This window comes from Botryllus schlosseri, chromosome 2 (assembly GCF_051294905.1).
Source record: "Botryllus schlosseri isolate E-star chromosome 2, Bs_hap1, whole genome shotgun sequence".
Classification (NCBI taxonomy): Eukaryota; Metazoa; Chordata; class Ascidiacea; order Stolidobranchia; family Styelidae; genus Botryllus; species Botryllus schlosseri.
Window position 1 is genome coordinate 36,713,111 of NC_137237.1, and position 66,290 is coordinate 36,779,400.

The window sequence follows — 66,290 nt, forward strand, 5'->3', positions numbered from 1 at the left end:
ATACAATCTATATTTTAGTAATCAGTACAACGACAGCTTTCCATTGATACCCGTTTTATCAAATTTAGCGCTCGGCAAGCGGGTCAAAAATGGTCGTAAAATTGCCTTTGGACAAATGGCAAGTATGACGTAAACCAAATGCAGTCAGCCGTTCAATCTCGCTGTGCCTACATCATTTAGGACACCATGCTTGTACCACTAATGAGTCTGCTGGACCCAAATTAAGAAACCTGCCCTTCACACACGCTTTTCTCGCTTGTATCGCGGTCCCGTTAACATAACACCATGAACGAACTACGCTATTGGCAGGCCGTGTTATTTTTGGCAAATGCCAAAAATTGCTTATTTTTGGCATTTTCAAATTTTTATTTTTGGCAGTTTTGGCATCTGGCTCCTGAAATGCCAAAAATAACACGGCCTGCTTAATGTGTATATTCCAAAGTATTATATGAACAAGTGATTTGTGGTACAGAACTTCAGAATAACGCGAAACAATAACTTCATATTGTTAATTTATTCGCTAAAAGCTTTTCGACTGACCCTCATCAGTAGCGAAACGTCAGTGATAGGGTGAATCAAATTCGAAATGTAAGAAATATTTTGTCTGTATGACGTAATAATAACAAAAACAAACAACTAGTAGACGGGCAAGATACGGTAGTAAAGGTACAAAACAAACGTTACCGAGTACATATTCGGTTATAAATAACCGAAAACACAACACATAACATTAATGAAATATTCCAAGAGTGTAGAGGCATTCCTTCTGGCGACAGAGAATCGGCTTTCGTAGCTTTATGATCGTAGATTCCAGGACCTTTAAATGAAAAAGAGAACGGCCACGAGCAAGTATAGAAAATTGACTGTCATTGTAATGATCAGCACATTCTGGATGGGATAAGAGATGCTGTCCAATAGCCGAATTACAAGCAGTAACTTGATCATAATCACGCATTGTGTCAACAGACTGCGATGAAGGAGTAGGAGAAACATTAGTTATTCTAATTTGTCGTGGGACATGCTGGCGAATTCTTTGCTGCAAGCGCTGAGACGTGCGACCTACATACCGACTGTCACATCGGCACGTGTATTCATATATTATGTTGCTTTGATTTGTCGCAGGTAGCACATCCTTTTGTGTTGCAGGCATCATAGATTTCGTCATGAAGATTATCTGAGGTTCTACTCGTGAAAAACAATGCCTCACTGACGATTTAATTTGTTTTTCAAACCTGTTGGACACTTTCCCAATCCAAGGAAGATGCAAATAAACAGGACATTTTCTAGGTCCAAACGGTTTAAGTTTTCTGAAATCTTTGAGTTTACGATCCATGGTCATTTTAATGATATGATCAGGATAACCATTTGACTGAAAGATTGACCGAAAGATTGACCGAATGTTCTCCAATTCAGAATCAAGTTTGACTTAACTACAAATCATCAGAGCCCTGTGCACCAGAGTTCTTATCAAATTTACTTTACGTTTTACTGGACAGAAAGAATCCCACGAAATGTATTGCCCACTGAATGTAGGCTTACGATAAACTGATGTAACAAAATTAGCATCCGTCTTTTCTACTACAACATCAAGGAATGCTAATGAATTATTAACCTCTTTTTCCATGGTGAATTTCAGTGACGGGTGAAGACCATTCAATTTGCTCAGAAACAAATCACACTGGGATTCATTCTCAAATATGGCGAAGGTGTCATCAACATATCTTTAATACATCAATGGTCGATCAATATCTTCGAATAACCGTTTTTCGTAATACCCCACAAAAATGTTAGCCAGAATGGGAGCAAGAGGCGATCCCATTGAAACACCATCAATCTGTGTATATATGGTGTTATTAAAACTAAATTCGACATCACAAGTGATCAATCGCATTAATTTACCAAAAGAAGACCTTGAGAATGGAGGAGATGGAAGGACACCACCATAGAGTTCATTGGCACAAATCTCTATAGCAGTGATTCTCAACCTTTTTTTAGACACGCCCCCCTTTTTGATAGTGAGAAATTTCGCGCCCCCCTTATCGTCATATTACAAAATCCAACCGGGACGCTAGCAACCCCAACAGATTGTTTGGTGGTACGGACAGTTATGAATGTTGATGAGAGAATAAAAATATATGAAATTGGGTCCATATAGAGAGAAACACGCTTGCATTGGAGGTAAATCGCGCCGAGCGCAAAATTTTTTTCAGGTGACCGCTTCTTCGCGCCCCCTTCAGATGTTCCACGCCCCCCCCCCCCAAGGGGGGCGCGCCCCCGGGTTGAGAACCCCTGCTCTATAGTCTCTTGAACTGGCACGTTCGTGAATAAACTAGATATATCAAACGAACACATAGAGATTTCGGACTCATCGAGATCAACATTACGAATGGTATCAGCAAATGTGAACGAGTCACGAATGCAGTTACCACCATAGAATAAACTCACCGGCTCAAGATATCTCGCAATCCACTTCGCGACTTTGTGATACGCTGATCCAACCATCGATAGTATCGGACGTAAGGGTACATTCGATTTATGGGTCTTCGGAAGACCATACATCCGTGGTCGAATAGAGCCAGTGGGTCTGATGTCATCGTATTCATCAGAAGAGATTTTTCCCGCATTCTTGAGTGTCAATAGTAGACGCTGAATACGAGCTTCTATCTTGGAGGTGTTGTCATTGTCACACGCAGGGCCAATGATTTCAAATTTAGACTTGTCGCCGAGAATTAAATCCATTTTAGAAATGTAGTCACACTTATTCAAAATGACTACACCAGATCCTTTATCAGGCTTGGTTATATGAATTGACTTATTGGATTTCAGGGATCTGATGCTCCTGTAGCAATCGGACGTCATTGTGAAATCACTTCTGTCGATTGGAGTTCCACAAAAACCGTGCGCTAAGCTACTTAGTTTGGCTGAATGTAGCGATATACATTAACCAATGAAGACACAATATAGTAAACATGTGCGAGGAAACTCACAAGTAACCCGGGATTGTTAGCGCGATGGGGAGCATAAATTCAGTCGTTTTCCGAACACCGTTATCCACGTACCAACCAGTTACCAGTTACTAGTTACCAAAGTCGAGGTGTGCAAAGGGTTAGGAATAGTTTTGTATGATAATATATTCTAGCTTTTCTGTTGTGAGGACAATCATTTGATGACTCGGCACTTTTCATTAGCGAAGTAGATTGTTTCGTGTGTAAGATTTAAGGGTAGTGTCGAGAAAACATCTGTACGCTTCTGTTGGAGTAACCAGATTACTATGATGTCATTGATAGGTCTCTCAAGCAGTGACCCATACTTTTTGTTTTTGAAAGATGTCGTGGTGTCGATATAATATTTCCTAGAAGTGAAAATCGGATCGATACCGTGAATGTGTATGGCTTACGATAAACATATATTGTATACATACAACTTTGCTACAAGAACTATGATATTCCTGTGTATTAGGTCCGTGTTGGGTTATTTGAATATGATTTATTGCTATGACATTTTCATATCCTTCATCCGTGGTTGGTTTTTGTTTTACGAAAGATGACGCGATCACGGTGTAATAAATTGTGTTAACCAAACTTTGATAGATGCCGCGGTTGTGTAGGACTTACGCACGGTATTCACATATTGTACATATACAAACTTTTGTGTAAATAACTCTGATGTTTCTGTAAGAAGGCTACTAGTTCTACGTTGAACTATGTGAAGACTAAGCTACGTTGGATCATTCCTGTTAAAAACACTTGCGAAAGCAAAACAGTTCGTAGAGTCTAACCAACCATTCTTTATTTTGAAAGCGTAAGCAGTCATCTTCAGTTTCGTAGTACGAAAAATATCGAGTAAAACGAGTACTTTGTGTGATGTATATATCTTCCATACTTTTGTATGAGTCGTGGAGATCATCAGTCGTATCATACAAGTAACTAGCTGGCACAAACAAAATACTGAATGAAGACTCGCGTATTTTTTCATAAGGCACGAGAGGGATTATTGTTTTCTGTTGCACTAAAATATTTTCTGCTACACTAACATAATTCGTATCCAGCAAAACGATGGACGCCGATGAGCCGATGGAGTTTAAATCCGGAATGTAGTAAGTGAAGTGGTGAACACCTCTAGTAATAAAATCGAAACGGACAAAACAAATTTTTGGCGTCTTGGTTGTTGTAAATAACTATTTGGTATGACATTAGTTGAGTGGGTGACAATTCGTATCTGTCGCGGTTGAATGTTTAACCATATCGATATGAATCCGGAACACATAAAGTATGCATTGATCACAATGGAATTCGATGAAAATGTTAACCGCATAGAGTGTGTTTGCAATAAAGTAATTTCCAACGCGGTCACCTTGATCGGAATTGATTCATGTCATACAAAAACATTAAACCATTGTACAGTTTCGTAGTACGAGAATTTCGAGTGAAGTTGATTATTTTTGTGTGATGGAAAAATCTTTTATTGAATGAATACTCACACACTGGTTTCATAATCTGGCGAGTGAAAATTGTTTTCTGCTGGATAGATATGATCTGTATTTAGAAAAAACGATCATCCACACCGATTAAGCGACGCTGTTTCATAACCGATAAGTGAGTGAAATTTCTTGGGGCTTGATTTAGCGAGTTAATTGCCGGCGATTCAATCACATACAAGTAACGTCTTTTAGTGGCTGAGTATTGTGATGACATTTACTTTGACGAATGACAATAGGGAAATTTCCGATTTCTTTGATCGTGTGCGTTCTACAAATAGATCTAGTAATGCAATCGGTGAATATCAAACAAATGGACAACGACTTTCATTAGTTTGGTTAGATGGTGACAAATATTCTGGAGGTTCAAATCGACATCACTACTATGAACAAGAATACAAACGTATTTTTGTAGATTTCAGTGTAGTACATACTTCGATTTTATTATTGTTATGAGTTTTGTATTAACTAAGGCCGGTTGAATAGGATGCATCCACCGAATATACCTCTATTTACTTTTTTGATGATCAAAGTCTTAGAGTGTGACCTCGTAATGTTTTACATTTCGCACGTTCGATAAAGAGTGTAAACAGAGCTTACCACACTTAAAATGGTACTCCGATATCCAAAGTGATATTTTCATACTGTGCAATGTGCGAATGTTTCAAGTCAATGTTGCAGATTCCGACAATAGGTTTTGTGTGGGTTGTTGGATATGCCATTGCAAGCGATTCCCAAACTTCGCTCCCGCAGTTAAAATGAGAATCGAGTTTGCGTGTACTTTTAGGTTGACAACTCTACTAGAGTCTAATACGTCTGTGATATATTTGAATACATCGATCGTGATTGTGTTTGGTAGATTCACGAATCGAGATGATGGTAATCCTGTTTCTAAAATGTTTGCTTTACAACTCTTTCGTAACTTCGTTACAACTCGTTCGTAATGAATTTCTGAATACAAATCTTAAAAACACGAGTTGAAGACGAATGATTTGTTTTAAATAAACTAAAAAAGTACTTTTGTTTTGGTATTGGACTTGCGTTCTGATATTGGTAAATGTGTTGAGTAATATGGTCAGTTTATAAAAATCTCGGTAATGTTTTTGGTACCTTAAGTCGGGTAATGTTTCTTGCCTGTGCACGTTGTCATCAAATTAATACGACTACATTTTACTGAAGAAATAAAAACACAGGTCTGTGATATGTGAATACGACCAAGATTGATTAATATAGTTTGCGGTTGTAATGATTGTGTATATTACTGAAATCGTGTCTACTTTACTTTGAGTAAGTCGGATAAGGTAGTAAGTCAATGTGGTAATAACAACGCTCGTGAAGATTTTCTCGCATCCCGATGTCTTACATTATAACATGTGGATTCACTTGCGCGAATTGCTATCATTGACTGAGTATTCAAATCTCATCCTATGCACCGAGTAGGAATTACTTTGTGTTTTAGATTAGTAACGACTTTTACAGTTGAATAAAAATTATCGGTCATATGAATACATCCAGGATGAATTAATTCAAGTTTGCAAGTTGTAGTGATATAATCAAGTAAGTGGAAACTAGATTTTTACCACTTGTTAATGTTGTGAATAGTTGTGAATAATTCTTTTGAGTATGGTAAGATGTTAAAATGTCGAGATGTCGTAGTGATAGTATTTCTGAAACTCTCTTTGACAAACGTAAAGCCGGATCGCAAATAGAGTTGTAATGTTTCATTACTTGTTTCAAAGTAATGTGCTTATAATCTCGAAATGTGACTGGTGGAAAGTTGGTAGTCGTGTTTGTCAATCCTATTTCAATTAACACTACGCCAAAGTCAAAATATTTCGTTTCGGATATGTCAATTTACCTATAGAACATCTCGCGAATGGATTCCGACACCGTGCTATAGCTGGATCGCTATGTCTGATGCATTATCCTGTCAGCGACGTAGAATTTTACAATTATTTCACACCTTTTTGAATAAGCGTCAACTTCGCAAAGGATTAGGGTTAGATCAGAAATAAGTGAGAATTTGTCGGTATTCGAATCACCGTCTGCGACGGTTCTGTTATTCGTTACTTATTAAATCTTACCAGTGAAATCCAGTGCTGCGACATACTGATTACCAAAATATTACATTGTGAGCGATCGGTATGTATGTAACAGAAAGTCACGAGTGATCGCTATGCCTGACTTGTGATTCTTGTCGCAACTGTGAACAGCAGACTATTTTGTAGGTGCGAAACAGCGGTATGGAAGGTGCGAATAATCCGAACTGAAACTCGGCGTACTATTCAGGTTACGTAGGAATCAACAGACAGTATGAAAAGACTTGGAGTTAGAATGCGATCGGTCATTTGCCACGACTGAACTATGACATTTTTATGTAGAACCATGGGAGCGATCCCTATACCTGTAACGTTATCATGTCGCCGCGTCTATATCAGCTACGTTAACATGCCGCCGCAGCCATAAGAATACCGATATAATATGTCACAATCTCCGTAAACGACAGGATTAACTCGAATAGGTCATATATAATAATTTGGAATATACACATTAACTAAGGATCAATCACGTGACTGTTTACTTTCCTTGATACGTATTCTAAAACGCCATGTCGACGATGACCATAGCTGAAATGTTAACATGCCGCCGAATCACCACACCCTGAAACGTTAGCATGTCGCCGCGCCTATAACGAAAAACATTAGCATGCCACAACGAGTTTCACGTTAGCATGTCGCCGCAGCCTATATACCTGAAAACGTTAGCATGCGACCGATCCCTATCTCCGTAACGCTATCATGCCACCGGAGCCTATACCTGAAAACGTTAGCATGCCACCACGAGTTTCGCGTTAGCATGCGACCGCGCCCATAAGCCACAATTGCAGGTCACGAACGATTATAATAACTACTGACGTTTGTCTTCTAACTCACTGAAAATTAGGGGTTCACCGAATGCTTTAGCGCAGACCTGGACATTTTGCGTCCCACGGGCCAAATACGCGGGAAGTGCGGAGAAAATTCGAAGAAAAATCAAATCTGTCTCAAAAGACCACTTCGTGTTGATTTACGAAATAATTTGGATTCGAGCTTTTTCCATTTTGAAAACTTTTGTTTCACTTTTTGCAAGAATATGGCTCAGTTCAGTTCGGTTTATTAGCAATTTTTATCCGTTCAATACATCACAAAAATTGCGATACAATGAAAAGGTAGGAAAGTGTCGAAACGACTTGGTGTCGTCTTTGGAATCAGACACCCACCCTATCACATTCACTCCATATATGCTGGTGCCTACTTAGTAGTGTTGCCACTCCAGGTTCGTGACAAAACACTAGTTCTGCCGACTAGCCGACTAAATAACACTAGATTTGTGGTTCTTAACCTTTTTTCCTCCATCGCCCCCTTTCAAAATTTTCCTGGGTCAGGCACCATCTATTTTAAGAACTGTAGTAAATAAACAATGGGTAAGTGGTCGAAGTCCGGTTTCGAATGGGTACTTCACTATTAGACCACTCTACTAATATCACCGGTATATTTGCATGTGCTATTTTCGGGATCAAATCCAGGTTGTTATAACAACTACCGGGTAAGGCGTTCGGGCTCGTAGCATTTGGTTCGATATCGATGTACAGATCCCGAATTCTCCTCTGCGATTGGCAATATGGGGAAGTTGATTGTACTAGGTTTTGTTTTATTGCTTTGTGTGACTACTAAATCAACTGAGAATGTGGTTGAGATTTGTTCAAATTAATTTAGTATTGCACCAAACTCTTAACTTCTTCATGAATGGGGGTAACAACACTAAAAAAGTATCACCCTTGATGATGCGATGAAGAAATATACTGAGGCTCTAATTTTGTCGGCTATATCGGGTGATAATTGTCCGTAGCCTACTACAACATGTTTTTTGGAAAGTATTTACACAATTATGGCATAATGTTACAACTAAAAACACAATCCTTTTTAAAGGCCTTTCTTTAAAACACTGTTTAAACTAGGGGGGAACTTTGCAGCTCGCGTGCCCCATTATAGTATAATCGGAATTATAAGCCAAGACGCGAACTTTAATTTGAATATTATTGTAAACATGAAGACATAGATATGGATTAAAACAATTCAAACATTGATTTTGATGATAATGCAAATGGGTCAGAAACATTGAAGACATTTTACAAAACTGGCCATCTTTATTCAAGTCGTCAAAATTAGGGATGGAAGTAGGAATGGTTGTCCGTAGGCTGATACAACATGTTTTTTTGGAAAGTATTTACACAATTATGGCATAGTTTTACAACTAAAAAAAAATTTAAAGGCCTTCAAGCATTGGTTCAACCTGCAGCGACAATGTCCATGATCAGCCGATTATCACTGCTAAAGATATCTGGTCGACAGTACATTGGAAGAATATGAGGCCAGTGGAATTATCCAGATATCAGACTCTACGCCAAGTCTAAACTTGGGAGAAATCATTTACAATTGGGATCTGAATGAAGTTAGCGTGCCCCACAGTGAGTGTTTTCAATTACGCATTTCATTTGTTGATCTTGATTTCAGTAATCATTAGTAATCAAGCCTTTTCAGATAGGCTGTTCTTACCGCTATATAAAGCGTCTGCGAACCACCATTTGTTGGTTATTTACGTTGACGCAAAATTAATTGTAAATCTTACTGTGGTTCTTTGCTTACGTTCGTTCCTCACTTTTGCCCTACGTTATTCCGTTCTTCGGTCGTATGTTGCTGTTGCTGTACTACGTGCTTGCTAACGTTGTGTGTTGCTGTTGCTACGCTATTTGTCAGCTATCTTCATTCGAATCCGACTTGGGCGTGCTATTATGGTAATGAAGTTATGGAACAGATGAATGAATTACGACGATTAGCATCCGTAGATAACCCCATTTAGACAGGCTTCTGCGCCTATAATCGGCTGCACAAGATTCAGACTGTCGCGCAGAAACAGTGAGTATAGCAGGGGTGGGCAAACTTTTGAGCTCGCGGGCCGCATTCAACATCTGAATCCATTCGCGGGCCGCACTATATAAAATTGGGATTATGAACCAAAATGCAATATTGGTATTTGATTATAGTGAGGATATGGAGATAATATATATATGCCTATAATTAAAACAAACCAAACATTGCTTTGATGATATCGTACACGTGTCAGAAACAGTGGCGAGATTTCATAGGCTGGTTGACCTCATTGACTAATTTGTCATAACTATAGAGATGAAAGTCGGTTGTCGTAGGCCCCGGTTGTCCCGATTCTTGGATCAGGATTGAAATTTAAATCTGTGGACAGCGATATGTTCATAGATTTACCAATTCCACTTTTGGTTCAGTTCCAGGACACGCAATTTTGACAGCATCATAACCGTGTTAGCTTCAAACACGCTTCTACTATTTGTAAATAAAATATAAATACCTTAATTCTATGCATACAGTGAATGAATTTACCTAAGACACGCGCGAATTGTTTTTTATAAGCACATCTCTAAAATAATTAAATTTGGAGTGGTCAATTTGAAATCACACTCGTGATCCGAATTATTCCAATGTCGTTTAGGATTTATGTGATGTTTAGCACCCCCCCCCTCCCATGATGGTGAAAGATTTCGCGCCCCCATTATCGTCATATCACAAAACACATCCAGGATGCTAGCAAACCTAACGGATAGTTTGACGGTATGGAAAGTTATGACTGCGGATAAGAGATAGATATGAATTTTAGATTAGATACAGAGAAATAATTAGGAATTGGGTGCATAAATCGCGTGGAGCGCGAAAAATTTCAGTTGAACTCAGCTTCGCGCCCCCTTCAGATTCCTTCACGCCCCCAGTTTGAGAACCACTTCCTCGGAATTGTCATGGTGAAATAGACTAAGAAAATGTTAAATCAAGTCCCTGCATTAATTCGATATTTAGTACGCATTTTATCAATATTTTTAATGAGTTTCTTTATACTCTCGCGGGCCGCACAGAACGGTGTTGCGGGCCGCATGCGGCCCGCGGGCCGTAGTTTGCCCACCCCTGGAGTATAGGCTGCTGATGGTTACTCTGCGTTGCTTTATCCTATTATTCTTCCCGCCAAGGCACAGTCTTGTTTATGAACCAGCTTTTGTCTGTATTTCAATTCAAGAGCAGGAATATTTCAATTCAAGAGCAGGAACAGTTGTATCAAACTGGCCCCGGAAAGAAAATCTCTCTGTATCTCGACTGTGAAATCAATTTGTCGGGTTATGCATTTGATATGACTGTCTGTATGTGACCGGTATTCTGTATGTATGATCGTGGTGGATTTTATTATAACTAACATGATAACGAAAATATATCGTCAAATTATGATGTTTTACAACATAAGGGTCAGTATGTCTGCCAGAGAGCAACAATGATTCAGGTAGCGATAGGGCTAATAGCGGTTGTAAGCTGCAGTAGCGAGAGGGTTAATGGACAGCAACAAAAGGTTTAATGAGTCTGCAGCTGAAGTGCGAAAATCGTATCTTTTGAAGCATCATATTGACATCGAATGCGCATGATACGCCGGCGATCGCTTCCCATTCTATTGACTGAGTCAGGAGTAGGACTGGGAAATTGACCTTTTCTTAGTCAACACCAGGGCACTATAGTATAAAGCAGGGTTGTAACCAAGTCACAAGGCTCCAAGTCACAAGTCAATTTCACTTTTATTGTTTTGACTCGAGTCGAGTCATTTTCAATTCACCACCGAGTCAAGTCCGAGTCCAAGTCATCGAGCAGAGGGTCAAGTCCGAGTCATGGTTTCATGACTCGAGTCCAAGTCCAAGTCATTATTTTGACTGCTCAGTCTCCAGTTAAAGTCTTGTTAAACTCACTTTATATAACTATGTTTGGTGATATCGAATGTTTCGCATTTATAATATACTAATTTTCCTCACTTTTAGCAGTTTCTGGTCGCATTTCCAAGTACCAGTAGCAATCAGACGAAAACCTAGTATGATGGTTACTTCACAATTCTTCGAAATTACAATGAAATGTCGGTCTTGGCCGTCTGAGTCTCTAGTCAATGACTTGGTCCGAGTCATGCGCAATGAGTCGAGTCCAAGTCGAGTCAATACACAGATTGACTCGAGTCGAGTCGAGTCATTTCCGTATTTTGAAAAAATGACTCGAGTCAAGTCGAGTCATCAGAAAATCGTGACTCGAGTCATTACAACCCTGGTATAAAGTGGGTCATTCGGGAACCGAGCCTATAAAATGACCTCTTTTTTATTTCTTAGTCAACACAGCAACATTTCCTGTAAAAATGTTATAATCAGCAGTTCTGTGGTTTTTACATAGTGTCCGCCTTTCCGGATCCTCAAATATGGTAAACCTGTTGAAGTGCATTAGGTTAATTATACTGTTTTTGGTCTCCATGCTTTAAAATTGGATTTTTTATTAAATATGATTTATTCTTTCTATAGGTGGATAAATACGCCATTGATGCATCGATTCTGTGATCCGGACCACCGAGTAGGCCTACTTCATTTTCACATATCAGGCCCGCTGACCGGAGAAGTTGCCCGCATCTCTGCTAAAGGATGCCGACCCACTGAGCTAAAACGACTGGCGCTTGTTGATTGATTAAACCGCTAAATGTGCTGCTGATATTCCTTTCTGGAATCCAGATAGCAGTCAGTGATCCTCGAACCTTTTCAAGCAAAAACAGTAGAATGAGTAGTTATCCGAGGTGGTCAGTAACGAAGTACTTCTACTTTTTGGAAGTACTCAAGTAGTTTACCTCTACTTCTGGTACTTACTCAAGTAGATCTGATTTTCTTTACTTCTACTTCGTAACATTTAGTGATCTTATTATTATTATTATAAGTAAAAATCGTGATAGTGGCGCTTATCACGGCACAGGTTTTGTACGCCACTTCTATAGTTGTTTTTACAATGAATTTGCATTATCAAAATATATACAGCAACGCTCAGTTCTATGGGTATACCAATATGCACATCCAATGTAAGGAGCTAGCCGACAATATACAAACACGACATTTGGTTATACAAATAATGAATATACAACATGTATTTGCTATACTATATAAGTCTTCCAGAAGATATCACGAACTTTACAACATTATCCAATATCGTTGGATCTGTTAAAACGTCTTTCAGCTCCCAATTTATTCGGCTCACTCGCGCAGCGTGATGTAGTTGTCTTCTTTGATGTTCATACCTCATACAATGTAACAAAAAGTGCTCTACAGTTTCTTCTGCATTGCATTGCTGACATAGTGGAGTCTCAGAACAACGGATCTTATGCAGATGTTGATTCAGTCTGCAATGGCCGCTTCTTAATCTCAGTAGAATTACGTCTCTTCGCCGTGTTTAGTGATCTACTTACTTACTTTTCGATATTTTTAGTTTGTCAAGTAGAAGTAGTTTAATCCCCCAATACGAAAGATAGCCTGAGGAATTTCGGGGCTGTTTTCACGGAGTACCAGCATTTAATTTTCATAAAAGTCAAATAAAGCCCATAAATTTTGTTGCGCTTCGCGCATAGTAGTGATGCAGTGACCAATATATTTTCATGAAAGTATCAGTGAATATCATTTAGGTACCGGATTGCTTGGCTCCTCTCACACGGCATTGTCGCCCATATCAAATATTCCATCGCAGTAAATATGGCCCACCGTAACGTTTTAAACTACCGTTTCGCAATATAGCAATTACCTATCATATCGTAATCTAGCAGCCCATTACGTGTCTTGCTAATCTGTAAAATCCAGCTTTTTTGAACGTTACACCTGTTTTAGCAGATCACCCTTGAAGCTTTATGGGCAAAAAACATGAAATATATTTTCCGCATTTCACTTTCAATTGCGAGTATCATACTTTGAGTTCTAATTACTTTCAGTTGTTTTGTCTGCAGAACATACTTGTTAAAGCTTAAAAGCAAGTGTAGTAATGCCTCTATTTTCCGAAAATAAAGCTACACTAAATATATCTTTTACGATCTTACTATACTAACTAGTCCATCCTCAAGATTACCGGACCACGACCAGACCCATCGATCTCGCCTTCCATGACATGCCGACCATTTTGTCGCTTGCCTTTTCTATACTAACTTCTTTTACTTTCCATTCAGTGTGCAATGTGCATGCCTTCTCTTTACATCGCCTAGGCCAAGGTGGGTGTCTGATTCCATAGACTACTCCAAGTCGCTTCGACACCTTCCTATCCTTTCATTGTATCGCATTTTGTGGTGTATTGAACTGATAAAATTGCTAATAAACCAATGATGATGATGATGATCCACAATATTTGTTATTAACGTATACTAATCGCGAAAAGTGATGAAACCGTATCCGATAAAACTTCTACGTATTGCTCTTCGCCTAAACTTGGGGCCTTATAATATGGGGTATAGGGCGCCATGCCATGATATTCTCTAAAAAACGGGGTCTTCTAGTAAACAAAGGGTTAGTATCGCATTTTCATATCAATACTATAATTTGCATCCCATGATGCGAAACAATGCTTATTCTGTCGAAAATTGACACCTCCTAGGATGCATCAATACGAATCAAGCTCTCTGCACATGTCGCATAGCTCAATTTGCAGCTGTTGACAGTCCATGCGATCGAATTAAGACTGTTTTCAAACTACTTACTTACTTGAGTAGATTTGAAGTCAGTCAATTCTACTTTTACTTCAAGTAGGTTTAGGTGGCTTATGGAAAAAGTAATTCCACTCGTACGCGAGTAGATTTTTTCGTCGCTACTTCTACTTCTACTTAAGTAGCTTTCTTGACTACTTTGACCACCTCTGGTAGTTATCATCCAGTGATTGATTCAATTAGCTTCTAACTAACACGGAACAACGTATATCCACCGAAATCGCTATATTCCAAATCATATATAATGCTAACACATACATTTATCCCAAAACACCATTCTCGTTTTTCTTCAATAATGACTGGCACAGGAACATTGTGATATTATATAATAAAAGCTTTGGATCATATTATGAATTAGAAGATAAATCAGCAAATAAATTATTTGTACATTGTGATTCAATGACTATAATGTGGATTATGCGTGTCCGATTGATGACCACGATCATCATAATTTGGAATCGTTTTTTTAAATATCATTCAGCATTCAAAATATCGACAAAGTAGTACTGCAGTGAGTAGCATGATGTCGAGCATCAGCGCAAAAACATTCTTCATTTATGTATGGTTCGTAATAAATTACATATTCATATACATGCGGTATATCTTTTTCAAAAATCGTTCATTCCATTCCACGTGACGAAGTTTAGTCACATTCATATGTGCTCCCAATTCCTGCAAGAGTCTAGGTCAATGGTACCCAACGTGAGCGATATCGCCCCCCAGGGGGCGATTTGGCGGCCTAGGGGGGCGAAAATGATGAAGGGGGCGATAAGGGGGCGAAAATGGACAAAGGGGGCGACAGGGGGCGAAAATAGCGAAGGGGGCGATAGGGGGGCGATGACGCGTTAAAACGGCCATATTGGAGTCAAGTCGTCGGAAATACCTTTATTTTTTTTTAGTCAACCCACGGAAATTTAGTTGCAAAAGTTTAAAATTCGACATCGAGCCGAAAAGTTGACCTTTTTTTTAGTCATCCCGCCGATGATTACAGATTGTATACCGATTTTTCGGTTCGCAAAATCTGGGGGGCGATGATCGGCGTTTAGCTTGAAAAAGGGGCGATGAGTTGGGAACCACCGGTCTAGGTTCTGCGAAGCAGGGCTGTGGATTCGGAGTCGGGGTAATTTTCGCTTGATGGAGTCGGAGTCGTGAAAACTATAATAGCTGGAGTCGGAATCGGAGTCGTGGGGAAATACTGACTGGAGTCGGAGTTTGTGAGAATGACCCTGACTTCGACTCCGACTCCAATTTCTGTATCATGAAAACATTTGCTTTCAAAGAATTTTCAATAGAATTTTTATGTACCACCAATCACTGTTATTAGTAACCATACAGATCAGGTGCGGCCAGCCCGTGGCACGCAGGCCAAATTTGGCACACGAGATGGCTAGGTGTGGCCTGCGAGGTAATTTTCGAAATTATTTATGACATCCAACCAAAATTTGATCAGCATGACTGCGAAATAAGATGATGACTAAAACAACAGTTCTGACGCATTTACGTATCCAGGGGCCAGCCACATTTATCGCAGATCTTCGTATATGACCGCATAAAGTAGAATATTTCATAGCGGATTTATTTGACTTGAAATTTTTCTCGGTACTTCGCATGATTCATTGTCACTAGATTTCTTGCATTCAGTATTTGAGCCCCCTTCTGAAAATTATAAATACATATTATTCACTGAATTGAGTCTAACTATATTCGCAATTAGGAAATAACGTGTCGTCCAACATGCGGCTTCGCTTGTGCACTCGCAGCGAGATCGTCGACAAAGCATTTGCACAAAATAATAGAGGCATGTTCACTGATACCGTCGATTTTGCTATGTCTAAACGTCGAATAATCCTGTCCTTGCCAAATGAGCCCAGTGGTATACAGATGCGACCCCCAATGTATGTTAGCAACATTTTTATTGATATAATTCAGTCATTAACTTACAAAAATATTTCGCGCTTTGCGCGGCCACCCAGCAAACACCTAATCGCCGTGGGCTTTCCGAGCCGGGTCCGAGCCGTGTCCGAGTGTCCGAGTGTCCGCTCGGACAGACGGGGGCATATGCTAGGCTATCCAGGTTTGGAAATGTCCGGTTCGGATATCCAAGAACATACCTATAGACAAACACTTAGGATAGTCCACTGAAATTCCAAATCAAATTTCCAAGGGATATCACAATCTGACAGTGTGCGGATATTTCCACGTTGTTTCAGCTAAAAAGTCAACCTCTCAAGTTTCTATTCTGATAAGTGCACATATTTCATCCTTTCAAAATATTTCAAGAGTATAGTTCGAAAGAAAATGGTACAATTACACACCAACATTCGGGAGAGTCCACTGAAAGTGCGAACCAAAATTCCAACGGATATCATATTCTGACAATGTGAGGATAGTTACATTTTGTTTCAGCTAAAAAGTCAATCCCTCAACTCTGACGCTGATATGCACAAATTGCACATATTTCAAGAATATAGTTTGACAGAAAATCGTCACTTGACGTGATTCTTCAGCGACGTGGCGTAACCGGATTATGCATGCTGGCATTGACTGGTCAATATATTCCCTGTCGGGCATTCATTTCAAGCTTTTAGGCGTTACGATCTCTGTGCCTTTTTAACTGTCGTGTTACTGTTTGTTCCTGCGGTGAACATTCGCAATTCCAAAAGATAGGTGACGAACTTTTCGCGTGCGTCACGTCGTCAGATACGTTTATAGCGTTTTTCGCTCGAATGCGCTCAATGGGTTGGCAGAAATGGCGTCTGCGCACAGTGAATATGTATTTCGTAATGACTTGATCGGGATTATATGATTGACATGACCGGAATTATATGCTGGTATTGAGGAGTTAATGGTATATTCTCTTTCGGACTTTTATTTCGACCATGTAATAAACTTCGCAATTTTCGTACCGCCGTATAAGGTGTTCCTGCGCTGAACATCACTGAACATGAACATTGTGAACAATCGTCGCGTCGCGGCCTTCGTGGATGAGATCATCAGCGTTTTTCGTCTGCATGCGCAATGGCCCAGTGCACACAGTCACGTGATTCAAATTTACGTCTGGGAAGTTCGAACTTTGAATTACTGTCAGCGGCAAGAAGCATTTTGGAATCTGCTGTGCGCCACTTACTTCTATGATTACTTATAACCAATGGTTGTAGTTAGCGTAGTCAGCTAATGATAAGGTTAGTGCTATAGTCAGAGGTGGCTTATGCCCACTGCGAAAATGCGCTTGGTTATTGAATACTTATATTATAGCAATTGCCAATGACGCATGTTCCGTGTTGCTTAGAGTTCATATACTGTTATATAGGGTTGGGACTTCGGGATCGAATTTGAAATCCCGGGACCGGGATTTCCCGGGATTTTCGCATCTCAATCCCGGGATTTCCCGGGATTAGCAAAATAGTAAAATACGCATAATGCAAGCTACATAAATAACATTTATTCCTTGTAATATTGATTCCCAACCGCGGCTCCAAGGTAGCCTTCTTGCGGCTCTGAGTGACCTCTAAATATGCCACAAAATATAATGGACGACAGTTGTTGTTTGTTTCTATAAATAGTAATAGGCAATTTTTGTATATGAATGCTGAAATGAGGACTATTAGATATCTCTAAAGCCGTCCAAGGCCGCAGAATTCTCGCAGACTATAGCGTCAAACGCACGGAGGAATACCCGTCAGACAACGACATATCTTGAGTTCTGCTGCTCGTAGACCTCTATATATCGTATTTTTGAATAGTAAATTACGACACAATTTCACTAACCTTAAAATAACGGCTCATAGTCAAGTATAAATTGCAATAAGTCCAATATTTTTCATAGAATAACCCTCCGCAAACTTGTGTATCAAGTGCTGGAATGTATGAAGAGTTATCACATAACAACAAAATAGTATGTTGAGTAATGTTATGCATTTTCAATTTATTTCAATGCATAGCACTTGCCAATCTGCATCTACCAGTGCTAGAATAACAGATATACAATCTGTAGAAGTCTATGTGCAATTGTGCATGTGCGTGCTTTTGAGTTTGCTAGATGGTGAGATTTATAGGTAGGTTATCAGATACCTTTAGAATCAGTATATAGTCTAATCGGGTGTTTTAATGCGGCTCCCTGCGTAAGTGTGTATACTATGAAGTTTGAAAATGCGGCTCCGACATTCAAATTGGTTAGGAACCACTGATAAAGAGTATCTTTGCTTTGACGGTTTCGTAATTTGTTGGCGAAATATCCTTAAAATATGGGCGGGGGCGCCAGACGTAGGCCATTTTCGTAAAGGGGCGCTGTATGGACGTAAGGTTAAGAAACCATGTTTAGACAACCTGTCTAGTTTTTGACTCTGCTTTATTACCAAAAAATGACACATGACGCTACGTAAGCTCTGGTAGATGCTGTTCACAAATCCCGGGATTTCATTGGGGCTAATCCCGGGATCGGGATTGCTGCAAATCCCGGGATCCCGGGATCGGGATTTCCCGGGGTCCCAACGCTACTGTTATATATAGTACGTCCTTTTATTGTAATCAAACTTGATCTCTTGATCAAACCTGCTACTGTTTTGTGGTTTATAACTGGGAATGGATTTGATGGTAGCATTTTGACAGGATTTGATTGAGTTAGACATCCCTACTCAAAATCATGCTCGCTGGTTTTGCAGATATTAATGCTGGGATTCGGAATTGTATTATTGAAGTACTGATATTCAATTCTACCCAGCCCCATTACAGTTATGTCTACAAGAGAAATTGAAAGAAAACAATATCAACAAGATTGGGTGAAGAGAAAATGATCTCAAGCTAAAGCAAGAGTGGATAATGGCGAGAGCATTTCGGCCAAGATTGCTGAGAGAGAGAGAGAGAGAGAGAGAGAGATAGAGAGATTTATTGATTTGTCCAACCGTAAAGAAAACAACATTGGCACATGAAACAACAATAAATGAACTTAGCGGTATTGGACAGGGTGTGACCGATATGGCTCTGGGTAGGGTCAACTGGTCTGATCACACCCTGCATTAACAAATACAGATATTGTGTCTTAAATTTGGATGCAATTAGTTCGGATCAATCAATTCAATTCAGCTCAGCATAATAATAAAATACTAACAAAAGACAAATTTGGTGGGAGACAAGCGGATCAGATATAATGGGAGACAAGGTGACTGAATAATTCCTTTTTAAAGGAGTGGTATGGGAGGTCCCGTATTGATGAGGGTATAGAATTCCATATGACAGGACCGGCATAGTCGATCGATTTCTTTGTGAGGTTACTGGTGGGTCGATGTAAATAGATGTTGCCCTGGGAAGAAAATCTGGTATTGTGTGAGTGAACGGTCTGAGCAAGGACGAAAAAATCATTAAACACAGGAGGCAATTCATTTGAAAAATATTGATGCATAAATTTAGCTACTTCAAATATAAGAATATCGTCAAATTTCAGAATTTTGTATTTGCGGTAGTACGGGGATAGTCTGGTTCGATGGGGCAAGCCAGCCATCAAACGCATGGCTCGGTTTTGCAGGGTACGAATTTTAGAACAATGTGAAGTACAAGCATTCCCCCATACAATTATGCCATACTGTAGATACGAGTAAAAAATGAAAAGTAAATTGTCCTAAGCACAGACCTAGGAACTACGTGCTTGAGTTTTGTCATTACACCTACACATCTAGAAAGCTGTGTTATGGTATGAGCAATATGCGGTTTCCATGACAATTTAGAGTCAATGACGATTCCAAGATATTTTGCTGAGTCACACAGTGAAATACAGTTATTATTTAGATTCACAGTAAGGTTATCAGAAGCAGTATTGAAGAGCATCATCACAGTTTTATCGGTATTTAAACTTAGTTTGTTAGCAGCAAGCCATTGAGAGACTTTTACAAGTTCTCTCTGCACAGTACTTTGTAGGTTGCTCATAGTATCGGATGAAAGAAAAAGATGGGTATCATCGGCAAACAGTGTAGTATAAAATGAGGAACAGTTGATAATATCATTGATGTAGATCAAAAAGAGGGTCGGTCATAAAACCGAGCCCTGTGGCACTCCACACTCAACACCCATTTCTGCTGATTTTGATAGACCTAATTTCACAAACTGCTTACGGTTTGCCAGGTAGTTCATGAGCAGGGACTTGGCAATCCCTCTAATTCCATAATGCTCTAGTTTTCGTATCAGTATCTCGTGGTTCACAGTATCAAAAGCTTTTCGAAGATCAATAAAGATACTACAGCCAACTCTTTTTTGTTTAATACTTTTGTAGTAATTTGTCACAATTGAAAGGGTAGCATGGTTATTGTTATGACCCGATCTAAAGCCAAATTGGGATGGAGTGAATTTCTTGAGCCTATAATCTAGCAATTTCTCATATAGAGTGGAAAGGTTTGACAGAATTGATATGGGACGGTAGTTAGACATTGAATGTTTGCTGCCTTTTTTGTGAACTAGAATAACTCTGGCAGTTTTTAGAGCACTAGGAAAAATACCCAAGTTCATGGAGCCATTGAACAACGTACAAATTGTATCTCCTATAATATTAAATACCAGTTTTATGAAATAGATTGGTATTGAGTCAGGTCCTACTGCTTTTGTGTCCTTCATTCCAGATAATATCGTTGCTACCTCTCCTACGTTGGTCGGCCCCATAAACATGGAGTTCATGGAGCGAGGCTTCATGAATGATATGATATCATGCGGGCTTTGAGGTATTGAAGATGCTAGCTCTGGACCAATCTGGCAGAAGTGATTGATGAACTTTTCTGTAACAACATCAGGATCTTTGATGACCGTATTGCCACATGCTATTTCAATGTTCTGCAATCGTGTTTCATTTTTGTTATTGGAAGCGTTCACAATTTCACGAATGGTTCTCCAGGTTTGCTTTTGATCCTTGAAACTCTGTTCGAACCGGTTCATGTAAAATGCTCCTTTGGCCTTTTCTTTCATTTTTGTCGGTCCGCCATTCGGTGCCAGACAACTTTTTTCAGGTCTTGTTGTGGTCGATAGCTATTTGATACTCGCAGTTATGTGAACGACCAAATCAACGTGTTGGTTTATTGTGTTTCATTCTCCATATACAGAGGACAATACTGTCGTATATTGAATTAATTAAATGAATTGATCAATAAGATCAATTGTGGGTGGAATCAACTCGACATGTGCAGATAGCTACCTCGCGATATCAAATTGAGAAAGTCTATTCTTGGCTACACAGCTGTGTGCGATGAATTAAGAAATTGATTGAAAGCTAACCTTCTAATATTATTGACCAACTTTTAGCCATGTTCTGAGGATGTGTAGGTCAACATTGTAACAGCCTAGGCTTATCCGCCAAAATTCAAATGCTGAACAATTAGGTTCCTAATTGTTACATGGGTTCCTGCGCCAGTCTTTGCTGACAGTGCAAGACGACTATCCAGTAACTGCTATATATTACATAGAATATGCATGAGGAAATATATTCATCATTGCAGGATGCTTGATTCGGGCCAGACGTAAATGAATTTTGATACCGAGCATCACTTTAATAATGCAACAATAATATTGGAAATATATAATGTTATAATTGCAATACAGTTTGAATATATCTCATCGGGTGTTACGCCCACTAAAGACTCTTTGCGATAAATAAAAATATGAAGCCTATATATGCCTATATGAGTGTTTCCCCGAAATCATCATAAAGATGTAGCTTATCCGTCATATTAGATTATCGCCGCTTAGTGATTGATTGTAATGTATTACGCAGGTGATGAGGATCACATTTCGTGGTGATCAGTTATGAACAATTCATTAAAAAGATAAACACTAGACTATATTACTGGCGTCACATAGAGCAGTGCTCTTCAACCGGGGTTTTCGTACAACCTAGGGTGTACCAGAATTTGCAAAGGGTGTACCACTCCGATGGGGTGTACAGGGGTGTACCAGATCCTAATTACAATGAACCGATTGCTAGCTATCACAAAGGCAGGTTTATGCGTCAGTACAGGTTGACGCACAGGTTAATGACCAATATGGTAATATGTTATCTCAAGTGTAATACTATAGAATTTAAACTTCTATAGTAATACTGTTCACCGCTAGTGATGTGCCTGTGATGTCATATGCAAATATTACTCCTATTGATTTAGCCGTCGGCAATGGACCAATGGTTCCGTTTGATGTTCGAAAGGATGCAGTTAACAAACATGTGCTCAGCTGGCGATTTGTCTTTTAGTGATTCTTGAGGAAAGCGCCGCGATAACACTTCTTGAATCGGTACTTCCTACCCGACGTTAATGAATACTGCAATGCACAATTGCACATAAATGAAGTGACGTAGCCAGCCAGGGTCGAAACAGTTCCATGTTGAAATCGAAACCCTATTGTTTTAAAATGCCGATTTTATGTCCAATATTTCCCATACATTTGCAATTTAGTAATTTGTTTTTGGTGATGCAAATTAGCGACAATCGACTGTGTATAGTGGCATACGATCTGAGGTTATTGACATCTCTTGCAGCCCGTGTGTGGGGCAGGCTTGATACGTAGTAGGCTGGTGCGTCTGCTATCATCGCTGGTCTGAATCACCGCTTCTGCAGCAGTAGCTTTACCTACTCTCACCCCAATACTGTTACATTTAGGTTGATTATCGTTCGTAATGCCATGCTGTTTTGGGGCTTACACGAAATAAATTCCAATTTGCGTGGCGGGTGGCTTAATTGGCTGCGAAGAGACTATGAATCCCGTACTTGATTTGAGCTATTACTAAAACACTTCTTAACATTCCGGATTATCAAAATCTGAGTCAAAAATGGATTACGATTCTTGTTCACATGCCTACGACATATCTTTGCAAGCAAGGATTTTCTGCACTTGTTCAAATTAAATCGAAAAAAATAAATTACATCAAGGATGTTGATATGCTTATGAGAGGAGCACTCGAAAAAATGCTACTGCCTAACTTCGCGCAGCTTGCAGACGAAATATAGCAGCAACGGTCGCATTGAATGTCTGGTATTATTTTGTAGCAGAGTTGGATCAATTACAATATTTAATTCAATTACAATTACAATTACAATTACTCAATGCTAAAAATATCAAATTACAATTACAATTATAATTACTTTTAAACATGTAATTAATTACAATTATAATTACAATTACAATTACTTTCAAACAGGTAATTGATTCAGTAAAGAGGTGTTCTTTGACAACCGCAGCGACGTAATTAGCAAAAATCTCAAGCTCTTCATGTTTCATTCCTGATAAGTAGAATACCCTTGAATTAAAAAAAAACTTGAACGTATTCGAACTATTCCTAATCATGAGTACTGAAAACTTCAAGCACAGAAAAAATTTTCAAGCGACTGTTAAGAACCAAAGGTTGGAGTGACTAATAGCGAATAGGCTACAGGACAGTCAATGAAATGTAATCAAACTATTAGGCTACTCAGAGCTGAGTCAGGATACTGAAATGTAATTGGTAAGGCGTCAGCGATAAGGATGATACCGATAAGGTGCGTAAAATTAAAATAAATGCAAAAGGAAAGAACCTCCTGATAACTAAGAATTACAATATTTTGGTTCGCATTTACATTTTCACTTGCTCGGAAACTGTTAGATTGCATTTGATGAACATTAGGGCGCGAAAGGTTTCTGGCCCCAGAAAATTTGGCCCAGATTTGAGGTAAGATTGGGATAACATCTCTACAAACGCGGGATCAAGTTTGATGAACCTTTGGTTGGAAACTTGAATTTTTTTTGCTATTGTTGCAACAAGCCTCGGTACTGGTTAGAGATTTGAAAAAACTTTGACCGTGGTGTAGGAAATGGTTCAGCATAGGTTTCAGAAGAGTTTATTTGCTGTTCATCCATTTTTGAAGTATCAATATTTAGTTTAGCCCACTGGTTCTCTAACTTTTTTAGACACGCCCCCCTTCATGACAGTGAATATTTCGTGCCCCCCCCCTTATCGTCATAGCACACCATAAAACCAGAAAGTTAGCAATCCTTACATATAGTTTGATGGTATGGAAGGTTATGACTGTTGATGAGAGAATTCTCCAATGCGAAATTCAGACTATATACACCGAGCAACAACCGTAAAACGGAGGCAAATCGGGCCAAGCGCGGAAAAGATTTCAGCTCACTGGAGCGTCGCGCCCCGTTCAGATGCTTTCACGCTGCCCACAAAGTTTTCTGTTGCTACTGAAGTATGGGAAACAGTTTAGCGTGACTGAATTAGCTAGTTATAACGCAGCACGCATAGAACACCGATGTAAATAGGCTAATTATTACATGTGGTGACTGTTTGCTATAAGGCCTTAAGGCCCATCATCGTCATCCTGGTTCGTGCCGGATTTTCACTGGTGCGACGAAAAAATGATTGAATAAATGATTATTTTATGTTGGGATTGTCAGGTTTCCATGAAAATGTAATTGAGATTGTAATTGAGCAAAATTTTGATCAAATTACAATTACAATTACAATTACACAAAATGGAAATGCTTCAATTACAATTACAATTACATGAAAAAATGTATTTAATTACATTCAGCTCAATTACAAATTACAATTGATCCAACTCTGTTCTCTGGTGCAGTATTCTGTATTTGTATGTACAGTGGCCCACAAATTCGTTCGTTATATGATCATTTTCATCAATTACAAACGCCACAAGATTGCGAGTAGTCTTTAAATGAGATTCCTTGGCCTAGACCAGTGGTTCTCAACCTTTTTTAGACACGCCCCCCTTTATAATAGTGAAAATCCAATCGGGATGCTAGCAACCTGAACAGATTGTTTGGTGGCATGGAAGGTTATGACTATCGATGAGAGAATTAAAAAATACAGAATTCGGTCTATATAGAGAGAAACACGCGTGAATTTGAGGTAAATCGCGCAAACCGCGAAAAGTTTTTTCAGTTGACCGCTTCTTCGCGCCACTCTCCAGAGCTTTCACGCCCCGCCCCCCATCCGGCTGGGAACCACTGATTTAGATTTAAAAAAAACAGGTACAGCAAATTTATTTAAAAGTGACAGAACAGACATGTGTCGTTACGCTTTATCGATATATAACAGATAGTACGGTAATCTCGAGCCCTAATTAGTATTTAGCAGCTCCTATAGCTTGCTAATCCTTATGATAATTAGGCCCATTACCGACTTGAGTGTTTTATATGAACAGGGGTGTACGAGTTTTGCGCAAACGTTAAAAGGGTGTACCACGTCGAAAAAGGTTGAAGAGCACTGACATAGAGGATTGCTCATACAAATGTCAACATGGGAATATTTGGTCATGATGGCTTGATGACTTGATGTCTTGTCATTGATTCTTCTTGCGACTATCAGGGCGTGGTGTAGTCTGCATTGTATATTTCGTACTTTGCATCAATTCATAATTCAGTTGTTTTTCTATCGTAGCACCGAGATTATTAGCTTCCAGCTTATGCCATAATTGAAGGTCAAAGGTGTTTTCAGCTGTTCAAGTGTTAAGGACTCTTCTGTGTTTGAGAATTCCATCGTAACATTTCGATTCAATGTGGCAATACTGTTGTCAGTTGACAGGTATTTCTTGAGTCTTGAGTAGTCAAACAGGGTCGTGTTTACGGAGGGATTTAAAACAAGCACTGTTTTAAAATACCATAAATGAAATTGTTTTTACTTCAAAAGTAGTATCATTAGGTCATAATTGTGTCAATACTTTCGAAAATACATGTAGTATTAGCCTTAGGACAACTTGCACTAGATATAGTTGAGTTATATGACTTGGGTGGGTTGGAACCCGAGAAATTGTCGTCGTTACAACAATTATAGCGCGTAATAATTAACTAGTTGTATACAATTGAAAGGGAAAGGATGTTCTGACGATGATGACCGCCGACAGTAAAAATTCACCATTATGATACCATATTCTGCGCACACTCACCAACTCACTGCGCAGACCCTTGGACAACAGTGCGTAACGACTGAAAAAAAGTCATCACTTCGGATTTTTTGTGCGCAACTTAGATTTCCTGTGCGCAGAGACCGTGTCAGTACTGCGCATTTGCGCACGTGCGCAGCTTAGAGGGAACATTGCTTCCTACCATTTCGTGTACGGAATCCCCAGGTTCGACATTCTTCAGTCGAATGTTCGACTGAAGAATGCCATTGAGAAAACTAGTCCCAATCTGTCTGTATACTATGCAGTCCGTCTGATGGTGATGGTTGATGGCTTGAGCTAATCCTGATCATCAAGAGCTTTCTCAATAGCGTTCGCATTGTGTTGGAAATTCAATCCTGTGTGCTGTGCATGTATCAAAAGAAATAGACGATGCCGCTCAACGAAAACAAAATGTCTTGCAATGTTGCATGTAATATGGTCAACTCCAGGGGTGGGCAATTATTTTCCTCCGCGGGCCATATGAGAAGTAGAAAATACGTTGGCGGGCCGAGTGAAAAATTTTAGCTACATTCTCCAGCGTATTATAGTTTTATTTTTAAAATACATTGTTAATAGATGCTGCTCAGTGAATGTGTTGATGTTAGGTAACGAGAAAGTGGCGGTTAATAAAAAATAGTAACTATTTGCCGTCATGATTCGAAACAATGTTAAACATGATACATTCTTAACTCTCTTTAAACCCTTATCCATGTTCTTCTGTTAAAAGACACTAAAACAATGGTTCTCAAACTTCTTCAAGACACGCCCCCCTTTATGATAATGAAAAAATTCGCGCCCACCCCCCTATCATGATATCACAACATATTAAATAATAAGCAACCAGCATGCTAGCAATCACGAGGGATATTTTGATGACATGGAAGTGGAAGGTTATGGTTGTTGATGAGAGAATTCTGTAAACCCCAAGACGGGCAATACACTGAGCAATAAACTACAAGCTGGAGTCAAATCGCGCGGAGCGCGAAAAAATATTTCATTCAACTTCAGCTTCGCGCCTCCCTTCAGATGCATTCATGGCCCCCAGTTCGAGAACTACTGCACTGAAATGTATATGGGATAGTACAACGCTTGTCTTGGTTGCTGCATTACGAGCAGTGTGCAGCTCAAATAGCCTTGATGTTGAGCGAAGTTTGCAGTTTTTCTTAAATTTGCCCTCACTTGACCGAGTGTTTCGTGCTCGGCAAAAACTAGAAGGAAGGGTTGACCCCTAACTCCAGTATACAATATTTAGTGTTCTAAACCTTTGAATTTCAGCTTTCGGCTTTCATTTTTTGATATGTCCGTTCATCCTTTATGGGTGATAAATATGATGAGTCATATAGTAATCGCGAGCACTGATCGACTTGTTTTTCGAATTAGGGATTTGGAATGGCCTCACGTAACAATTTGAAACACGTACCCGTATAATGTGTGTGACAATGGCAACAAAGAATGTTTGACATAAACTATATCGAAATAGTGATTTCTTGTGAATTTGATTGTTACTCATACATTGCCACATTGCCTTTATTTTGAATCTGGATTACGCATGGGAGGTACGTAGGCAGCGTAATCGTGGCATATTAATGAACAGGCTTCAAAGTGAACGAATTTCATGTTTAGTTGATACAGCCTATGGTTTTAGTCCACACATCAACATTTAAAAAGAAGGATTATTGTTATGAATTCCAAGCAATCTTTCGCGGGCCGCACAGAATGGCTTCGCGGGCCGCATTTGGCCCGCGGGCCGCACTTTGCCCAGGCCTGGTCTACTCACATGCCACGTCTACTACATTCACGCCCGAGTCAAGATGCAAGGGCTTTCTGCTATTGTAGATCATCACGCGATATTAATAACAATTGTGCCGTTTAGATTTAATATTTTTACAACAAAAAACGTGGAAACGATGTAAAAGTTTGTTCATTGTTCCGGACTTCACTTGACGTTGTAAACTCAATCTTAAGCACTGCAGCCTACGTTCTGGGTACAATCAACGCTTACCACGTAATATTGACTGAACAAGATTCCTGTGAGTATATTACATCATTGTCCCAACCGAGCGAAGTCCATCTCAGTCCTTGAATTAGTTCCAACTTCTAAACCAGTGGTTCCCAACGTGGGCTATTTAGCGGTCTAGGGGGGCGAAAATGACGAAGGGGGCGAAAATGGACAAAGGTGGCGACAGGGGGCGAAAATAGCGAAGGGTGCGATGACGCGTTAAAACGGCTTTATTGGAGTCAAGTCGGAGAAATGACCTTTTTTTTCTTTTTTTAGTCAACCCGCCGGTGATTACAGTTTGTATGCCCATTTTTCGGTTCACAAAATTTGGGGGGCGATGATCGGTGTTGAACTTGAAAAGGGGGCGATGAGTCGAAAAAGGTTGGGAACCACTGTTCTAAACTAATGAGGGAAATATTGATTTTTCTTAACTGGTAGAAGTCGGATTACGTAGAATGCTTACAGTGGTTCTCAACCTTTTTTTTAGACACGCCCCCCTTTTTGATAGTGAAAAATTTCGCGCCCCCCTTATCGTCATATTACAAAATCCAACCAGGAAGCTAGCAACCCCAACAGATTGTTTGGTGGTACGGACAGTTATGAATGTTGATGAGAGAATAAAAATATTTGAAATTGGATCCATATAGAGAGAAAGAGAGAAACACGCGTGCATTGGAGGTAAATCGCGCCGAGCGCAAAATTTATTTTCAGGTGACCGCTTCTTCGCGCTCCCCTTCAGATGTTTCACGCCCCCCAGGTTGAGAACCCCTGGCTTACAGTATATCGCAATAATGAAAAACCTCAATTATGGCGGTGAAAGTAAAAACTTTTAGCATCTGCAGACATTTCCGAAAACGCAATGCAGTCGTTTCCACAACGCGAGGCAGGTGCTGCAAAGATTATATTATCATAGACAAACTCTGACGTAATGTAAACGAAATTTCCATATAACCGTCGGACAAGATCTTCGTTTCTGCACTCAGGCAACCGCGGACAATAAAGATAATCAAATATCGGTCACGTATACATTTATCTCGAGACTGAGCGACTGCCAAGTCTCGGTAGATGACACGCTTATCGAAACTTAAACGTAGATGATCACGGCGAGCCAAGATATTCTCTCAGGTGACGCGTTGGCCGCCGGGAGGAGTTATAAAGTGATTAGCGAAACTGCACCGATGAAAGTGTCGAAGTGATTTCAGGTCATCAGCTAAGATATTCATTCAATCGACTTCGGGTATTGTGCTGATAGGCAGGATATCTTCGTTGTAGGGACTGAATATAACAAAAGCACAGAAGAAATATGAACCAGACAGAATAAGAATATTTTAATCTGAGCGCAGAAGCTTCAAGTATAAAATACCATATAATATACTAACAGGCGAAATGAAAACATTGGGGCTCAACTGAATTTTATCAAACCTGTAACATACCCGTCGCCTATGATATTAATGATATCACACAGTAAACGTGATAGACATCTGAGACCGTATAGCACCTTGGACACCAGTACCTATTTCGGTGAAGGACGATAATTTATAAAATATAGTAGGCCTAGCTATTTCTAAATTGTAGATGGGTTTGAGGGCATTATTCAACATGGTTGTTTTTGATGCATGTTATAGACTTATCAAAGCATTCAATCGCTTATCTGTTAATTATTACATCATTTGACATAGTAGGTTGTATATGTATGTATTGTTACAGTGAAAACAGTCGCCCAATTCGCAATATTGTGATGCATTGACACTGTAGCTGTTATTTTATCCGCTTTGATGCCGACAGTAGTGGTGACACAACGTCTTCATTCCAGAGAGGTTGCTGAGATTTAGTTCAATATTGTGAAGAGAAACGTTTAGTTGCCTCATTTGGAACAATAACATAATTCATCATAGAGATGACAATGTCTTTTACTGATTGTTATTCCGTTTAGTTCAGAAATCTGTTGCTGCTAGTGATATTGTTTCGGTTAACAGGTGGCGATATTTTAGTAGATTTGCAACGTAAAAATTCCCTACAGATATGATACGAGGATAACATTTTATTTATAGAACCGTATATACGTCATAGCCGACGGGGTATGTTAACTGTCGAATGTATAGCGCCATGTCAAGTTCCGATTAAAGAATACACCTTTTCACGATAGAATCCTAGCAGTGTCTGAGCACGCGGTGCCTAGAAATAGCTCACATGAATAGTTACTGTCTGTAATGCGACAACTCTAATTACACCGGTACGTGTTACATTACAGAAGTTTTAACTGTATAGTGGGACAATGCATAGTTACACGTTAAGCGTTTACCTAATTCTGGTGCTGTATTATCAACGAGCATCATGCTTCAACGTCAAAGTCGACAGTGACCATCCGCGATATTTCATGTCCATGATCACGAAGAAAACGGGCCGTTCGGGTCATCGAGAGCTTCCAGATGATCAACCATCATCCTTTTTTGGCTACAACATGCAATTTTACAAGCAGGACTTCGGGAATGTCATGACGTAAGAAATTATATTCATATATATTTCTTTGTGTGTTCCCAGTAACAATTACGACTATTCCAAGTGTTGATAGTTTATATTATATATTCGGTATTCTAGTCCGTTTGCTTACAAGCAGTACTGTACCTGGATATGAATGAGAAATGCCATTAGGATCATGTTGTAAAATTGGGGTCTAACCATTTGTTGATTGTTATTACGAAATGTTCCGCCCATTCTATATGTTTGCGTTTGTGAGCGTTGATCATTTCGAGATTGTGTAATAAAATATGTAAAGTATTTCGCTCAACTGCATTGATACAATGGTTAATTGGATATTATTGCCAAATCATCACTCGAGTTTAGTACCATCAATCAGCTATCAGATAAAATGCAATGTTTCGATTCTATATCGTCATGCGAAATTTGGTATTCGAAGGTATTTCAAGTGCTCATAATCAACATCAACATTACAGTGAGGATTGTTGTATATGTGACTGTGCAATATGCCGGTCGAAATTAAGTTGGACAACTTATTCTTTGCTGACCGTGAATATATCCACGGTGTGGTCAGTGAAAAAAGTGATAGCAATGATGAAACAAGGAATATTAAATTAGTTAACATTTAGTGCCAAGTAGAGATATGCGTCACAGGAAACTCCCAATCAGTAGCGTAGGAATTCTCAAGATATTTTTGTACGCACACGTCCGATCGAAGGACGATTCAAGTAAGCGAATATAACCCTATTCGTTTATGACCCTATAATGTACCCAGAGTTACTACTGAGCAATTATTCAAAATCAAAGAATTCTGGTCATTTCAGACTGCTTCTCGGCTCTCCAAAGCACATGAATCCAAGATTTCCGTTCACTCAGCTGGCTGGACATGGCAGAACTTACAATGCGACAAACGGTCAGTAGTATATGTCTACTGAGCATTCTACCATTTCCGATCGTATTCAGATAATATTGTAGGTCTGAGGCATACGATGAATAATATTGTGAGTGTTCTAAAATCCTTCGTTGATGAGGTGCAGACCGAGGTAGTCAGAGTAATCGGCGTTTCTATCCAAGTTGAATCGAAAGTAACGCAGTGAATTTCTCCTCGGCCACAAGTAGGACTGGCCATTTTCAAGACTACTTCAAAAATAGGTGGCAAATGAAACTCTATTAAATGTATTGAAGTACCAGAGGTGGTCCAAGTAGTCAAGAAAGCTACTCAAGTAGAACTAGAAGTAGCGATGAATAAATCTACTCAAGTACGACTAGAATTAATTATTCCATAAGCAACCTAAAACTACTTGAAGTAGAAGTAGAATTGATTGACTTTAAATCTACTCAAGTAAGTAAGTAGTTGTGAAAACTATCTTAATTGGTTCACATGGACTGTCAAAAGGTGCAAATTGAGCAATGCGAAAGGTGCCAAGCTTGATTCATTTTGATGCATACCAGGATGTATCCAATTTTCGACGGCATAAGCATTCTTCCGCATCATGGGATGAAAATTATAGTATTGAAATTGAAATGCGATACTAATCCTCTGTTTACTCCAACAGCACGTTTTAGAAAATTTCATGGTATGGCGCCCTTCCCCATATTATAAGGCCCGTAGTTTAGTCGAAGAGCAATACGGAGAAGTTGTATAGGATACGGTGTAAACACTTTGCGCGATTAGTACACGTTAATAAAAAATATGGTGAATCGTAAAAATGCCATATTGTGTAGCTTTATTTCCGGAAATTAAAGGCATTACTTCACTTGCTTTTATGCTTCAACATCAATGTTATCCAAACAAAAGAACTGATATTAATTAGAACTCAAAGTATATGATACTGGGAATTGAAAGTGAAATTTAATTGCTACTTTTAAAAGCCGAACATGTACTTCATGTCTTTAGTCCAGAAAGTTTCGAAGGTTGGTATGCTAAAACAGCTCTGAAACTAAAAATAAAGTCGGAGTCCACTTTACTAGATTGGAACACGCCATGGACTGCTAGATTACGATATGATAAGTAAATGCTAGATTGCGAAACATCAGTTTCAAACGTTATGATGAGCCATATATACTGTTTTGAAATATTTCATATGGGCGTAGGGTGACAATGCGGTGTGAACGAAACTACGCCGACCCGCTACCTAAATTATATTCACCGATACTTTCGTGAAATCATACTGGCAACTCCGTAACCACTGCGCATACGCGCGACGAAAACTCTGAGCTTTAATCAAGTTTTATGAAAATAAATGTTGATACTCAGTGAAAACAGTCCCGAAATTCCTCAGGCTATCTTCCTGATTGGAGGATTAAACTACTTCTACTTGACAAACTGAAAATAACGAAAAGTAAGTAACTAGATCACAAAATATTACGAAGTTGAAGTAGAAGTAGCTAGAATCAGATCTACTTGAGTAAGTACCAGAAGTAGGGCGAAACTACTTGAGTACTTCGAAAAAGTAGAAATACTTCTTAACAGACCACCTCTGTGAAGTACATATAGGATCACATACATTTAGCAGTTAATCAGAGGTTTCCACGTTCGAATTGGCAAGGAGCATGTTCGAGACTGACGCAAACACACCAAAGATAATAAAATCGATGGTATTTTATAAAATATATTACATTACCGAGATACCGGAGATCTGATGACCAGTTGATATGAAAATTTCTCTCATAAAGGGATGCAAGGTTATTCATAAACTATATCTTGTAATGTAAAAAATCCAAAACCTACATATTGACAGGTAGCACCCACACACTTACACGCAAATTCGCACACGCTATATTAGTTGCGTTATTGCAATGGATGTTGTGATGAAAGCCAAAATCCGAAGAGAATAAGTTGGTAGTCTTTGCGGAAAACTATTAAATAGACGTGGGAGTATACTCTAAAAACATAACTACTTGAGTAGGTAGCACAAGTATGAATATTAAGCTTAAGCAGCCTATACTTCTAAAAGCAGTGCTTCGTTACTGATCATTGCGTCCAACTCTTGAATCAAGTTACTGAAATCAAAAATCGATTACAAGCACTTACCGCTGTTTCTCCTGACAAAATCGAAAGTTGGCCGTGCACATTTGACATCTTCAGAATCTTATTATATCTGCCAGGTGTAAAAGCACCAACGATGAAGAAGCACTTGAAATAATTGATAACGACAACCCCCTACCTACGCCCACTTAATTTTAAACACTGGCGTCTTAGTTAAATAGTTACTGGATAGTATGACGTAATATGGCTAAGGTGTCTACCATAGTATATCGATCAGGTGTTTACCTGGTAGATCGCGCATTAACATGAAGATAGACCACGATTTTTAATGTATTTCGTTAATCGTGGACACTTTAGTTACATCGCGACGTAAACACCTTTAAAATTAGAAAATCCATTCTATATAATAACGGTTTGTATGTTTGATGTCGAAAGATTAATGATGACAGGGCTTTTAAAGGTGCATACAACTTATTGATGTACAGAACTCCAAATCTGACCTCGCCTGCTATATATGGTCCTGTTAGTAAAATATAACAGGATATTTACTGTTTCTACTGAAAACATTGTTCGGTTTCCTCCTCATTCGTGCATGGCCAATGGTTAAAACAAGTGGAATTTGTAAATACTGAAGGAACGTTTCCAAATCCGGGGGACTTCAAGTGTATGTTATGATCTTGAGTCACAAATCATTCTAAGTAGCTTTCTATTTACTAATCACAAGTTTAAGCAAAAGTGGTGAAACTATAATGCATACCAATGTGCTGCAAAAACTTGAATCATGCTGAAATCTTACCAAAATATTTTGTTTTGTAAGTGTTGGAGGAAACAATCATCAAGGAGTGCAAATGTATGACATAAGTTGTCGTGATCGAAGCAAGCGTGCAGTTTCTTCCAAAAACATTCGTGACGTGTAAACATGAGCGTGGAAGACGTCGTACTTGTCATAATGGCTATCGCCAAAAAACGATAAACCTGGTTCCGTAACACATTTCAACTTGCCTTACATTCATACTATAACTAGAGCGGCCACGTCCATACGATTACACAGTTTACCAGAAATGGTAAGGTGCAGTAATTAAATATTCAGCCAGTTCAAGCATGAACAATAGATATCATGTTTGGATGTATGTATTATATTGCTTCGTGGTATGACTTCACCCTATACAGCAGTGGTTCTCAACCGGGGGTCCGCGGACCCCTAGGGGTCCGCGAAGCAATTTCAGGGGGTCCGCGAGACCTCTAAATTTTTAAAATGTTTGATAACCTAATTTTTATTTTATGTTTTAATTTGAGAAAGCATGAGACTGTTTTGCACCGCAACTGCTAAAACCTCATGACTCATATCATCCTAACAATCGTCTGACATGGACTATGGTAATGTGGAAACTCATTTTCATTGCGAATTTTCGAGTAACCTGCTGATACAAACATATTGCTGTTTCGAGACGTTTTGATGGATTATATAAAAATCTATATCTGTGAAGATAGTAACGTCTATCAGGGTGACTTCGTACTGTCTGCGAAACCTTCTCGATTTGAAGTTGTCAGTCTCATCAAATAAGTGAACAGTCGTTTGAAATAAAAAATTTCCGAAGTATTTCCATAATTTGTCCCAATGCAGGGAACAGCTTCTTGGAGGTACAGAACTTTAATATACAATTGAATAATATAATCATATTGAAATGAATCCGAATATTTTCGGCTGACACTCGTCATAAATCGGACAATGATATACCTTCTAAATTTCGGCTATCAGATTTGGCGCATTCTTATTGCGGATGCCCTATCGACAAAGCTGATTTTTTCATGAAAAAGGACTAAGGAGTGTCTCGTTGCTATCAAAGCATTACGCTCCAACCCTGAAATTAATATCACCAGTTATATTGGTATGCAGCCAACGTTTGCTCGTAAATTTATTGGTAAACCCGAACAGAACAAGTCGTTTCATGACAGTATTTTTCTGGTTAGAAAACTTGGATCCATTCTTTGGAGCATAAAATTTGTAGATTAGGATTTCACTTTGACGGTAGAAACTCTCTGCGGGCCGATCAAAATGCCGTTGCGGGCCGAGTCCGGCCCGCGGTCCGCGTGTTTCCCGTCCCTGCGCTATAGATGCTGGACGTAATATGTTCATAAAATATGTGTTTCTTCATTTTGGTGCCATAAATGTTGCGATCACACCAAAAGTATCGTCGGAAGCGTTATGCGTTAATATTGCATTAGCCTCCATCTATCTTTGTGGAAATGGTTTTCCGCACTCCTCGTTCATATCAAATCGAAGACGTAGATTTTCAAGACACGACCACTTACTTCAAGAAATACAGCAGCAAATTAGCTTTGAAATGATAAAAGTCTACCAATTTCTACATAAATATGTATGATATTATCTTCAACAAAAATCATTATTTTGCTGTGTATCACAAGCCTACACTTCATATTTGCACAAGACAGATGAAGGTTGCGCCATAAGAGAGCTAAAATTGACCTAAACCTTGAGGGGGTCCGCGAGGGTCCGTGACGGTCAAAAGGGGTCCGCGAAGCCAAAAAGGTTGAGAACCACTGCTATACAGTGACTAGAGGCCAAGATACTTTAGTTAGACTACTTCAACAGTATTACATAATACGAACATTCGTGAGACAGGAGATAATAGATAACATTTAAACGTGATAGAAGATCATGTATGAGCTTATTGTGATGCATTCATCACCACGCAGCAGAGGGCTAGACATGGAGGCTGTCAATCACGAATAGACTGTACAATAGGGCTGTTCAAAAATAACTTTTTGTTCTGGATTCCAGTCGGTCAGTCATTAAATTGTCAGGTTACCCTAAAAAACGCTGCACACCAAATTTGATTCAATTCTAACAAGTATAGGGCTCCACAGATCCAATTAAAATTTTTCATTTAAACAGGACAATTAAAAAAAAAATCAAATCAAATTTCTCTGTCAACCCCATGAAATTGTTGAGCTGACTTCAGAGACGATGCAAAACAAATTTGACTCAATTCCAACTACTAGAAGCGGAGTTATTGGAGTTTTTCGTTGATATTTCTCGGATTATCCTTGATTGGTGGATAATCCGAGGATTATCAACGAAAAACTCCAATAACTCCACTTCTAGTAGTTGGAATTGAGTCAAATTTGTTTTGCATCGTCTCTGAAGTCAGCTCAACAATTTCATGGGGTTGACAGAAAAATTTGAATTTTTTTTTTTAAATTTTCCTGTTTAAATGAAAATTTTTAATTGGATCTGCGGAGCCCTATACTTGTTAGAATTGAATCAAATTTGTTGTGCAGCGTTTTTTAGGGTAACCTGACAATTTAATGACTGACCGACTGGAGTCCAGAACAAAAAGTTATTTTTGAACAGCCCTACTGTACAATAACTAACATTGACATATGAGCACGACGTATAAAGGCTATAAAAAGGTCATTTTGGTCATCGGAAATGTGTTGTATTATTAATTTCGGAAGCTGGTACAATTATTCTGCAAGACAGGCGTATTTTAATGCTAAATTAATGAAGGCGGTCGGTCACTTCATAAAAACTCTGTACTTGAATTTTGTGGTACATCTTTTCTAGTGTCTTGTTTTTATAGTTTAGAGGTTTTGTTGGTTTTTCATTCCCGTTTAAGCTTCACAGTTCTATAACCAAATTGCATTGTTAACAACGTCGAAAACGGATATTTTTATTTGGGGAAATTAATTCAGCAACGACATGGCGTCACTGCTTAATTGCGACGTAGTGGATATGCCTTAGGTCACATTGCCGAAGCAAACATCGGGAGAGCAGCCATAGCTGCTCTATTGAGCAGACAATAATCAATACCTGTAAACTAGTACTTCAGCAAATTTCCCATCATCCCTCGTACTTACTCTGAACAACCATAACTCAGGCTGGGCACTGGGTAGTGGCTACAACTGTTCGAGTAATCGAATCCGATCCGAGTATCATATTTTGGAAATCTAAAAAGAGGACACTTTTTCAGAAATTCGAGACTTGCAAAACCGGAGAAGAATTCTCAAAATTCGGTGAACTTTTCCCACTTTGTGATCGGCTGACTAGAAAAAAAAGGCAACTTTCCCGCTCAGAGCCCAAAATACCGTTTCTTCCTCCACGTTGCCGGGTGGTTGACTAAAAAACAAAAAATGTCATCTTTTCGCTCGGAACTCAAAATACCGTTTGAGCGTCACTGCTGTGCTAATTTACGGCATATCACTCGCATTTTGCTCTAAATATGACCTAAATTTTCAAAAAAGAGGACAAAATCTCAAAAAAGAGGACTAAAGGGCGTCCTCCGAGGACACTTTCAAAAAAGTCAAAAAAGAGGACAAATCCTCTTAAAAGAGGACGTATGGTAACCCTAATCAATGGTAATGTCTACACTCGAGTTTTCAAGTACGAAAATATACACTTGTCACATTAAAGGCTTATACCAGCAAGCTAGCTTCTCTGGGAGAATGATAATCGTCTGATTAGTACTGTCAATCGTGGTGCATTAAGTCGGATATGTTTTGAATGAAACGATTATCGTTCCCCCACATAAGCTAACTTTATGACATCCACTTTATGAACTTCACCGTAACAGTAATTTAATCACGTGAAATATAGGTTCGATCATTTCCTTTTATCGTATCAGCCTTCAAACCTTGATTTACCGTATCACAGAACATGTATCTTGCATATCACACGGCTGTACGTACATGTTTGTAGAAACCACATTTCTGGGAAGTATAGGCTGGTGATCCGACCGCAGCATTGTTTCATAGTAGACTTACTATGAAGTAGTCATGGTCATGGATGTAGAATTATCTTTGATTACCTGTAGCTGGCTTTTGTCTTCATGTGAAAACTGAAAAAATACATTTACGTACTTTCCAGGTTATTAATACTGCCACAACGTCGTATTACGCTGTACTCAAATATACTTGACACGACTCCCTGATTAATAATTGAATCGTAATCGAAATACAATTCTGAGTCATCAATTTTAATTTGTTTTCGACATTCTTTCAGCTATCGGCGATGTAAGCACTTGCTTTATACCAAAATCACTGTTCACGAGAAAAGATGTGACCATGTGCAGTAAACGATATCCGAAAAGTCCATTTCCCGGAGACGGAATCGGCCTGTCAATGTCTTTAGACGCAGAAGGGAACATGGTGGTGAGTATCTATTTGTTTAACGGTTTGAACACGTAAACGTACGCGTACACCGAAGTTTAAATTGTTGAATTCAAATCATATTTACCAAGATGCCAATAGTAGGACGTCGAAGCTCATCTACATACAAAATCTGAACAGTATGTTACCTTTAACACAGTGGTGGTCAACATACGGCCCGCGGGCCGGATCCGGCCCGCGAATGGATTTTGTCCGGCCCGCGGACAGTTTTCCGTCTTATATAATAATGTGGCCCGCGACTACAGTCTGCCGAGATTTCCCGCTACTTGCTTACTACGTCAAATTTTAGTGACTGTATGTCATGAATGTATGCGCACTGCGCAGCGTGCGAGAGTGGAGCTTACGCATAAGTTCGTCGAAGCGGCAAGACTAACATTATCGGCATTTACGATGTACTCAAGCCTAATATCGTTTGTGGTAATCGTGGTGTTTGTCGACTACTATGGTCATTTACACCAGCCCGATATTTCTTATTTTTGTTTCCGTAGCCGCCTACTCGTAGAACGGCACCGTTCTATACTTTTGTAAGACATCGCTTATGTCAGGGGTCGCCAACTCAAAACGCTTCGCGGGTCACTTTTCAAATGTCGCAGAAGCCGCGGTCCGCATGAATTGAATATCGAGATAAAATATACCACACAGTTGAACAACGACGCTATCTCGTCACCAACTCAGCCCTAATGAATTGAAATCTTGGTAAATTTGGGGTACCGGACTTATCGAACGCATTGAAATCTTATTTAATGATTGCACCGTGTGTCCATTCATCAGAGAGAAGCAGACATGGCGGCGCCTGTATGACAATGCTGTTCTCAATCCACATTGTCTCCGTCATTATAGACGAGAAATGGCTTTCAAGTGACATTGCTGTCGTTAAAATACATTCATTAAACACGATTTACACCTTGTATATGTTGATAAATGGGCGAAAAATGTGTCGATTCTGCAATCCGGCCCGCCAAGTACCTAATTTTCCTATATCCGGCCCGCCAACTGGAGAAGTTGCCCGCCCCTGCTTTAACATATATATAGCTATATTGTATATTGTAGGTGTACGAGTCCAATGCAATTTATTACCAATATTCCAATTATTCCTTTCATATGATGAATCTTATTCTGTGTTTTAGGTATCGTAATTTGTAGCAACTTGAAAATATTATTCGACCCCTCGCAATTCAATGTTGTCACATTTTTTAACATGAAAAATCGTATAGCTCATATTGTGCATGTAATTGCATTGCTAGGAAATGATGATAAATTACATACAAACGAATATATAATTACATTTACATTAGATGATTGTCACTCATCATTATAGAGTTCTGTTTTCACAAGAGACAGAGGACATATACTTTAATCTGAATTTACAATATTAATATATTTGACGAATATAGGAAGTCCTTCAAAAATGGCTGCAAACCCGTGCAGTAAGCTCTCTAATAGAGAGTCTCTATCTTACGTATACCTAGATTCCCAAGTGCTTGAAGTAGGAATCGATGCTCGCAAAAGTTTTGTTCGTACCGGAAGCAATAGATCAGTATCATAGCAGAGACTGGTGATTTCCCAAATAACAGATCGATAGGTTTCCTTGGCTTAATGAGGACTTGCCTCTACCATTTTCGGAATGAAACTTGGTACATCGTGAACCTTGCATGGTTATTGGACTTGTAATACTCCGATACGCGGAAAAATGAAATTTCCTGATCATCACCAGTGGCCTAATGCGATATGGAATATTTCACCATAGTCTGTGTAAGATTTTTCCAGGAAATGATAATGTGTATGTCTAATTGCCTGTACCCTCACACCGATATTGCAGTCGTGCAACTATGTAATATAAATCCCGTGACATCGGGTTAGAATGGATTGGATTAGACGTATACCAAGTTCCAAAAGTAATGTAATGAACTAGAGTGAAACCGTGATGTATGACGTATTCCCGGATGTTTCATCAGTTATTGTGCTTTCCCTTTGACGATAAATTCAAATGGTTCCTGTATTGTAATACACATTTACACTAGGCTATATGTAGCCTACGTCCTCGCACTATTGTGGTCAGTAAAATCAATAGATGGCGAGGAAGGAAGCATGCAGACATACAAATAAAATACTAATATAAAGAGCACATTAAAAGGCCGGACTTTCAAGTTCAATTAAAGCGGCTTTAGGGAATATAGGGGGGATTTAATCGATAATTACCGTGCCACACTGTGCGTTGTAAATTGTCGACACTTAACCGTGTCAATTTTCTACGCGTCGTGTCAGCTACAGCTATTAACTTCGTGACACTGCATTGCAGACGTGCCCCTACCAAAGAGCTATGGACTGCGACTCTAGCAGATATTATCCGGGATATTGCTATCGTTCCTCAAACGCCGGAAAGACGTGGAGACCTGCTAAGCAGAATATTGAATTCGGTAAGACCTTACGAACAAAATGAACAAAATATGGTCATAAAAACAAAAACGCCAAGATGAAGTAGAATCTTTAAGACTAAGCAATGCAATATCTCTTTTAACTACATAATGCATGTATATATAATTATATATTGTATATATAATGATCATTTCGTTGTTGTCGTGTATAGTCATTAGTCAGAGGGGTAGGTCGTAGGGCTACAGTTCTAAGTGGAGGTTGCTCAACGAGGACATCTTTCACCCATCACATCATATGTGAAATGTGGTGTGGTCTTTTGTTCCGTTCTTACGTTTCAAAGCATCGTTGTAAATATTGCAACCTCTCCAAATGTGTGAATATTGTAAGTGGAGAGCGGTACAACAGAACGCTGACTGTTCTGATATCACGATACTGTTGCTGGGTAAATTTTTTTTCGCTTGGACGCTGAAAACTACAATTTTCCATTCAATGCATATGTGATGCTGTGTAAAATGAGTTTGAAACTTTCTGTAATCGACATCGCTTGCTGTTAATTGATCATAGAAGCCATGTTACGTCCACTAACTAATAAAGCATTAAATCGGCATGTCGCATGTTGGTAATATTCGCTGGAAAACTGCTTACACACGATCTTGCTATGAATGTAAATTCACATGTCTGCCGCAATTTGCCTGCTGTATTGATGTTAACAGAATTTAAATTAGATATGTTTTTCCACTTTTGACTATTAAACCCAAATGATTTTGTCGTGAACTCGCCAGGAGGTGACCACTGACCATCGATACTTCATATTTCCAAACCATAATTAATAACGATCTCAGAGTTGATTGTGTCGTTAGTTTCATACAATTTCGCACCATATCCTGTGGTTGTTTGACCATACAAAATGGTATCATAACTTATTCAAACGTCATCAGGATATATCTTGATAAAATTTGCTAGGATGACAAACGCAAGATTGAATTAGCTAAATTAATAAGCAAAGCCGTTGACTCACAATCACCAACCCCATGTAACACGGATGTCTGCAGAATATATTCACTCCGTGAAAGGCTCGCTTATGTCAGATCAAAATTTGGCAATCTTATGTTGTTTTAAGCCTGAGCATTCCTCAATTAAGATTGCCCCGTGAACAGCGTTGACATCATTTTCGTACTGGACGGATCGCAGTCTATCGGGACTCGAAATTTCAGGAAAGTAAAGGACTGGGTGCTGGACGTCGCCGAAAGATTTAACGTCAACACAGGCGGCAACAGAGTTGGAATTATACAGTACTCTCATTATTTCGTGGGAGAGTGAGTAATTTGTGTAAATTCTAGAAGCGTTGCTCGACAAGCTGGCATGGTTTTCATTTTTATAGTGACCCTGACGATCAACCTTTTATGAGAACGGAGGTTGCACTCGGAGAAGTAAGAACCCACGACGAACTAAAGGTATGCTAAATACTATACATATATTACATAGATATACTCCAAGTGAACATCTATTGAGTCGGAGGTGGGAAAAGCAGAAGTAGAAGTATAAAATGGCGATCTGAAAAGCACAAAAGTAAGTCGTTTTTAAATGTCAAATTTTTCTTAATGGTTCGCATACTACTCCTCAAAATTTATGTGATTCAAAAGTACTTATTTATCTAATCGTCTTTTTCATGATCATGAGTGAGGCAACAAATTTCCCATACTGTGGTATACTTTGAGGAAGGATATTTCACATTTTCATTGAAGGTGTTAGTAGCAGTAATCCAACGTATATTACCTGTATTTGGACCAGTGATTCCCAACCGCGGCCTCGAGGGCCGCATGCAGCCCCCAGCTAGCCTTCTTGCGTCCCCCAAAATATTAAGAAATCGAGTTATGACAAAAATAAAATTTATATTTATAAAATACACTTGCTTGGCTTGGAGTCTGGAGTGTATAATTAGGATTGCAGGAAAGTCCTGAGTAGACTGCTATCGTTACGTCACTGCTGTTATGCAATGTGCCATAACTTTCCAGTTGACCGAGCAGTTGTTATAGATCTAGGTAAAGACAGGTCTATAACTGCCGCACGCCAAACCCCCACTGGGGAGGGGGGGGGGGCGAGCTCGAACGGGGCTCAAAATTATTTCGTGAATTAGCATAAATTATAGAGTATTTTTGGGAAATTTATGCATCTTTTTCAAATTTTGTTTGCTTTAGGCGTGATTTCATGGTGTCACTTGATTTTTGGGTAGGCTACTCATCCCCAAGAAAAATACGCAAGATTTATAGAAATTGGCATTGAGCATATCGGCGTTGGCCATTACCGCGCCACGACATATCAAGTTTTAGGCCACGTAACATGCGACTCCAAGAAGTATGTCAGAACGATCGGCAGCGAAAAAACCTTGGCCGAACTGGAAAGCCCTCGTGCTGACCGAAAACTTCGTTATATATAAAAATTACTGTCTTGGCAATCGGAACCTCACGAGACAAATGCCATCCCGCAGGGAAAAATTATATTCCAGTGAAGAAATACCAATTTAAAATCGTGTGCGTCTTTTAGTTTAGAAGCCTACGTTTGGGCGATTCTATATAATTTTTTGATATAGCAGACCTTAGGTCACAAAATAACATGTTACGGAATCATACTATCGGGCCCAACAGTTTCCAAGACACCTCACTCAGCTCTACCGGTAAATCTGATTACGTGAGCAGCGAGGACAAGAAATTGATATCAATATATATGCAATTCCCGATCATACTGACCGAGTTTATCATATATTATCGAAAATTTGGCTGGCTCACGTAACAGTGCAACTATAGTTTCGTGGAAAAAGCGAACAAGGTGATAGGGGTAGGTTTATCACCCTATGGGAGCCCAAGACCCAAGTTTATTTTATTTTTCAAGGGGGGCAGAGGGGGGGCTGACGAAGTGCTGTTTCGTTCCTGCCAACAGGTATACGCCCGAAGATGTTTAATTATTATTGAGGGCCCCTATACCTTTTCTAACACACCTCCCTCGGCTTTACCTGTAAAACTGATTACGTGATCGGAGAGAGGATAAAAATTGATGGCAATATATATGCAATTCCCAATCATATTGACCGATTCAATCATGAATTACAGAAAATTTTCGCGCTTCGCGCGTCTACGCGATGAAAGCTGGCTCACTAATCCGCCCCGAAAGCATCATAATAGGCAGTCCTGTAGCTCACGACCGAAGCGTCCGAATAATTTGACATGTCCGGTCTTTATCGAAAGCTAGTGTCGCATTGATTCCACAAATACGAATTGAAATCTCGCCAGGGCAATAAAACTACTCCGAAATAGCCCCGAAATGTCAATTGTTCTGAACAATGGGAGCGCAGCAACACCATGACTATAACAATGGTCAATGGCGTGAAGCGATCGATCGAAACGATGCCAATTTTCATATTTTGATGACTATTTTGGGTCTGTTTCGTTGTCCTGGTATTCGTGCGGCCCCGGCCGTACTACGAAATTCTAAATTTGGCCCTGAAACCGAAAAAGGTTGGGAACCACTGATTTGGACGCAAAATATATTGTTGCCGATCACAGGACTTCTTCGAATGGTAAAACATGAGACACATAGCCTACCTGTAAAAATTATAGTAATGGACGTAGAAGTCAAAATCATTGTTTGCTTACCAGAAAAGGCTGTTGACTGTAAGACTCCAGAATTACACGACCTACACGGCACACGCCCTCAATAAAACGGTTAAAGATTTCGAATCCTACGGACGTCTCAAGGATCCTTCTACAAAGGCGGTTATGATTCTTCTTACGGATGGATTGTAAGTACTATGTAACTGCTTCTAACTTAAGGACAGATATTGAAACCACTTTTACTTGAACTCAAATCTGACGGCCGGTCCTGACAAAGGATAATCTGTTGATGATGGTTGTAATACTATATTCAGATGAATATCCAAATACAGCCAATAAGGTAGGTCGTGAAACTAGGTTTTAAAATAGTGGTCGCGTGTGGTTATGGAGACAAGCCTATGCAATGGAAACAGATGTCAGTAACTAGGGACCTTAGATAACACAAATAACAACTAACAGCGTACAAACGCAACATAACTAACACATAGTTCCAACTAAAAACCCGAATAAACTAGAGGCAGCGCGCAATCAACATAGATAGAGAACAACCATTGCGGCGCCTAATCAATTGCTGGTATTTACTAAACACTGCAGATTACTGCAGTAACATACTCGATCATATTTTTCGGGACCATTACTTGGCTGGTTCGAAGATACAGGTACTTTAATCGCACAATCCTTAACAAGACGAAAAAAGGGAAATTAAAATTGCTTCTCAAATTATAGATAACTAACCTACGGATGGAGACGCAACACCCGTCGTAACGCTCTTTTGCCCGGAGGAAATTACTGCTCAGCAATCTGAACGCAGCATAATTGCTAATCCCATAGCTGACGACCTGAGCGCTCAAATTAAATAGAGTTAATCTTATTTGAAAGCTGCTGTCGCGTTGATTCTAAAAATATACATTAAAAGCTCATTAAGGGAATGGAACCAGCTCGAAATAGCCTTTAAAGTCTGCAAATCGGCAATATTACTAAAAATGGCAACGACGCAGCACAATGACCATAACAATGGCCCTTGCATGGTTGCGATTGTTTGCAACAATGCAGATTTTCAGACTCTGAGGTGTATTTTGAGTGGGTTCCGCTGCCCTGATCAGATTTTGATGTATATTTTCGAAATCAGTGCGGCAGCAGCTTTCAAATAAGATCAACTTTATTCAATTTGAGCGGTCAGGTCATCAGCTATGGGATTAGCAATTATGCTGCGTTCAGATTGCTGAGCAGTAATTACCTCCGGGCAAGCAAGCGTGACGACGGGTGTTGCGTATCTATCCGTAGCTCAGTTATCTATACTCAAATACTCTCAAATTTCGAGGAGTTACGGTTGAGCTTCCATCATTTGTATAAGTCATGTAATCATTGGAACATGTCCGATAGCTAGGATAACACAATCGCACTATGGTTATTAGGTAGATGTTAGAAGTTGGTTAATTAATTAATTTCCGTGATGTACTCACTCCATTGGTGTTGAAATTTACCGTACCTACTTCTAACTGGAGACCGTACACATTTTAAAATTAGCTACTTTCACTTCAAATAGATGGAATTATTACGGTATAACTTTGACGGCTACCTCAGGCTCAGGGTTAAACACCTACGCCATTACAGATCGAAAGACAAAGATTTTCTCGCCGTTTCATCCCAATATGTTCGTTCCCGGGGAATACAAACGTTTGCGGTGGGCGTCGGAGAAGCCGATCTGCTTGAACTTCGGGTAAGTCGATTCCTGCCTTGCACATTAGTCACGATGATAGTTTGTGTTGTTGAATCACCAACATTAGTGCTGGGCGTGCGCGAGTTATACTATTTGAGAAGCCCACTGGCAGTTTACGAAGTGGGAAGGTTGCAAATACAAAGTTGCAGCGAATCGACTTCACGATATAGCCACAAGGCCATGACCAGAGCGGTTCAATGTAGCTTGTGTTAGTACTCAAGTAGTAGACCTAACCCCGTAAATTTCCACCCAATTGCAAGTAGAAGTAGCGATGATATATGATATATATTGTTTAATATTGCAGTATCTCATTTGGTAATCTGGAACAAGCAGGCCCGTTTTCAGCACAACTGATTCACAATATTCTTTTTAGACTGTTGCAACAGGTGATACAAGAAGTGATGATCGCGTGTACAAAGTAGGAAACTTTGCCGATCTGTCGAGCATCGTGGACTCGCTACAACGTGACATCATGCGGACAGGTCTAGAAGGTACGCATCATTTTCCACCGGTTCGGTTTGTGCACTGAATTCAATGTCGTTTCCGTTTTGTGTTATCAGCCGCGTCGTCTCAGGAGCACAACAAGCTTTCTATGGCGGAATCCGGAATATCAACTAAGATAACTGAAGTAAGTGGTGCTTAAATCATTTACTACCGTTTGTGTGCTTGTGTGTGTACGGATGAGTGAGTGTGAATGTGTTTGTCAGAACCATCGCTACAAATGGGACCATCGATGTGTGTACGCGACTAAGAATCAGGTATCGATTGGCATGATTCGTGAAAGGGTGGTTTTCGAAGATGCGTTTACAGAAGCAGTCGATCTACGACTTGCGATCGACTATTAGGTAGAGGCTTACGTTCTACGTCAAGATAATTAATATTCGAACAGCAGAATCGACTTCATACTGCGAACCCGACTCCAATCAGGCAGGTCATCGATTTCGCCCGTATTGGAGCGGCGATATGCTTGCCCACCCCCACACGCTACGGATTAGGGCATAATGCACGCTTGTAAACGTGAAGTCAGACGTGACGAGTCCGTTTGCGACAATGCGAAGAAGGTAAGATTTCTTATGGTTGATATGAATCTCAGCAATTAAAGATACATATTAGGTTAGTTTACCTATGTGTACAAGAGGTTAATAATTTCACTTCCATTACGGTACTCCTTGAAGTCTCATTTAGTCACAGGTTTGAATTACATGCATTAATTAGTCTGTGGATGCAGGTCACTGTTTAAAAGCCTCTCTAAACGGCACCGAACGTCGAACTAAAGGCATCACTGTATGGTACAGTGGCGAGTGGTCGTGTAGAGAGGTCTTTAGTCAATTGCTTGTAATTCGAACCACTGAATTTCCAAGTAAATGCATGCATGCTTATAATTTCAACTGTATTGAAAACAGGAAAGTTCAACAGTGTTCAAACATGAAATTGCAATAAAAGACGAGCCGTAAGTCAAATACAAGGTTGCAGTATATGGACCAGGGCAGAAGTTCTCAACCGGTTCTCCGCGAAGCCTCTAAATTTACAAAAAGATTGATAACCGTATTTTTATTTTATTTCAAAAATATAAAAATTACGAGACAGTTTCTCTTCATTAATGCTACAACCTAATGATTCACATCAACAGAATGACCGACTGAGATGAGATATCCTACTGTGCAAATTTTAATTCCCTAATTCACAATAGCTTAGTAACACAAAGATATTGCTGTTTAGAAATGTTTTGTTGGAGTTTGTGTAAAAAAAGTAGGAATAGTAAGGTCAATCAGCGTGACTTAAAATGTTTGCAAAAACCCACTTTTCTCTGATATACGTATTCACTGATCCAGAGCAACTTCGTTTGCTTGTTACTGTTTGTCACTAGCCTAGGGTTACCATATTTTTATGGCTCAAATTCCGGACACTATTTAACACCCACTGGCGGATTTTACAGTGAGGTATGAACATACTGTCTATCCATAGTGGCGTATATGGTGAGGACACAGCGAGACTGAACGACTCACTGTATTGTGCACATTGTGACGCAACAGGACTGTCTGGCTCTTTTTTCCCAGCTGCACTCTCGTTTTGCCAGACATAATTATTGCGACACACTGCCAAAACTCGTTCACAATGCAAATTTCTAGGCTGATTTTGGAGGGTTCCAGGACCATGAACAGAATAAAATTTATATTTCCGTAATCAGTATAGCAGCAGCTTTCCATTAAACCCCGTTTTATTGAATTTGGCGCTCGGCAAGCCGTTGAGCAGTGATGCCGTATGATGCCGGACACAGCGAGCCGTTCAGTCTCGCTGTGTCCACACTAGAGCCCGACCGATTATCGGCTCGCCGATAATATCGAGTCGATATCACGCTTGGAGAGAAATATCGGTATCGGCCATTGAAGGTAAAAAAATACCGGCCATTTTCGTGACGTCACAACATGGTGGCAGGGAGTCAGAGAAGTCGATAGAAGACGTGAGGACGGAAAATTATAAAAATAAATGGCCAAGTTGCATATAGTGCATATTGCATACAGGGCAGTAGGCGTGCCTATCTGAAAAATATTATAGATAACTAACCACCGTTATGCCCCACTGACTTCGTGGGAATCCCCCTGCAGTAATCGATCACCAACGACAGAGAGCAGCTGGATGGATAGTTGTCTGCAGAAGATTTCAATCAGTAAGAGAAATGAGAACTTCAATTATGCTGGACTGACCCTCGTGATGATAGAGAAAAGCGTCGCGTCGAAACATATCTCGGTTCGGTACCAACAGAGCTAATTATTCCAGTAATGTACGAAGTCGTCTGACTGAGGCCTGCGGGGCCACCATGATAGGAAATATGCAAGCATAGAGGGCAAGAAAATCAAGCAAACGTGGAGTAAGGCCAATAGTTGATACCAAAATTTTTGATTCCATGATGACATTGGCCAATTCTGACAAAAGAGCGTAAAATGTTGATTGTTGAAATGCTGGTCGTGGTCAAGGCCCAAGGGGAATGGGTGGAGCAGTTGCAGACGTGGACAATTTGAGTTGTTTTGCACATTCTCTTCAGCTATTTGTTGATGATTTGCTGAAGGCTCCAGGTGCATTGCCAGAGGAATATCAATATTAATATCAATATATGGTGAAACCATTGAAGGAAAGATCCCCTGCAAGCAGTGCAAGGGAGCGGTGGAACCGAAATGAAGAAAGATTTCCAATTCTTGCTGTGCCACTAACTATGGTACCAAGTGAAAGACTGCTCAATGTGTTTAGTACTATATACATCATCCATGGAAGACCACAGAAGTTCACTCCGAGAAATTGTGCTTCGTGAACTGTAATCTGCAATTGCTGGATTGGTGCTTTTGATATATTTTTATAGTTCCTGGATCATTTATTTCATGTTCAAGCATATCAATGGCTGTAAAGTTGTTGAAAGAAATACTCTGATGTGTTAAATATGGACCTTAGCTAGATTCCATATCTTTTGAATATCGGCTGAATATATCGGTGTTATCGGTGGAGGTACTGGATATCGGTCTTATCGGTATCGGCTCAGAAATCCAATATCGGTCGGGCTCTAGTCCACACCATATAGGACACTATGGTCCATCAATGTGACCTCGGACTTGCTAAACTTTTCTTGTCGAAAGTATATAGGGCGATGGGCATGAAATGGTCTGGCGGGCTGTATCCTGAATCCAGCACGCCGGTCGTGTGTTTGACAGCCTTGCTATATTGTTAGGTTAGCGCGGTTAACTGGTTGTATGTTTTAACCAGGTCCTAAACTATAGGGTTACCATACGTCCTCTTTAATGGGGATTTGTCCTTTTTTTTAACAAAATTGAAAGTGTCCTCGGAGGACGCTTAAATGTCCTCTTTGTTTAAAAAAAGTAATAAAATACCATGAAAAAGTCGATTTCTAGGCATAATAGGTGAATATAATTGTAGAAAAGTGGGTATTGTAGGAGTCTATCAGAAATACGATCTTTTCTTTTGGAGCCCATTTTTCTGATCAAAACATCCAAACGACCTTAGCCAACTCCAGGAATATTCCGTTATCTTATAATCCTAATTACAATTAATATTATTTCAGTAAATAATCGCTATTATTGGTAATACAAGTAGTCATAACCTAATTGAGTAATCACAAAAAGTAGTGCTTATTTATCAATCACCTCTGCGCAAAGCAAGGTTCTAATGACTCAAGTCGCAATTTTTTGTGACTCGACTTGACTGGAGTCAAAACTAGAAAATAGAGAGTGACTTGTAATTGGAACCTTATGACTTGGTCACAGCCCTGACCCAAACCATGCATTGCTCGGGTCACAGCATTTCGTGTAGTGACCTGTCATAGAAAGCATGCACCAATCTGCTTTGTAGGTATCTAGATTTTTTTCTAACTAATATTCTCCAATAATGAATAACGAGGTACTAATGCATACACCCCTAAGCACAGACACAAGCAACTGAGGTACAAACAGCATGAACAGAACGAAGTAAAGTAATAGTACAGTTGTCACCGCTTAGACACCAAGGGTCTTGTGTGATCACAACATCTAGCTTGGTTACGAAGGAGTATTGCACGGGCGAGATATATAAGGATGTCAGTGAGGATTTGTAATGGTATAACTCCGACTTTCAAGTGTGAAACAATTTTAGAGCAGTGGTTCTCAAACTGGGGAGCGTGAAAACATCTGAAGGAGAGCGCTACGCCGCGGTCCACCTAACGAACAAAATATAATCAAACTAAAGAACCCTTCGAACACTGCACGTTTATCAAACACAAACGTGAAACATGTTGAGGGCAACCACCCCCGACACGTCACTGCCGTTATTCACCCGTTACATTGTCCCCCTCAGATGTGCAGATCACGGAACATCGGATCTAAAGAAACAAGGGTGAATATAACAATTCAAACACTTGACTTTTGTACTAAACAAAGTTTGTCAATGGGACGTCGCAATAGTCCATCGGAAGTCCTTCAAGTTCTTTGCCATCTGCACATATCCTAACAGGAACAATGTTCAGATATACCTGTACGCCACCGGAACGATTTTGTTTCTCATTAAAATTTGTACTTGCAATCATGGCATTTGAAACTGGATTTGTTTCCTTTTTTTCAGTCTTGTTATTCTGATTGATGTACATGCAGAAGGGTATGATGTTTTTACCACAATCGGCTTCTTCACATTTAGATTGATTTTTACATAATTTTGCAATATATCCTCGTATTAAACAGTTACTGCATAACCCTGCGTTCTTGACAATCGCAACACGTTCTGCAGTCGGTTTGTCGATGAATATATTGATCTGGCTATGACATGATTACCTGAGCATGATGGACATGTACTGTACTTTCTAGTTCTTTGCACATTCTTATAAGTAGAGGTTTCTTGTTCTTTGTCGGTGTTGATAATGACGGCATGGGTAGCATGTGAGTATACTTTCTTGTGGACATGTTGTTTACCCGTGTCATCATTCTTTTGAGATTGCATTGCTTGATGCATTGATGAATTGGCAATCTTGACAATTTTTGTCACAAATCTTAGCAAATCAAGAAATGTAACATCTTTCTGACTAGCTTCACATACAGCTGCCACATCTTCCCATTTGCTGTGATATTTTGTTGGCAGTCGACATGATAACTTCACAATATTATCAAAGGTAATCAAATCTTGAACCCGATTCAAGTGTAGTGAAACGAGATAACACTCTTTCATCTTGTTCGCCAGGTCGTTTAATGCACCAGCATCATCATATTTATATAGGAGGTGCTCTGATTAATTCATCAAGATATTTTCGTGAAATAACAATCGGGTTACCATATTGTTCGTCCAAAATTTCCATCGCTTTAGCATAGCCTTCAGTTGGTGGGTACATGGAACAATGCTGAATCAATTCTTTTGGTTTTCCGTCACAATATTGTGGCAACAATGCTAGACGTTTAGCATTGTCAAATATCTTCTCTACAACATTTACCTGAAATGTCTCTCTGAACTGTGTATATTGTGTGATGGAGCCACTGAATTTCATGATTTCAATTTTTGGAACATTCATAGCAGAGGCTATTGCATTTGCCAAGTCAGTAGCAAAACTTGTATTATTCCAGAGGTCTCAAACACGCGGCCCGCCAGAGCATTTTGTGCGGCCCGCGACGACATTTTAGATTTTTAATAATTTGACGAAATATAAGTGTCACATTCTCACATATATCTTTTCAGGTTATAAAGTCAAAATTCGGCTCTTAAATTGGTCCGAAAACCTGAAACTATTCATCAAACTTCACTATCACATCTATTGCAAACGCTACCATGCAGTGGAAGATTCACTATTTCGCCACATTTCCAGTTCATGACGACAAAAGCTGACCCTTAGACGATTCGTGACTGAAATTTGTGAGTTGGAATTGAACGCGACCTTTCTTAGAATTACTGAGAATCGGGCTAACTCGATGGCAAAATGAAAATGACTTGAGTTGACTCAGAGTGACTCGGAATGCCGTGAATTTAATAGAACCATGGACGCAACAAACTAATCGCGTACCAGGGGAATAGTAATAGATCAGAAGGTCGCAGCTTGGTATTTCGCTAACTAAGCAAGTAGTTATGGCAACCATGGGCAATCTGTTAGTTACATCTTTGGTCGCTAAACCATGTTATCAAGGCCACTTCAAGGTACCGATTACCAATGGTGGTACGCTCCGACCATGTAACAACAATGGGCCGTTCAGCGTTCCGACATTTGAATCACTAAGACACATTCATTAATATATTTATATTATATTTGTATTTTATCTGCTCCTGTATTTGAAGATATTTGCCCATGAGATTAATAGCCTACATATCAGAAGTACACCCGAATCCTGGATTGGAATTACAATGCTCAACCTAAAAATGTTTTGATATCAGATCAGTCTCTATTATCAATCTGCTAAATTCAAAATATTCATAGTAGCTGCAACATTATAACCCGATAGCTTTTATGATGGCATCATACATTTGTCCGCCCATATGGTGTCTATATCTTATAATTAATATACATCAAGTACAACAACAATTCTATTCAAATAGTTATAAATGTGATGATTTTCTTCGTGCCAGGCCTAAATTGATACAAGAGTAAATGACGCTTTGACGATATGTGATTACTGTCAGTCTGCTGGATCGGCTCACTTTCAACAGGACAATTCATTCCCGCCAAATAAGGCCTACTTGGAAAGACATAGAATACCCATATAAGTGCTGCGGCCCGCGGCGTCGTCAAAACGGGAAAACTGGCCCGCGAGCACATTTGAGTTTGAGACCTCTGTATTATTCACTGGCATTGAAACTTGTGGTTGCACTGCAGGTGCAGATAGAACAGGGATATCGTAATCTTTTGAGGCACATGCTTTGGACGGTGAACTGTTCATGATATAACTTCCAATTTCATGGTAATCCTTTTAAGGAATTAAGCTGATAGGATCGATTGGTGGAATGCCATTACTCATTGAAATGAAAGAATGTTTTATTTTACCTTCAGCTGTACTGATGGATTTCGCAGTGGTATTCATCGTGTTCAGCATTCCCATATTTTTCTACTGACATATTCTTCATCAGCGTTCTCCCATATCTCCGCCTGTAAACATGCGACTTCATATTTGTGCTGTAATTCCACAGCCTTTTGTTCGGCTTCTAATTCTCTTTGCTTGGTTTCTAATTCTCTTCGCTTGGTTTCTTGTTCAACTTTTTTTCGTAATTAGGATAATTCCAATTTGCAAGTTCTCTCAAGGCAATAGCTTCTATCCGTCTTGTTGCAGTAAATGAATTACATAGGAATAAAAGACTAGTTCCGTGTGACTTGTCAGATCTTTTTATATTAGATGATCTCTTACACTATTCCTGAGCGTCATCCTTCACATCTTCATACATCGAATCGTTGATATGTAATTTGACTTCTTGAAAGGCGTTAACCTCATTTTCATACTCAAGGTTGATCATCACTGTATGATCTCCATCTTCATGGAGAAGACTGACACAAATGTTCTTTGTTCATGAATACTCATCAAAAACTCTGTCAATTAATCTTGATTTCGATATCACCAAGCTTTTATTTTCTTTGTTAAGCATAAGATTCTTCACTTCTAAATATAGCTGCTGTAGGTTCTTGACCATCATTTGTAGCTTCATGATATTTGCATTGACATCATGTGCCATCATGGTTTCTTGTTGCAACTTCATTGCACTTGTATTGGCAGCATGTGCCATCATGGGATCTTCTTAGTCGAAAGTTATTATTGTTAACTTTATTGTAACAGTTACTTTATCTTATCTGATTGAAGTCGGTTGCGGTCTGCGGACTGTCACATTAATATAATTCTTCTTCAGCGATCTTGTTGCTAACACGTCGCTCTTCCAGTAGTCATCATAGTTTTTATCACATTTATTGAACGGTTAACAATATTTTAACTAGCTCCAAAAACGAACAAAATAAAATCAAACTAAAGAACCCTCCGAACACTGCACGTTTCTCAAACACAAACGTGAAACATGTGGAGGGAAACCACCCCCGACACGTCACTGCCGTTATTCACCCGTTACAGTGCTTAGTTGCAGAGGCGGTCAGTAACTAAGTAATTTTGGCGGATTTTTTCTACTTTTTTTTGGACTACTAAAATAGGTTTTCCCACTTGCACTCCAGAGTAGTAGAGTTATTTTTTATGCAACCACCTTTTATACTCAAACAGATTTTAGGCCATAAAATACTTTTTACGCTTTTAATTTTGAAAAGTACAAAGTAGTTTTGGGATGCTTTTTCGTCAATTTCATGAGTGGAATTTTTATAAAAAGTGCAGTTACTGAATATTTCTTCATGAATTCATCCAATGTTTGAGCGTCATCAGTCTTTTTGCATCAATCGCGAAGATAAATCCTGCAATTTCAAAATTATGGCAGATAACGTGACCAAATCGACTTTTTGTAACTACTTGGTACTTCTATTTCTAACTAGGGAGAAAAATACGGCATCACTTTTAATTTTCACTTGATCACCAACAATACTTACTCTCGCCACCTCTCTTAGGTAGTTTGTTGCATGGAATATGGATATTGCGCGAAATGAAGCTAGGAACGCAATGGGCGAATCAATATCCATACCGACAGCATGTTCGCGTTTGCGTCGCTCTTAAATAGAATACATCATGATACAGGCTAGTAGTCGACTGGTCTTAAAGAGCGGCGCACATTGCGGCATACACTCTGTTCACAGATATGTTAGTGGTGGAAATAATCGCTCGTATAGTGCGTCTCTACAATCAGCCTGCGAAGTTCCAGCTCATCTACGTGATAAGGTAAGAAGCCGCTGCGGAAAGTCCTACCAATGGTAAGTGGTAGTCTTAGGCCGGAATTGGCAACGAATAAACCGGCAACTTTGTAAGTCCCTAGCAAATGCCGATAAGCGATAAGACATTCCCACATTCCTGAGACTGGAATTCGATCGAATTGGACCAAGTAGTTGTTCTCTCTTATTTCACGATCGTTTCACGACCAGGGTTATGCACAATGATCGGAGTACTCGAATCTGAATCGAGTATTATTTGTAAATGATTCGAGTCCATTAGTAAAAGTTGAGTTGAAATTTTTGAGTACTGAAATTTTATGCCTCTACCCTACTGATTCCCAAACTGTTTGCCACGCCACATTAGTGTGCCGCGACTCGTTTTGTAGTTGCGGAGAATTTCTTGCGATTTCAGCGATTTCCAGTGTGGCCGGACTTAACCCATCTAGAGTCAAATTTACAAATTGATAAACCCAACGGTTATCTGATAAGTTGGCGACTTGTTTCCTATCGCTTTAGTACTATTCCCACACACGCTACGTAAGTAGCCACTCGATATCTACGATTGAAGGTAGGTAGGTAGTTAGGTATGGAATAGAAAATATATAACAGTTTCAGGAAGGGAATGTATTTAATCCGCACCAGCTGTTTGCCGTCGCAACTACACCATTAATACAACACAGCCGGTTTGCGAATTATATAGAGCATCGTTTCATTGCGCTGCGATTGCCAGCCCACAATCAGTTAGGCAAATTCATCTATGTCCTACCAGCGCAACAAAGCAGTGGTGAGATAGCGTAGTCGTATAGGTTCCACAGCACCAGTTTTAATGACTTGTGAATTCTAGTCTTTCCGCCGCCGACTCCAGAATTCCTATCTACGTTTTGAAAGGTTTTTTAGGCTTCTCGTCGCCATCTTATCTTTCTAAGAGAAAAACCTAAAAGGAAAGTGAACCGTGTTACAAGGAATCATGAAGGGAAATATCTACATTGGGTAAAAATGACCACAGTAGTCGAAAGACCTTTAATATCAAAATAACAGCAACATAGCCTAATATCAAATTCCTTAGTGAATGTGATGGAGTTTAGGCGCACTGACATGGTTAACAGTTGTGTTTACGTATCAGTGCGACAACAGAACTATATTGATACCGGTAATTAAAAATAATTAGGTGTTTATGATCAATTGCGCTATCACAGGTGAGGCAAGACTCGTCTATGCCTCACCCGTGCCCCACCTCATCTTTTATGTTATATTTTTGAACAATAAATATGTAAATAGCGTGATTGCTGGTGTAAAATGTACAAGATTAGACATCCATAAACATCGACGACAATACCAATACTCGTTGAAGGTTTTCACAATAGTCAGTTACCTATATTCCGGCAACAGTTGAGGCGCTTCCTGCACTTCACACCAGACTATTGGGTACTGTTGTTTCGTAACCGACCGCATGCCGAAACATGCATGTCTAACTGTAGCGGTGATATATGGAGAAAGTATCTTTCAAATTCACGTGTCGTGACTCTTATATTGACGTTATATCAATTGTAGCCCGCAATCTCAATGTTAAAGGCATCAATCGTTAATTTATTCTGTTTAACAGCAATTATAATCCTTGTGTGTATGTTTACTCGTACGTCGACATTTATGGAAGCGGCATTCTACAAATTTGCAATATCTACTGCTATCATCACCGGATCTTTATTTACGGTTTTCACATTGCAAAGTAGCGTCGAAGCTAAGCAGAATGTTGGTATCGTCTCATTCGCCACCTATTACGGCATGGCAGTATTGAGTGCCACCTTCGTGTATCCGTTCCTATTTCGATTGATCGGTCGGAAATGCAGTCTTTTGCTGGGCGATGCAAGTTGTGTCATATTTGGACTGTTGCTTTTGAGTCCTATTGCGGAAGTGACTATCACAATCAAGGCCTTCGTTGGATTGCTTGAGACGTGTCTTTGGGCCGCCGCGTACTCATACGCTTCTGCGTACAGCTCACACGCCGACGGCGGGGAAACTGTGAATGTTGCTAAATTTGTTACAATAATGTCTACGGCACAAGCAGGGATGAACTTAGTTCCAATTGCTACTTTGCAGAATACTGCATCACCTGTAGACACTGCACATGCACAGTATGACAGCAACATAACCGTCAACGTGGTTTGTGGTGCTGGCGACTGTCCCAGTACTTATTTTTCTTCGACAAAATACCGTGCGATTTACCAATACTTGATTCCTTCTCATTCATCGCTTTATATTTTAGTCGGGGTATTTACCTTGGTGCAGGGAGGAGTTCTAATTTATCATTATCTCATTTTACCATCCGATTACCCGGATGCTGGGAGCGAGAAAAGTAACCTATTGCCCCCAGAAAACGTTACAGCGGAAATGACTCCGAAGACACGATCGGTCAAGGCTGGGAGATATCTCAAAGAGTCTCTAGCAAATATGTTGAAAAATGTGATTTCAGTGCATAGTCTCTTCACTTTTCCATCCCAACTGAGTTTTGGGCTTATTGCCGGATTTCTGTGGTCCGGATTTGCGCGATCATTTATTTCGTGTTCGTTGGGCGTGCAGACCGTGGGTTACTGTATGCTCGTAGCAAACTCCGTATCAGCGATGGCATCTGCGTCAGTAGAGCAATTTCGGTGGTACCTCTCAATGCGAACTTTGTCAGTCCTGTCACTTCTTGTAAATCTTGCTACGTGCACATTTGCAATTCTATGGATTCCATCACCAGCTTCTTTTTACGTTCCCTACTTGCTTGCAGCGATGTTCGGTGCGTCGTATGGTGTGGCGAGAATGGTGAAGGCCAGCATTCCGGTCATTTATTTTCGTGAAACAGATACCGCGTATTCGTTAGCAGAATGCTGGGCCTCCATTGGCATAATGCTCTGCCAGATTCTCTCCGACGAATTATGCACCGTGTCTGTTCTTTGCATAATCGGAGCGTTCTCCTTGTTTTCAACTTGCGTTCTGATGGCTGGAGACTGCGTGTTTGGTCGTGTACAATAAGTGTCACGACATAATGACAGTTTAGGTCTTAATCTCTGTGTACGACGATAATTGTATTCGACGCAATTTGTGTTATGCTAAAATTTTGGCTATGTGACTATGTACTCAACTGCACCGCCATGATTGTACATATGACGTGTATAGTTACTTGACAGTATTCCGTTTGCGTATATGGCCGTCCAGAGCACCAGCATAGGACAGGATAGCAACTAGTATAAAAGCGTATGTTAGAAATTTCATGTCCGTCGTAACATTCATTTATACGTAAAATAAGACGCCAGACGTTATAGTGCTATAACGGGATGTCTCCTGATAACGCCCGATTAAGTGATGACGCCATGTAGTGTCATCAGTCAAGCGAGATACCAGGCGGACGATTTGTACCAATAGATACACGAATGCGCCAGCATGATTGAATATATATATGTTGTTATGAATTGATGAAGATATTATAATTTGAAATCGGTTCAATAAACACCATACGTCGTGGGGACGGTAAACTAAAATCGGTGGGATATTTGGAGTTTGTGCCACCGAGATAGGCTGTTAACCGGGATGTTCACATATGCGCAGGCCGTGTTATTTTTGGCATATGCCAAAACTGCCAAAATAGCTTATTTTTGGCATTTTTCAATTTTTATTTTTGGCAGTTTTGGCATCGACCTCTAAATAGATATTTTCAGACTCGAATTAGTCATAAAAACGCTTTATTTGGGTCACTTTATCAATAGAGACCAAAAAATGTGCAGCATCCACTTATAATCAGTACCAACAAACATTAAATAGAAGAAAAAACCTAGCGATTACATAGGTTAATAATATCAAACGAAACCACAAAATGGGCAGTATCCATTCGGAATCGGTGCCAATAGGCAAAAAGAATGAGAAGCCTAACAAACACGCTCAACACCTGATTGTTACAGCTTTTGAAAAGACTTAAATTGTTTGCACTGTAACAGTGCTTCCAAACTCAGGTCAGCAAAGTTTCTCCTGAATTAATTTTTCGCCCATCGAATCTGGGAAATATCGGCTTCAACAGTAGCCGTTGAGGGAAAGAATGTTGCCAGTCCTCCACAAAAGGTTTTCAGAGCTTCAAAATTTCGGAGGGCAGAACCGCCTTCCAAGAATCATGAAAAGAGATCACTGCGCTAGTGCCATCGATCTCATCGCGGAAAGAATTTTCTTCCCGATCCTTTTCCAGGAGTTTTCTGTGTTGTCTCTCAACACATTCTATTTAGTAGCCCGACTATCATTTCTCCTTCAGTCTACTGATATATTCACTTCAGGTGGCTTTAATATTACAAACTCGCATGGAAGAGTCCTGGGAAGGTTAGCTTGTTTAAGAACAATAATGCAACAAGACTGTCTGGCAAAACGAGACTGCAGCTCAGAAATAGCCGGACTGTTTGTTGTGTCACAATGTTCAACTCGATCACAATGCAAAAATCGTGGTTGAGTTTGGGGGTTCCAGATCCATCAGCAGAATACAATTTATATTTTAGTAATCAGTACAGCAGTAGCTTTCCATTGATACCCGTTGTATCAAATTTAGCGCTCGGCAAGCCGGATAAAAATGGCCATAAAATTGCCTTTGGACCAATGGAAAGTACGACGTAAACCAAATGCAGTCAGCCGTTCAATCTCGCTGTGCAAACACCATTTAGGACACCATGCTTTCTCCCCTAATAGGTGGGCTGGACCAATAGAGTAAGAAACCTGCCCTTCACACACGCTCTTCTCGCTTGTAATGCGGTCCTGTTAACACAACACCATGAAAGAAATACACTATTAGCAGGCCGTGTTATTTTTGACATATGCCAAAAATTAGTTATTTTGGGCATTTTCAAATTTTTATTTTTGGCAGTTTTGGCATCTGGCTCCTGAAATGCCAAAAAATAACACGGCCTGCATATGCGAAGCCAGATTATTCGAGGAAAATACGTAGCAGCATACACAAGCAACTTTATGAGTCCAGATCAAGTCAATCATATGAATTTCGCTATACTAAAAGGACGAGACAAATAATGTTTACTTTGTAGGGGGTAGTAGATTACATTCGGTCCAGTCATTCGGTGCATACATATCAGCATCGACTATAAATGTGCGCGAAATTATAGAACAACAACGGCCGTGTCGGATATTGAATGAAAGTCCTAAGCAATGAATGACTGTGAGATTCTGACGCCCTGGCCTGCAAACTGCCAAGTGCAATAGATCAACTAGTTTTGTGTCAACCATCAAATATGAATACTGGTAATTATTTTCCGAATTGCCCGTCCCCTCCATGGTTATGTACTCGGACTATCGTGGTAGAATAATGTCAACCAGGGTTTGACATTGGTAGAATATGAAACTCGAACGGAACAAATATAGACTTATTTACTCTGCCACATGAACTAAGCCTAGAGAGACCAGCAGCGATGTAATCCTACATTTTTGGAGCGCCCAACTAAGTTTTAGCTGCTTGTAATACTTACACAAGTGGGTGCGATTTAGACAATAAGTCGAATTCACAATTCCTGGAGAAACACAGCTTACGTGTTACGCTTTTAACGTTATAAAGTATGTTATATAGTTGTAAAGAGTACCTCACAATCGGCGCAATGATTATTACGGATGATGATTGTCAGTGCAGTACAGGCCAATGATATATATACATACATCACTATATATCTATACATCACTGGAGCAATTATTTTATTATCTAAAACGGAAAATCTTGCACTAAAAATAAAAATATTGACATTTGTGACATTAAAAAACAAAATGGTGACAAAATTTCGCTCCCAGGTATTTAAATTAGGCACTGTACGACATTTATAAGTTGGCTAGATAGTACCTAGTAGCTGTACGTAAATTTACGTAAATGATATGCACCGAGCATTGACTCGATATTATGCGACCGAAAGAGTATATAAACGTCTGGTTCGGAGATATTCATGAAAGGAAAATTGTTTTGGTCGGCTTTGCTCTGTGTATAAGTTTGTGGTGCATTATTGTAATTATCATCAAAGATTTAGGGTGGCAGTTATCACCTGCTACGGTGTTGTGTGTCACGCAAAACGGCGCAAAAAAATTCTTGGAAATGACACTCAAATGAATCTAATACTGGAGGGATCAAATTCAGCTACAGACGAAGATAGGACGAGGATTGATAATACATAAAACAGTGTAAAAAGAAGGTTGAGAAATGATACACTGTTTCGGGTACATTTCAACGTTCGAAAAGGGGGTTTTCTCCAGAATTCCTACCTGATTGTTTACCTATAGGTTCCACTTCGCCATCTCATCCGTGTCAGCGGTGTCTTATAAAAGCCTAGAAGTGGGTTGTACTCAGAGGTGGTCAGTAACGAAGTACTTCTACTTTTTTTAAAGTACTCAAGTAGTTTTCCTCTACTTATGGTACTTACTCAAGTAGATATGATTTTATCTACTTCTACTTCGTAATATTTTATGATCTACTTACTTACTTTTCGCTATTTTCAGTTTGTCAAGTAGAAGTAGTTTAATCCTCCAATACGAAAGAGAGCCTGAGCAATCTCGGGGCTGTTTGCGCGGAGTACCAACATTGAATATTCATAAAAGTCATGTAAAGCCCAGAAATTTTGTTGCGCTTCGCGCACAGTAGTTATGAAGTGACAAATATGTTTTAACGAAAGTATCAGTGAATATAACTTATATAACGGATTGCTTATGGTTCCGCTCACACCGCATTGTCGCCCATATCAAATATTTCATCACAGTAAATATGGCCCACTATAATAACGTTTGAAACTACCGTTTCGCAATCTAGCATTTACCTATCCTGTCGTTTTCTAGCAACCCATGACGTGTCCCGCTAATCTGGAAAATCCAGGTTTTTGGAACGTTACACCTTTGGTCACCTTTGACGCTTTATGTACAAAAGACATGAAATATATTTTCCGCATTTTAGAAGGGGTATTTGTATTTCACTTTCAATTCCGAGTATGATACTTGAAGTATCATACTTTGGGTTCTAAATACTTTCAGTTCTTTTGTCTGCAGAACATACATGTTGAAGCATAAAAGCAAGTATAGTAATGCCTCTATTCTCGGAAAATAAAGATGAACAATATATAAATTTTACAATCAACAATATTTGTCATTCACGTATACTAATCGCGAAAAGTGTTGAACCCGTATCCAATACAACTTGTCCGTATTGCTCTTCGCCCAAACTAGGGGCCTTAAAATATGGGGTAGGGCACCATGCCACGATATTCTCTAAAACGGGGTCTTCTAGTAAACAAACAGTTAGTATCGCATTTTCATATCACTACTATAATTTGCATCCCATGATTCGAAAGAATGCTTATTCTGTCAAAAATTGATACTTCCTGGGTTGCATCAATACGAATCAAGCTCTCTGCACCTTCCGCAAAGCTCAATTTGCAGCTTTTGACAGTCCATGCGAACGAATTAAGACTGTTTTCAAAACTACTTACTTACTTGAGTACTTTTAAAGTCGGTCAATTCTACTTCTACTTCAAGTAGTTTTAGGTGGCTTATGGAAAAAGTACTTCTACTCGTACTTGAGTAGATTTTTTCGTCGCTACTTCTACTTCTACTTGAGTAGCTTTCTTGACTACTTTGACCACCTCTGGTTGTACTCCAAGTCAGCAGCTACAGGATAAAAATAAAAAAAAATTGGCTGGTGCAAACGACAAACACCATGAATACTACAAACAACAGCTACAACAACAACAGAGGGGCATAGAACACAATCGATTTTAAACAGATGACTCTTCAGCTTGCATTGTCCAGTGGGGAGCCGAAACATGGTGGATTTGAAAAGACGATGGGAGAGCATCGGCGAAGGGGTGATGATTGATTCTCGGAATTGACGAGAGTGCGACCCGGAGTCCGAACAACAATATTGGCCTTGCCACAGGTGAATATACATCGATATGATTGCGGTCTTGGCTTCTAGTGGTGCCACTGTCGGTGCATCAGCTGCAAGAGAACATACCCAGGTAGTCCCTGCAACTTCATCGGCTTGACTATTTCCCGGGATTCCACTGTGTCCGGGAATCCAAGCCAGAGTAACATGGATGAGGTGATTGGCTATACATGAAGTAAATCGTCAAAATTATTGATTAAAACACTGTTGCTGATGCATGGTAGCTATGTTTGCGGCACCTAAATATTATTATTATTGTCCTCTTTATTCACACTAGAACTTGTAAATACACACATAATCCGGGACGCAACCTGCCCCCAAAGGAAAATGGCGAGATTGGAGTAAATTTTTAAAATGTCAGTAATACAGTCAAATTGTTATTCCTATGCAATACAAGAAGTCAGATTACAAAATTGCAGTAGATGAAGAATTGGCATTATTATTATAATATTCTTTATTCACAGTAAAACTGGTAGATACACACATAATCCGGGGAGCAACCTGCCCCCAAAGGAAAATGGCGAGATTGGAGTAAATTTTTAAAATTTCAGTAATACATTCAAATTGTTATTCCTATGCAATACACGGAGAAGTGAGATTACAGAATTGCAGCAGATGAAGAATTATTATTATATTCTTTATTCACAGTAAAACTGGTAGATACACACATAATCCGGGGAGCAACCTGCCCCCAAAGGAAAATGGCGAGATTGGAGTAAATTTTTAAAATTTCAGTAATACATTCAAATTGTTATTCCTATGCAATACACGGAGAAGTCAGATTACAGAATTGCAGCAGATGAAGAATTGGCAGAGGTAGAGATGATTGAAGATGAAGAATCGAAATTACAGAAATTATGCTGTGATTCACAAGTGTAATTTTAGTCCAGTGGTGCATTCAAGGCCTTCCGAAGAATGTGCACAGTGCCCAATAATGTGATTTTCTGGATCATGTCGAATCGAACGTGACCCGGAATTTGTTGGATATGCCTCATGAGTTTTTTGCTCACGACCCCTGTAGCACCAATGACTATCGGTACAATGTTTATTTTGCATCGCCACATTTTCTCACATTCCATTTTGAGGTCTGCGTATTTGGAGTATTTTTCTGATTCTTTTTGCAGTAGGTTGTGATCAGCTGGGACAGCCAGTTCAATGAATAAGCATTCTCTTTTCTTTTTTAGTTTGACGATTATATCCGGGCGGTTGCTCCTGATTTCGCGGTCAGTTATAACTGGTACATCCCACAGAATTTTTACTTGTTCGTTTTCTGTCACTGGTGCTGGGCTGTAATCATACCAATTTTTTGTCGCAGTGGTGATGTTAAAATGTTTGCATAATTCAAGATGAATGTAGTGACCAATCCTATTGTGTCTCCATGTGTATTCGGTAGCTGCAAGTGCACCACAGCCGGACATGAGATGTGCTACAGTTTCATTTTGGTTGTGGCACATTCTGCATTTGCCGTCCGTGTTTTGCTTCAGAATTCTTTGGCGATAGTATTTTGTAGGAAGCGATTGGTCTTGTGCTGCGAAAATGAATCCTTCGCTTGCCGGTTTCAGGCCAGAGCTGGATAGCCAGGTCCATGAAAGCTCGTCTACATGGGGCTGTGAAGTTAACTTCTTGTGCTGTCCATGAAGAGGCATCGATTCCCATATCGTTTCTCTCATTTTGAGCATTGCATTTTTGTACTGGACTCGTGCTGCTTTTGCTATTGTTGTGGGTTTGGCAACAGTGTTTTCAGCAGTGTACAGGTTAGCTGTTTCCATGTTGACTTCTCTGACGTACTTGTCGTGACGATAGCTCAGAGATTTTGTTTTGCGCTGTTTGTCTTCCTGTGCAATAAGTATGCAGTAAATGTTTTCGCTGTTGTTGATGTACTGTGACAAGCCGATGATTTCTGTTTTGAAAGTTTGTTCAATTTCTTGTAGTCCTCGACCACCTTTTTTTCTGGGGATGTACAGTCTTTGTGTATCAGATTTTGGGTGATGCATGTGGTGCATTGTCATCAATTTTCTCGTCTTTGTATCCAATTTTTTAATTTCATCTTTGCGCCAGTTCACCACACCAAAGCTATATCTCAAGACAGCAGGCACTGCAAGACTGTTTATGGCATTGATTTTGTTTTTGGAATTGAGTTCAGTTTTGAGAATTGACTTGAGCCTGCTAATGTATTCCTTTTTCAGACTTGATTTCATTGCAGCATGTTTAATGTTGTCGCTTTCACAGATCCCTAGATATTTATAGTGATCTTCGGCATTCAATTCTGTTATGGTTTCACCCAGTTTGAAGCTCATGTCGCCAGTGCTGGTGACTCTTCCACGTCGTATGGTAAGTTTTGAGCATTTATCCAAGCCAAATTTCATTTTTATATCTTCCGAAAACTCATGAACAATTTTCATTTGGTTATTCAGGTCTGCATCGGATTTCGCGTACAGTTTCAGATCATCCATGAACAAAAGGTGATGAATCTTTTGACCTTCAGAGTTTGCTGCTTTTTTCATCACGTATCCTGTTTCATTTTTTCTCAGCAACTCACTGAGTGGAGCTAAACTGAGGCAGAATAGAAGTGGTGAGAATGAGTCGCCTTGAAAGATACCATTCCGTATCTGAATTGTACAGGTTTCTGTTTCGCCTTGGTCATGTTTGATCAACAGTTTGGTATGCCAATTTT

General features: G+C 39.6%; 2 protein-coding genes across 2 annotated transcripts; both read left to right on the forward strand.

The window, feature by feature from the left end:
* Positions 1–30,257: 30,257 nt before the first annotated feature.
* Positions 30,258–49,776, forward strand: LOC145434534 (matrilin-2-like). Its single transcript, XM_080311881.1, has 10 exons — positions 30,258–30,523; positions 31,327–31,415; positions 38,515–38,663; positions 40,981–41,098; positions 42,199–42,373; positions 42,439–42,511; positions 44,711–44,853; positions 46,280–46,385; positions 46,759–46,876; positions 46,946–49,776. Exons 1-10 carry the CDS (start codon positions 30,300–30,302, stop codon positions 47,026–47,028), a joined length of 1,278 nt encoding a protein of 425 aa, XP_080168007.1. The 5' UTR covers positions 30,258–30,299; the 3' UTR covers positions 47,029–49,776.
* Positions 49,777–49,946: 170 nt separating this feature from the next.
* LOC145434533 (protein unc-93 homolog A-like) lies at positions 49,947–59,136 on the forward strand. The gene has a single exon (XM_080311880.1). The coding sequence runs from the start codon at positions 57,244–57,246 to the stop codon at positions 58,693–58,695; it is 1,452 nt and encodes a 483-aa protein (XP_080168006.1). The 5' UTR covers positions 49,947–57,243; the 3' UTR covers positions 58,696–59,136.
* Positions 59,137–66,290: the final 7,154 nt, after the last annotated feature.

Bases quoted from the DNA above. Each gene is read 5' to 3' on its own strand.
- LOC145434533 (XM_080311880.1), top strand. From the start codon at position 57,244: ATGTTAAAGGCATCAATCGTTAATTTATTCTGTTTAACAGCAATTATA.
- LOC145434534 (XM_080311881.1), top strand. From the start codon at position 30,300: ATGCATAGTTACACGTTAAGCGTTTACCTAATTCTGGTGCTGTATTAT. The intron at 42,512-44,710 runs GTATGCTAAATA...TTTGCTTACCAG, and splicing joins GAACCCACGACGAACTAAAG to AAAAGGCTGTTGACTGTAAG. The intron at 44,854-46,279 runs GTAAGTACTATG...ACGCCATTACAG, and splicing joins ATTCTTCTTACGGATGGATT to ATCGAAAGACAAAGATTTTC.